General features: G+C 45.1%; 1 protein-coding gene and 1 pseudogene across 1 annotated transcript; both read right to left on the bottom strand.

Moving 5' to 3' along the window:
- Nucleotides 1–14276: 14276 nt before the first annotated feature.
- HSD17B2 (hydroxysteroid 17-beta dehydrogenase 2) lies at nucleotides 14277–52714 on the bottom strand. Its single transcript, XM_067471046.1, is given in 7 exon segments — nucleotides 14277–14916; nucleotides 18658–18819; nucleotides 41613–41663; nucleotides 41666–41746; nucleotides 41749–41799; nucleotides 41889–42101; nucleotides 51734–52714. Coding segments are annotated over 7 exon segments (1200 nt in total). The 5' UTR covers nucleotides 52020–52714; the 3' UTR covers nucleotides 14277–14560.
- LOC132783119 (epithelial splicing regulatory protein 1-like) lies at nucleotides 28201–35650 on the bottom strand (annotated as a pseudogene).
- Nucleotides 52715–72089: the final 19375 nt, after the last annotated feature.

Genomic DNA, 72089 nt, shown 5'->3' with positions numbered 1-72089 from the left:
AAACCCCACTTCAGGATTGGCAAGAGAGCGGCACAAATCTTGGTTTGTTTGTTTGTAACCCAATCAGACGGCACCTGAAAAGGTCCCACGCAGAAGGGGAGTAAAGAAAATGCCAGTCATTACCCTATAAGGCAATGTCATCCCCATTTATTGCACCATTTGGTGGCTTTTTGTTTTGTTTTGTTTTGTTTTATTGTCTCAAGAGAGAGGAGTGATTTGCGAGAGGTGACTGCTGCTCCCTTTGCAAAATTCCTTCCTTCCTTCCTTCCTTCCTTCCTTCCTTCCTTCCTTCCTTCATAGGGCGATGGAGGAAATGAAGGGAGGGAAAGGGAGCATCATCACTCAGCAAGCAGGTGGAATATTTTGAACCATTTCTCTGTTTTTTTGCAGAAAACTTCACATGTCATTTAATATAGGAAGTTTGCTGCCTTCATCTCTTTTATTTCTATTTATTCTTTGTGTGGATGGGACCCAACCCATATGCGAACTAAAAGAAGGAAAAGCGATTCCAACCAAGGATGAGAAAAACAATTTCTGGTAGTAATAATTGTTTGATAGTAAAGAATACTCCCTTAAAGGATGGCAAAGTCTCCTTGTTGGGAGGTTTTCCAGCAGAGGCTGAATGGCCATCTGTGTCTCCTGCACGACAGAATGGGTTTGATCCCTGTGTAATTCTACGGAAAATTACTACCGTTTTCAAAAACAACACACCATCCCTGTTATACAATACAGGTTAAGGATCCCTTATCCAGAATACCTGAAATACCTGAAATCGTCCACATGGAAGCTGAAATAGTGCATCTTTGCTTCCTGATGGTTTAATGAATACTGGTGGGATTTCATAGTATCACAGAATCCTAGAGTTGGAAGAGACCTTCTGGGCCATCCAGTCCAACCCCATTCTGCCAAGAAGCAGGAAAATTCAAAGCAATCCCGACAGATGGTCACCCAGTCTCTGTTTCAAAGCCTCCAAAGAAGGAGCCTCCACCACACTCTCTTCAGGGCAGGGAGAGAGTTCCACTGCTGAACAGCTCTCCTCACACCTGTTCAGGTGGAATCTCCTGTCACTTGAAGCCATTGTTCCATTGCTTCCTAGTCTCCAGGGCAGCGGAAAGCAAGCCTGCTCCCTCCTCCCTATGAGTTCCCCTTACATATTGATCCATTGCCTTCATCATTTCTCCTCTCAGCCTTCTTTTCTTCAGGCTAAACACACTCAGCTCTTAAAGCCACTCCTTATAGAGCTTGGTCTCCAGACCCTGGATCCTTTGATTTGCCCTCCTCTGGCCACATTCCAGCTTAGAGTCAAAGTCTTCAATTGTGGTGCCAGAATTGGACACACTATTCCAGGTGTGGTCTGACCAAGACAGAATAGAATAGAGGGGTAGCATGACTTCCCAGGATCTAGGCACTAGGCTCCTATTGATGCAGGCCAAAATATCTCTCTCTCTCTCTCTCTCTCTCTCTCTCTCTCTCTCTCTCTCTCCCTCTTTGCCACCTCATGATATTCTCTGCTCATGTTCACCTTCCTCCCCACAATGACTCCAAGATCATTTTCCCACATCCTGCTGTCCAGTCGGGCATCATCATCCCCCATTCCGTATCTCTGCATTTCATTTTTTCTGCGTAAGTGGAGTATCTTGCATGTGTCCCCATTTAACTTCATTTTGTTAGTTTTGACTCTCTCTAATCTGTTGAGATAGTTTTGAATTCTGCTCCTGTCTCCTGGGGTACTGGCTCTCCTTCCCAATTTGGTCCTTTCTGCAAATTTGATGATCCTATCTTCTAACCCTTCATCTAAGTCATTAATGAAGATCCTGAACAGGACGGGCCCCAAGACAGAACCCTGCTGATGGCACTCTGCTTATCGCTTCTTTCTGGGATGAAGAGAAAGCATTGGGGAGAATTCGCTTAACCAATTACAGATCCACCTCACCATAGTTTTGCCTAGCCCACTTTGGACTGGTTTCATTGCCAGAATGTCATGGGGGACTTTGTCAAAGGCCTTACTGAAATCCAGATACGCTCCATCCATGGTGTTCCCTACATCTACCCAGCTTGTAACTCTATCGAAAAAAGAGATCAGATGAGTCTGCCATGACTTGTTTTTGATAAATCTATATTGACTATTAGCGATGACTGCATTTGTTTCTAAGTGTTTGCAGACCACTTCCTTAACGATCATTTCCTAAATCTTGCCTGGTATTGATGTGAGGCTGACCAGATGGTAATTGTTTGGGTCATCCTTTTTTCCCTTCTTGAAGATAGAGAGGGACCACATTTGCCCTCCTCCAATCTGCTGGGACTTCTCCCATGCTCCAAGAACTCTCAAAGATGATTGCCAGGGGTTTCTAAATAACTTCCACTATTTCCTTCAATACTCTTGGGTGTAGTTGATCCGGCCCTGGGGACTTGAATTCGTTTAGAGTGGCCAGGTATTCCTAGACAACTTGTTTCCCTCTTTGGGGTTGGATTTCCCCTATACCTTCATCCATTCCATGTTTCTGAGGTTGAGGATGGCTTTCTTTTTGTGAAAAGACTGAGGCAAAGAAGGAATTAAGTAGTTCTGCCTTTTCTCTATCCCCTGTCTGTCAGCATTGCCCCATCTTCTCCTCGCAGAGGCCCTACCGCCTCCTTGTTCTTTCTTTTTCTACTGACATAAGCAAAGAAGCCCTTTTATTGTTTTTAAAGTCCCTGGCAAGCCTGGGCTCGTTTTGCACTTTAGCCTTGTGAACCTTTTCCTGAGAGGAGTTCATTATTTGTTTGAATTCTTCTTTGGTGATTTCTCCCCTTTTTCACCTTTTGTGCATGTCTCTTTTGAGTCTTAGCTCAGTTAGAAGTTCTTTGGACATCCATTCTGGATTCTTCGCACTTGTCTTATTATTTTTCTTTGTTGGCACTGTTTGCAATTGCGCCTTGAGTATTTCACTCTTGAAAAGCTCCCATTCATTCATAAATTCCTTGTCTTTTAGTATCAGTGTCCACAGAATGCCACTCAAAAAAGAATGTATAAAAAGTATAGACTTGCTACAAGACAAAACTTTCATTTCTGAGCATACTAAAGCTATCAAATATTAGAAGAATTGGGGAAGGCAAACTTCGGTTTGGTTCCAGGACCCTCATGGATGGAGATGAAAAACTCAAGTCTTGATATATGTAGTAAGATGGCGATCTAGATTAGATAGATAGATAGATAGATAGATAGATAGATAGATAGATAGATATAGATATGCATATAAAATGGGAGAAAGTAAATTTACTGTTCTGGATTTTTAAAAATATTTTGAAGCCATGTATGGTTGAGTCCATGCATGAAGAATCCATGGATTTGGAGGGCCAATGATATGCCGTATTGACTCGAGTTTAATGCACCATCAAATCTAATGTGTATCTCAGTTTTCAAAACCCTAGAACCAAAAAAGTATTTGCTGGCAAATTAAATGTGCAAAAAGAGGCAAAAGGGGTCCTCTTTGTCGTTTAGCAGTTGCTTCCAGCTCAGCATTCCTTCTTTAAAAACAAAAGTTTTAGAAGCACCAAAGCTTTCATCAGCACAAAGGAAATCCTTGGGATGCATCTCTGCTTCTGAATTAATCCAGTTTTATTGCATTGGTTCAATGCTGTTGAGTCATGGGGGGGGGGGGGGATTTCACAGCAGTGGCTGGGAGAGCTTTTGCACAACTAAAGCTTGTGCACCAGTTGCGCCCGTACCTTGGGAAGTCTGATCTGGCCACAGTGGTCCATGCTCTTGTTACATCCCGAATAGACTACTGCAACGCACTCTACGTGGGGTTGCCCTTGAAGACTGTTCGGAAGCTTCAACTGGTCCAGCGAGCAGCAACCAGGTTGCTCACCGGAGCGACATACAGGGAGCACACCACCCCCCCTGCTGTGTCAGGTCTACTGGCTGCTGGTTCAGTTCCGAGCACAATTCAAGGTGCTGGTTTTGACCTACAAAACCCTGTACGGTTCCGGTCTAGTGTATCTGTCCGAACGTATCTCCCTCTACGTCCCACCCCGGAATTTGAGATCATCTGGGGGGGCCCTGCTATCGACCCACCACTATCACTAGTGAGATTGGTGGGGACGAGGAGCAGGGCCTTCTCAGTGGTGGCTCCTCACCTGTGGAACACATTCCCGGGGGAAATTAGGGCATCAACATCCCTCCTCTCCTTCAGGAGGAAGGTAAAGACGTGGTTGTGGGACCAGGCCTTTGGGCAATCTGACAACTAGACAAGGACAACCGGACGAATAGGACTGACAGGACTGACAATTGTGGAATTGGAATTTGAACTATGAGATAGCGAACGCTGATCGTCAATGAGGAGAAATTGGTTTGTATTGGTTTTATTGGTTTTATGGTTGTAATGTAAGAATTGTTGTTAATTGTTAATTGATGTTATTTTGTTTTATTGCTGTTATGTGATGCGGGCATCGAATTGTGCCTTGTTTTTTGTAAGCCGCCCTGAGTCCTTTTCGGGGTGAGAAGGGCGGGGTAGAAGTAACCGAAATAAATAAATAACAAGGTCTTGATCCTTCTCTGCTAAAAAAAAAAAAAGCTGTATGGGTTATTTAAGTTTCTACCTTTGGTTATTTTTTGTCTGTTATTAAGTTTAAAGTTAGGTCGCTTAGGTATTGGTTGATCTGATCTGTTTTGATGTAATTTGTTTCTATGTTTTTCCTTGTTGGCATTGAATGTTTGCAATATATATGGTGGAAACCACCCAGAGGCCCTTCCAGGAGATAGGGTGGTCTGCAAATATGTTGTTGTTGTTGCTGCTGCTGCTGCTATTGCTATTATTATTATTATGCCTCAGCAAACTACAAATCTCATGTTTGCATAGCATTGAGCCAAGGCAAATAAATTAGAGATGATGCCTTTCAAATAGAAGCAGCTCCAGACGCAACTTCCCCTTTGGCTTCTTCTCAGCACTAAGATGACCACATTCTGTGAATCTAATGCGCACCCTAATGTTGTGACGGTAATTTAGCCCAAAAAGGTGAGTACTAGATTCGGGTAAATAAAGTCCTTCTTGGGCCGTGAACCCAGGAAGACATTTTCTGGATCTTGAAGGCTTTGCTGTCTTGTTCCAAGGCTCAGCACGGAATTGTTTGTCAGTTGTCACGGGAAGTGTTGACTGTCAGTCCACATGTCGCTCTGATGGGAAACTTGTAAAGAAACAAGATGTGATCGCAGCCCCGCCTAGCAAGGCAAAGACTATTTTCCCTGTTGACTGCCCGCAAAACCCACTCCTTTAAACCCACGCCCGTTGACTCTATATGCTTGAGATATGCTTCTTGGCACTGGTCCAGCCTGAGTGCTAATGACAAGCTTGCAGGCCTGTAAATGTTACTTTGCCTTAGTTGGAGCATTCCCTCTGGCAATGTTGGCAAGACTTTGACCTACGCCCCGTTCAGAGAATGTCACAGTGACCCAGGTTAAGCCGCACCGCTAAGTGGAGCATGCTTAAAATGCCATCGCACGTGATGTGGGAGCTTCTTGCCATGTCACTTTCCATGGCAGTGGGCTGATACAAATCTCCATCCTGCAAACGGCATAGAAGCCAAGGGAACCCAACCAAACTCTGCTTGAAGGAGGATGAAGGAGACACAAGATACAAGCATAACAAAGCCTTGGGCGGTTCCCATTGAAGAAGGCCTCTAGAAATGAAAGCCGTACATAATAGGATTATTATATTGATCAACCCAATGGCAAAATTAGTCTTCATCCGGTTTTCCCCAAGTTCATTAACTCCTGCAATAAATAATTAATCTCATTACATTGACAGTTGCTTTGATCCAATTTGGGAGTCAAAACAATATCAGCACCATCATGATTATAATCTTCATCACAATCTCCAAATTAATCTTCCCTTTGCATATAGTATTGTTACACCTAATTTCCATTCATAGTCCTGGGATGAATTAAGTAAACCTATTGACTCCATCGCTCAGGGCAGCCCTTTGTTGTTCATTCGTTCAGTCGTCTCCGACTCTTCGTGACCTCACGGACCAGCCCACGCCAGAGCTCCCTGTCGGCCGTCACCACCCCCAGCTCTTTCAAGGTCAGTCCAGTCACTTCAAGGATGCCATCCATCCATCTTGCCCTTGGTCGGCCCATCTTCCTTTTTCCTTCCACTTTCCCCAGCATCATTGTCTTCTCTAGGCTTTGCTGTCTCCTCATGATGTGGCCAAAGTACTTCAACTTTGTCTCTAGTATCCTTCCCTCCAGTGAGCAGTCAGGCTTTATTTCCTGGAGGATGGACTGGTTGGATCTTCTCGCAGTCCAAGGCATTCTCAGAACTTTCCTCCAACACCACAGTTCAAAAGCATCGATCTTCCTTCGCTCAGCCTTCCCTAAGGTCCAGCTCTCACATCCGTAGGTGACTACAGGGAATACCATGGCTTTGACTATGTGGATCTTTGTTGCCAGTGTGATGTCTCTACTCTTTACTATTTTATCGAGATTGGACATTGCTCTCCTCTCAAGAAGTAATCGCCTTCTGATTTCCTTACATATCTTCAATTCATTAAGTTGACACTCTCCAATAAAATTAACTGATTGTTATGATACTTCACTTTAATTTCATTTATTTTATTTAATCTGTTTAATGTTGGAAATAGCCACCTTCTACAAGCCTCCTACACTAGTCATTTGTTATGCATATGATTCAGATAGCTTACTATATTGTATATGTGTGTATTGGTATGCGGTTTTGCTTAACTCTTTGTTTCGGGAGGGGCTACAGACCACATGATCAGATCTGGGACTGTTCAGGACTCAGACTCCATTTTAGAAAGGTAGACGCCATTAGACTTTCAGTGCAGAAACAGGATGGTTTAGAAATCAGTAGAAACAGTATGTTTTTAGAAGACTGTAGAAACCGAATGTAGAGGCTCCCGGAGGTTCCACACATGCATACAATCCACTTCAGTACGGGTTTAAGAACCCATTCCAAAGGGGGTTAAAATCCTCACAGGCAGGGGGAAAATCTGGCTTCTGGGATGACAAAGGCCATCCAAGAAAACCCGCCAAAACATAAAGAATACCATGGAATACCATGGCTTTGACTAGGCGGATCTTTGTTGCCAGTGTGATGTCTCTACTCTTTACTATTTTATCGAGATTGGACATTGCTCTCCTCCCAAGAAGTAATTGCCTTCTGATTTCCTTACATATCTTCAATTCATTAAGTTGACACTGTCCAATAAAAGTAACTGATTGTTATGATACTTCACTTTAATTTCATTTATTTTCTTTAATCTGTTTAATGTTGGAAATAGCCACCTTCTACAAGCCTCCTACACTAGTCATTTGTTATGCATATGATTCAGATAGCTTACTATATTGTATATGTGTGTATTGGTATGTGGTTTTGCTTAACTCTTTGTTTTGGGAGGGGCTGCAGACCACATGACCAGATCTGGGACTGTTCAGGACTCAGACTCCATTTTAGAAAGGTAGAAGCCATTAGACTTTCAATGCAGAAACAGGATGGTTTAGAAGTCAGTAGAAACAGTATGTTTTTAGAAGACTGTAGAAACCGAATGTAGAGACTCCCGGCGGTTCCACACATGCATACAATCCACTTCAGTACGTGTTTAAGAAACCCATTCCAAAGGGGGTTAAAATCCTCACAGGCAGGGGGAAAATCTGGCTTTCCCCTTTGGCAATCTATATGCCATCCCAAAGACTTCCGGGATGACAAAGGCCATCCAAGAAAACCCCCCAAAACGTAAAGAACGAAAAGAAAACTCACCAGGAGCCATTTGGCTTATCTTCCTACCTGAGGGAACATACCAGTGATGCCCCAAAACATGGAGGGGGCCAGGAGAGATTTGGACACCCACTTCTGGTTTGTGGTGAATGAATTCGTTGTTTGTCTGAGACGTCACCTTTTAAATGTGGAAACCCCCGCATTAAAGGGGCTGCCTGGATGCGCCCTTCATTAGACTCTCAGACTAGAGAGATGCTTTAGACTATGGACTGTTGATTCTAAGAAAGATCTCCTTTGTTATCTACACAGAGAAACTACTTCATAACTTATCTGTAACTGGACTGATAAACAACGTACCTGTATACTGAATACATGAAGTTTGTGGGTAAACCAACTATGTTATTTTAACAAAGACTATTTTTGGTCTTTTGAGAGCATGATTTAAACCAAGATGTTTTAAGGGAGACAAGGTATTTTTTGGGCAACTGAACGAACACTTCTGAAACTGTGCTGTGTATGTGTGTGTTTGTGTATTGGCATATCTTTGTCCCTAACAGTTCAAAGAGATATCTAGGTATATCTTTATTTGGAGGGGGAATACATATTTATTTGTGTTTTCTGTGTGTTTTGGCATTTAGGGGGCACATGAAGAACAGTTGGTATTTTATGGACCAGGTCCTTTCCTGCACAATCTCTGGAGGGGGTGAGGGGGGAACTTATTTATTTATTTATTTATTTACTTTATTTGTATACCGCTCTTCTCAGCCCTTAGGCGACAACAATTTAGGTATACACAATACAAAATCATTAAACATCAATATCAATACATCACTACATCAATATAACAAATCCACCAGGTCTCATCAATGAAATCAGAATCCAAACTCTTTATCCGATATTCCATGTTCCGATAGTCAGTCAATCAATCACACTGCTTAGTTGAATGCCTGTTCAAACAGCCAGGTCTTTACTTTCCTCCGGAATGCCAGCAAGGAGGGGGTCGATCTAATATCTGCAGGAAGGGCGTTCCACAGCCGAGGGGCCACCACTGAGAAGGCCCTGTCTCTCGTCCCCACCAGGTGTGCTTGTGAAGCCGGCGGGATCGAGAGCAGGGCCTCCTCAGACGATCTTAATGTCCTAACATAGGAGGAGATGTGTTCGGACAGGTAGGTTGGGCCAGAACCGTTTAGGGCTTTAAAGGCTAAAGCCAGCACTTTGAATTGTGCCCGGTAGCAAATTGGCAGCCAATGAAGCTGGCGCAGCAGAGGAGTGGTATGCTCCCTGAGTGCCACTCCTGTTAGCATCCTGGCTGCCGATCGTTGGACCATTTGAAGCTTCCAAGCAGTCTTCAGAGGCAACTCCACGTAGAGAGCATTGCAGTAGTCTAAACGGGATGTAACCAGTGCGTGGACTACCGTGGCCAAGTCAGGCTTCCCAAGGTACGGGCGCAGCTGGCGCACTTGTTTTAACTGTGCGAATGCTCCCCTGGTCACCCCTGAAACCTGGGGTTCCAGGCTCAGCGATGAGTCCAAGATCACACCCAAACTGCGAACCTGCATCTTCAGGGGGAGTGTGACCCCGTCCAACACAGGCTGTAACCCTATACCCTGTTCGGCCTTGCGACTGACCAGGAGTACCTCTGTCTTGTCTGGATTCAATTTTAATTTGTTCGCCCTCATCCAGACCATCACAGCAGCCAAGCACCGGTTCAGGACCTGAACAGCCTCCTTAGTAGTAGGTGGAAAGGAGTGACAGGGTTGGACATCATCTGCGTACAGATGACATCGTACCCCAAAACTCCGGATGTCCTAGATGTAAAGCAGCACAATGCCAGATGTTCCCTTCCACCCCCACCCTTTTCCAATCTGTCCAGAAGTATTACATAGATACATCAGGAAGTGAGAGTGTGCATGGATGCTCCTGGGGTGACGGATGCCCTGAGAGACATTTTTTTCTTCTTGCTTGCTTAAACACAGAGATTCACATCAACACACACACACACTCATCCACCCCCACCATCAGTGTCCACAGGAGCATCTCTGGACATCTCTGCACTTCAGGGGACAGGACTAGAGGAGATACCAGATATCGCGCCACCGCTAGTGACGCCAGATGAACCCAAAGCCCCCATGCTGGATGAGTCTGTGATTACCCAACTAGTAGAGATGGCATTTCCAAAGGATGCTTGCCGCAAAGCCGTGTATTACACTGGGAACAGTGGAGCTGAGGCTGCAATGAAGTGGGTCATGTCACACATGGATGATCCAGATTTTGCAAATCCTCTGGTTCTTCCGGGGTCCAGCGGACCAGGTTCCACTATCTAGGTATATCAGTTTAACAGCTGAGAAACCTAATTGCCTTGCATAAATACGAGTGAATATTTACCACTATGGAGAAGGTTGACTTAAGCGAGTTTTGAACTCTTCTCCGGGAGATTACTGACTTTCCCAAATTTATTTATTTATTTATTTCAGTTACTTTTACCCCGCCCTTCTCACCCCCGAGGGGGGACTCAGGGCGGCTTACAAAGGAAGGCACAATTCGATGCCTATATCAAATATACATACATACATAACAGCGCTTAAACAGTTAACAAATTAAAATCATCAGTACATAACAATACACTAACACAATAGTAAACTAATCCTATGCTCAGCGCTCAGAGTTCCGTAAATCTATTCCGTTTCATCAATTCCTGCTCATCATCAATTTCATTCAATGTCCTTTTTACGTTCTCCAAAGTGAAGTGCCATTTTGTCATAAACACACATTTAAAACATCATTTCTAAAAAAAACGTGTCCTTGGTCAAGTGGATATTTTTAAAAAGGTCACAAATACAAAATGAAATAGTAGGAATATAAAACAGGGAACAAGGGACAGGAGAAGCAAGGTCTGTCCGCATGGTAATAGTAGTGAATGCCATTTCCCAAAAGATTATGGCATCATTTTCCCAAAATTTCAACCTATTCCTGCCTTGCTATTCCTTGGATTAATTACCAAATTAGAGTTCACTTAGGGATGCGGCAAGCATCCATTGGAAAACATGGTGTCTAGATCTAGGGAAGTAATGCTACCCCTCTATTCTGCTTTGGTTAGACCACAGCTGGGATATTGTGATAAAGGGTCTGGAGAACAAGCCCTATGAGGAGCGGCTTAAGGAGCTGGGCATGTTTAGCCTGAAGAAGAGAAGGCTGAGAGGAGACATGATAGCCATGTATAAATATGTGAGAGGAAGCCAGAGGGAGGAGGGAGCAAGCTTGTTTTCTGCTTCCTTGGAGACTAGGATGAGGAACAATGGCTTCAAACTACAAGAGAGGAGATTCCATCTGAACACGAGGAAGAACTTCCTGACTGTGAGAGCTGTTCAGCAGTGGAACTCTCTGCCCCGGAGTGTGGTGGAGGCTCCTTCTTTAGAAGCTTTTAAACAGAGGCTGGATGGCCATCTGTCAGGGGTGATTTGAATGCAATATTCCTGCTTCTTGGCAGGGGGTTGGACTGGATAGCCCATGAGGTCTCTTCCAACTCTTTGATTCTATGATTCTATGACTCTTCCAATGAAAATACTGAATAAAGAGCAAGAATGGACTGAACATAGGAGGCATGATGCACATTAACCGTGGCCTATTGCTTCAGCCATGGCTTGATTGGAGATTAACAAGCAAACTATGGTTTGCCTTTTTCCTTTCTGTTTTGTTTCTGATTTCTTTTGCCAAAAACCCGTTTCATCACGGAGAGTTTAGAAAACAACCCATGTTTCAATGTTCATGAGTGAAGATGGCCAGAAAGAATTGGATCCACAGTCCCAACACACGTTGTTGGGTTTCATCCTTGGACTACGCAAGTCTCTTGTGTCATCAAGTCTCCAAACCTCAATGAGTAGCTATTTATTTATTTCGGTTGCTTCTACCCCGCCCTTCTCACCCCGGGGGGGGGGGGGGGGCTCAGGCTTACAAAAGCGAGGCACAATTCGATGCCCGCATCACATAACAGCAAAAGACAATAACATCAGTTAACGAAGACAGCAATTCTAGTAATAACAACAATTAACAGAAACAATAATTATTATAGGCAAAAACAACCATAAAACCAATAAAAGCAATAAAACCAATACAAACCTCATTGACGGTCAGCGTTTCACAGTCTCATAGTTTAAATTCCAATTCCACAATTGTCAATCCTTTCAGTCCTATCCATCTGGTTTCCATATCTAATTGTCAGGTTGCCCAAAGGCCTGGTCCCACAACCACGTCTTTACCTTCCTCCTGAAGGTGAGGAGGGATGTTGATGCTCTGATTTCCCCCGGGAGTGAGTTCCACAGGTGAGGGGCCACCACTGAGAAGGCCCTGCTCCTCGTCCCCACCAGCCCCACTTGTGATAGCAGTGGGGTCGAGAGCAGGGCCTCCTCAGACGATCTCAATTTCCAGGGTGGGACGTAGAGGGAGATACGTTCGGATAGATACACTGGACCGGAACCGTAAAGGGTTTTGTAGGTCAAAACCAGCTAGAGTAAAGATAGGATTAGAGTGAGGGATCCCCCCCCCCCCTATTCCTACGCATGCTTTCTTCTTGCTGTCTCTTCCCCCTTTGAAGCTGTAACAAATGGAATGCCTGTAGGGAACTTCCATTTGAAATTTATGTTTTTTGCCCTGGGCTAGGCCATGTGGCCTTTTGCCATTTGCCACCTCTCTGCCTTTTTCCTCCATTCAGTGAAGATGCACATTTTGCCTCTCTCTCTCTCTAGGCAACATGTAGCTGCATGCACTTTTGATATGTTTACCCTTTTACCTTCTTAGAAGATGAGACTGAGTAAGCTCATTCGCTCCAAGACCTTTTCTATCAGTAATGCCTTTCTTTTACTTTAATGAAAACTTTTGAACCTAAAGTTCTGATTCGGCAATCCTGAGCCATCCTAAGAACAAAAGCTTATCCTAGTTTCACCACACTGCTGTTTATGAAGTTTACTTCTGGTACTCTGCTATATTTATGATGGAATCACCCCATCTGAGAGTTGTTTTTGAGCCTAACAGTGATGTCGAGCACCCCCCCCCCCCCAAATAAGGGATAGTGACTTATAGTTCTGCAAAGGGCAAGGGCACCAGACTACACAACAAGGGTTAAGTCTTGGTCACATTGCCAAGGCACTGACAACAACAAGGACCCCACGAGGCTTTTGGGAAATGGCTGGATCTTGGGACTTCTGCCCTTTGTGAGAGTTGTAGTTCCCCCAAGGACTGAGCGATGGATCATGTTATCTATCAACTCAGCGCCCATCCGCTGACTTCTACCAAGAGAAATAACTCTTTGCTGCCTGACTTGGACTGCAAGCCACCTCCGCTTCCACAAACCTTCCGCAGGGGCATGGGATTTCCAGTTCTTCTAATAAATCAATATTGTAATAAAATAATAAAGATGTGGGGTGGGAAAGGAAATTTTATATGAACTTTGTATAAGAAATTATTGTATGAAATGTAGTTTGTTCCCCCCTTTCCCCCTTAACTTTTGCCCTACTAAAAGTGACCAGGAAATGTGGAAATGCCCGAGGGAGACCCCCTGCCTCCCTCGGAACTCATTTTTGATTGACTCATAAGGCATGGACAATATAGCCATTTATGGTTTCCTCTGTCTCGCCCTCAGAGTTGGTCCAGTGAGATGAGGAAGTCTATTTGGAATACGGACATTATGATTGATTTACAAAGGGCAGCGTTGATCCCCCCCCCCCCCAGGTCCGCTTGGCCTGATCCTGTTTGTTTCCCTCACCAAAACCCCTCAAAGGACATTAAGCTGCATCGGCTGGAGACATTTTTCCTTTGTTTCGCTGAGCACATGGCCAGTTTCCATTGACCCGTTCATGAACTCTCTTTGTGTTCTGTCATCCCGCCTCCCCTCTTCTGATTCGCTGGCCGGCGGGCGATAGGAGCCCTCCCCCTTGGATCCAGCACGCCCCTGAAGCTCCCTGATTGGTCCAGGAGCCCAGGGGATGGGAGGCTCCTCCGAGCTGCCTGCCCTGTTGCCCAATCACAGCGGGGAACATCAGAGGAGCCGGGGCGGGAAGTTTGAACTCTGGGTTTTCAAAAATTGTATAAATATGCCTGCATCACTGTGCTCAAGCATGCTTGTGGTGGAATGATTCCTGCAATGCATCCGATATCAGCTAAATCGCTAATAAAACACCTCGGTCGCTTGAAAAACTTCTTCCACTTTGGTGAGGATTTATTATTTTAAATATTAATATTTTTATCGCTGAAATTGGCTTTCTCTGGCCTCACCAAGGTTTATTAAGGACTCTCTTTGGTGCAGTCCTCAGGGATCTCTCTCTCTCAGGGAGGCCCCACCAAAAAGTAGCTCGATATCAACAGCTCAGGTTCCCAACAAATCCCAACACATGAAAAGGAGCATGTAAACAGAATGTTCTCAAATAGTATGTAGCCAAAGGATTTGGAAGTATGTGTGTATCAATGAGGGCAACTGAAAGGAAGAAGAATATAATGAGAGCCATGAAGACATTGGAAAAAGAAGCCATTTATTGGCATTTCAGCAAGTGCTCATCAAGTGCTCAGGGGAAAAAATACTAAACCCAAAAAGATAGTAGAAGATATATAAAAAAATGAAAGAAAATTAAAATACACAAGGCACGAATATAAGCAAATACTTGTCGTAAAGCGAAACACTTCCTCTTTGTTCCACACCAACCAATGAGTTTTTGCAGCAGAGCATTAACAACCCCTCCTGAAACCCCACCAGCCACAACTTGACAGATTAACTTGGCAAACAAAGGTCACGGAGAAATGGCTTTCTAATAGATTATCCACTGAAGTTTAGAGAAAGGCTTCCGCTCCGGGTTTGGCTCCTAGTTCTTGGTGTCAGTCTTGGCGACTCTGAGAGCGCTGGGCATGCTGGGCAAGCTCATGCATTTGCCGATGAAAAAGTCATAAAACCACAGAGGCGCATAGCAAAAGATGAGGAGGTATTTGTAGGCGTTCTTCCCTGGCGTGTACAGACCGTAGGGACGCATGGCCAGCAATGCGTGCAAGATGTCATGCAGGATGGGTGAGAAATCAGAGGCGGAGAAAGAAGGCATGTACATGAGCAAGGTCTTCATCGAACAGATGTAGTCATCGCCGTAGTCCTTCCTCACCTCAGGAGTCAGGCTCTCAAAAAGGCTCTGCTCCTCCTTTTTCCAGATCTCCGGGTTGCCCTGGATACCTAGAATGATCAACAGGTATGAATGCATGAATGCCTTACCTGGGCCTCCTGAATTGGAAAGGTCACTTTGACAAGACTGGCACAAGAGAAAGTACTGGATGGAACTCTTGTACCTACAAGTGTTAACTATCCCTTAGTATCTGAAATGCTTCGGAGCAGAAGTATTTTGGACACATTTCACCTGGGATCCCAAAGAGCCCAAGCAGGTTTGGGACATCCTTGTGGTTTGAATCCCAGGAATGTGAGGCTATTTACAATGCCTACTTCAGACCATTTATCCCTATTTGTGGCTCTCAGGTCAATGAGAAAGTGATCCACTTTTGGTTTGAGCCTCAACGTTGAAGGAGCTTTCTTTCATGAAAGTCGGTGGTCAACTCTTTCTGTAATTTGGAGAAAGAGACCACAAGGACCGTCCAGCCCAACGCCTACCATACAAGAATCCACAAACCATGTGAGACTAAAACACAAAGGAGCTGTGATATCTGCTCAACTCAATCCCACAACCTCATCACACCAGAGCTTGGATCCATTTTAAATCTGGTTTCTGCCTCTGGCAAAATTCTGAGGTTTGTAGTTCAATGAGGTGCAGGAGCTGTTGCTGAGCTGAGCTGTTTAAAGGCCCCCTCCCTAAACTACAAGACCCAGAATTCTGCAGGAGGCAGGAACTGGATTGAAAATAGATCCATGCTCTGATGTGATGACATCCGGATTCTACTGAGAATGATAAAGAGAGAAGATATGGGTTGGAGCTCTTGTAGGTACAAGTTCAAGTATACCTTATCTGAAATGCTTGGGTCCAGAAGTGTTTCGGACTACGGGTTGATGAGGAGACCCAGAGCTAGGCACAAAATTCCTTTATGATCCTTATATTCATAGCCTGAAGGTAGTTTTATACACAATGTTCTTAATAATGTAATGCAAGAAACACAATGTGTGTACACCGAAGGCATCAAAAAGAAAAGTGTCCTTGTCTCAACTGCCATATAACCCAGAATACCAAGGCCGAAAATCCCACAATATCTGCTTTGAAATGAGTACACCCTGCCTTATATTCCAGTTCAAAGCAGATAATGTGGGATTTTATTCAGCTGTGTGGAAGGGGCTTTAGAAAGCTTGTTTTAGTCTCACTGTGGGATCGTGGGCAAGTCACACTCCTTTGTCCTTCAATTGTCCACCTCGGCAGTTGAGACAAGGACACTTTTGGGTTGTTTTCCCGGGCTATATGGCCATGTTCTGGAGGCAATTTTTCTCCTGACGTTTCGCCTGCATCTATGGCAAGCATCCTCAGAGGTAGTGAGGTCTGTTGGAAGTAGGAAAAATGAGTTTATATATCTGTGGAATGACCAGGGTAAGACAAAGGACTTTTGTCTGCTGGGGCTAGATGTGAATGTTTCAGCTGATGACCTTGATTAGCATTCAATGGCTTGGAAGTGCCTGGGGGGAATCCCTTGTTGAGAGTGATTTTATGTGCCTGTTTGTTTCCCCTCTGTTGTCATCGGTGTACACACATTGTGTTTCTTGCATTACATTATTAAGAAAACAAAAGAGCAATGATATGTGCTCAACTCAACCCCAAATTTCAGCAGAGACACTTTTCTTTTTGATGCCATTGGTGTACATACATTGTGTTTCTTGCATTACATTATTAAGAACACAAAAGAGCAATGATATGTGCTCAACTCAACCCCAAATTCGACTCAGAACAATAAAGTGAAAAAATATGGGTTGGCGCTCTTGTGGGCACAAGTTCAAGTACACCTTAACTGAAACGCTTGGGACTAGAAGTTCAAGCTAAGAGGTGGGATTCACCCTTTCCTCTAGCATGGAGGCTGCCGCTGGTACTTTAAGCACCAGGAGCCCACAATACAAACATACATACATACATACATACATACATACATACATATTAGGCTTGGGTAGGTTCATTCGTTAGTTTCTAAACTCGTTATGCATTCGTGTTTAAATTAGCTTACGATCCAATATCGAGCCATGCAGGAATAGTGTGAGGAGTAATTAAGAATCGAAACAATTTTTGTAATTATTTTCGTATGTCTGGTGCAAATTTTACAGTTTCTCTTCCCTCCCCGGTAGCAAGCAAGCTGCGCATTTACCCCACTGCGCATTTACCCTGGCCTCAGCTTAAGCCGATGAATTTCCTCTCTCTCTCCCCTCCTGCCGGCCACCTTTGCTCTGCTGCTTCCCTCCTCTTTCCTCATGCTTGTCTTAACCCAGCTAATCCTCTTCCTGGCCAGCAGCTTAAAACTATTATTACTATATCTTATATTATATATTATATTATATTATTATTATATTATTATTATAATATATTATTGTATATTATATTATATTACAGCATATTATAATATATAATATATTGGCTGCCGATTTGCTACCGGGCTCAATTCAAGGTGTTGGCATTGGCCTATAAAGCCCTAAACGGTTCCGGCCCAAGATACCTTTCCGACCACATCTCGGCCTATGAACCCACCAGGACTTTGAGATCTTCTGGGGAGGCCCTGCTCTTGATCCCGCTGGCTTCTCAAGCACGGTCGGCGGGGACGAGAGATAGGGCCTTCTCAGTGGTGGCTCCTCGGCTGTGGAACGCCCTTCCTACAGACATTAGGCTGGTGCCATCTCTCATGGCATTCCGAAGAAAGTTGAAGACCTGGATGTTTGTGCAGGCGTTTGAGTAATTTAGTGCAATCTGGTAATGGAACATAGGAATGGAACAATGGACAACGAACCTGGACTACGCTTGGATGATGAGAAGATTGGGTACGGTTGTTTTTTGTAATAATTGTGCATTGTAATTGCTTATTGATAATTTATGGATAATGTGTTGTTATATGTTGTATGGAACCACTGCTGTTTCTACTGTTTTTACTGTTTGTGAACCGCTGTGAGTCACCTTCGGGCTTGAGATACAGTGGTATAAGCAAAGTAAATAAATAAATAAATAAATAAATAAATAATATTATATGATATATAATATATAATATAATATATAGTAATAATAGTTTTAAGTTGCTGGCCAGGAAGAGCATTAGCTGGGTTAAGACAAGCCGTTTTAAAGACTGGATTCCTGTAAGTGCTGACCATTCTTATGTCGGATTGTTTTTGATGGATATAATATAATATAATATAATATAATATAATATAGTTGTTGTTACTTTTATAACACCAACACTCAACAACAGAGGGAGAGGGAAGCTTCAGAAGTTCCCCCTGTCCCGTTTGGAGGTTTTTTTCGCGCAATCGCGTCCGCCATTAACGAATCGATTCATATATTAACGAAATTTCGTAAATATCAAAATTTTGAAAATGGAAATTTCGGAAATCCAATCAGATTAGAAGCGCTGGCGCCCCCTAGAAACGAAAGAGTTGCGCATTGCGCAATCGCTTCCGCCATTAACTAATCGATTCGTATATTAACGAAATTTCGTAAATATCAAAATTTTGAAAATGGAAATTTTGGAAATCCAATCAGATTAGAAACGCTGGCGCCCCCTAGAAACTAAACGAGTTGCGCATTGCGCAATCGCTTCCGCCATTAACTAATCGATTCGTATATTAACGAAATTTCGTAAATATCAAAATTTTGAAAATGGAAATTTCAGAAATCTAATCAGATTAGAAGCGCTGGCGCCCCCTAGAAACGAAACGAAACCAATTTTTTTCTTGATCGCCCAAGCCTAATACATACATACGAGCTCAAGAAGGAAATAAACTGCCGCGACTTACATGTCCTGAAGCCTGACGGGTGAACGACAGACACTTTAATGCCCCAGCTTGACAGCTCTTGCCTCATGACCCCAGAAAACATGGACAGGGCGGCTTTGGAGGATCCGTAGGCGGCAAGTCGCGGCATCGGGATCCCTCCTGCAAGTGAAGACATCAAGCCGCCTGATTAGCCTCAGTGCTTTACCATGCCTGAAATGAAGGATCCTATGGTCTCAGTAAGTTTTATGCCCAGGTGCGGAAAGGGACCTGTTTGCAAACAGCTGTGAAACAAAACCAAGAAACAGTTTGGACGTTCTTGCCAACTGGAAGCATCTGTCTCTTGATGTGTTCGCCTTGGCTTCTTCCTTCCTTCTCCGCAATGAAGTTGGGCTTGGGCTTTTCCCGCAGAATCAGAAGCCTATGGGCTTGGAAGGAAGCCCACTCACTTGAATGGGACTTGCTCCCAGGTAATATGGAAACGGATGGTGTATTATGAGTTGCATAGCTACATGGACGAGAATCACCACAACCTCAGCACTTTGTTCTGCAGGGAACATACTGTAAATCACATTGGAAACATTACCAGGCAAATAACTGTGTTAGTATGTTTTGTTCCATTGTGGCAAACAGAAGAGCACAAACGCTTCGGAGATTCGTGCGTGGCTGGTACAAGGCACTGAGGATGAATGATCGCTCCATTCTGATTGTGTTGGATTTGCTTCCAAACGAATCGAGTGCCTTCACCGTCACTCACTCCCCCAAAACCTGGGAAGTTGCCCATTGAAATTCTTTCTTATTAAGAATTAAGAATTTTCCAAGATACAACCAATATTAAGGACAAGAAGGAAGAGGAGGAACAGAAAGGGAAAAGGTAGAAGGCAAAGGAGGATATGTCAAGGGTATGCCGTGTCTTCCAACTTTCTTTCTGACAGTTATTGTTGGAAATTACAACCTTCTTCAAGCCTCCTCCAGTCATTTGTTTATAATCCTGTTGCATACTTATTGTATGTATGTTCTGGTATGCAGCTTTCTTTCCTTGCTCTATGTTTTTTTTTCCTGAGAAGTTGTGGGAGAGGCTGGAGACCATGTAACCCACTTTGAGATGAGTATGGAGCACAGGCTGCTTTAGACTTTGGGACTGCTCAGATCACAGACTTGCAAATACTTTGCTGTTTATTGTGAGAGAGATGTTCTGACCAGATGGCACAAAAACTATCTCAAACATATCTGTAACTGACTGATAAGCTGTGTACCTGTGTATGCTGTGCACATAAAGGTCATGAGTAAACCAAATATGTTATTTTTACCAAAGTCTACCTTATTTTGCCTCATGAGTGCATAATACATATAAACAAGTTCTTTTTATGGGAGAGGACATTTATTTTTGGGTACTGAGAAACACTTCTGAAGAACTATTTTTATGCACTGGCATATTCTCTGTTTCCTCACAGATCAGAGACAACAGGTTATTCAGTCTAACAAGTGAAGCCAATTGCCTTGCATATTTATTAGGCTTGGGTAACCATGGAAAAAAATGGTTCTAAACTCGTTTTGTTTTTAGGAGGCCCTTGCGTTTCGTTATTTTTAATAATTCCGAAATTTTCCTTTTAAAAATTTCGAAATATACAAAATTTCGTATAATTACTAATCGATTCGTTAAGGGGGAACGCGATTGCGCAATATGCTAAAAAAACCTCCAAATGGGATAGGGGGAACTTCTGAAGCTTCCCTCTCCCTCTGTTGTTGACTGTTGGTGTGATAAAACAAACAACAACTATAAAACTTGCACCAGACATGCGATAATAATTACGGAATAATTACGAAATAATTACGAAATAATTACGAAATAAATTGAAAAAATTGTTTCGAATCTAATTTACTCCTCACACTATTCCTGCATGGCTCAATATTGGATCGTAAGCTAATTTAAATACGAATTAATAACGAATTACGAAATTAACAAACGAAACCGCCCAAGCCTAATATTTATATTTGGTTGTATACCATTTGAGAAGATTCTACTCAAACGGGTTTTTGGCTCTAAAAGGTCATGCTTTTCTAAAAGTTAGGCATATACGAGGGACTCCTGATAAGTCTTTGGCTTTAACCAGAAAAAAATAAGATAGGAAGAAGGAGCTGGGGGTGGTGACGGCCGACAGGGAGCTCTGGCGTGGGCTGGTGCATGAGGTCACGAAGAGGCGGAGATGACTCAACGAATGAACAATAAAGGAAGATGAAACTTTACATTTATTCCACATACTCTCCACTGATATCAACACACTTCTTACATCGGTATTCCAAGTTCTGTAAGCCTTGCAAAAAGAAGGATTTTGGTTGTGCCTCAAACCAGTCATCTGTAGCAGCCATGGCATCAGAAATGGTGTGAAATTTGGTACCCTTGAGGTGTTCTTTTTAGGTTTGGAAAAAGATGATAGTTGGAGGGAGCTAGATCCAGTGAATAAGGTGGGTGGTCAACCAGATGAAAGCCTAGCTTCACCAGTTTTGCAATGGTCACTTGAGCAGTGTGAGCGGAAGCGTTGTCTTGCAGAAACAAGTTCCTTTGGACAGCTTGCCGCACCTTTTGGCCTTCAGAGCTGCCTTAAATTGGTCCTTAGATTGGTCGAAGAAGAAGAAGAAGAAGAAGAAGAAATGATAATAATAATATTATAATAATTTAAATTGTATGCTAATGCTTTTATGTTAAGCAGGTTTGAGTCTTCTTCAGGAACATAAAGCAGGGTATGACACCACTCTGATGGCCAAAAGCGAGGAGGAGCTGAGGAGCCTTCTATTCAAGGTGAAAGAAGAAAGCGCAAAAACTGGGTTGCAGTTAAACATAAAAAAACCCAAGATTATGGCAACAAGAATGATTGACAACTGGAAAATAGAGGGAGACAACGTGGAGGCAGTGACAAACTTTGTATTTTGCAACAAAGATCCGCCTAGTCAAAGCCATGGTATTCCCTGTAGTAACCTACGGATGTGAGAGCTGGACCTTAGGGAAGGCTGAGCGAAGGAAGATAGATGCTTTTGAACTGTGGTGTTGGAGGAAAGTCCTGAGAGTGCCTTGGACTGCGAGAAGATCCAACCAGTTCATCCTCCAGGAAATAAAGCTCGACTGCTCATTGGAGGGAAGGATACTAGAGACAAAGTTGAAGTACTTTGGCCACATCATGAGGAGACAGCAAAGCCTAGAGAAGACAATTATGCTGGGGAAAGTGGAAGGTAAAAGGAAGAGGGGCCGACCAAGGGCAAGATGAATGGATGGCATCCTTGAAGTGACTGGACTGACCTTGAAGGAGCTGGGGGTGGTGACGGTCGACAGGGAGCTCTGGTGTGGCCTGGTCCATGAGGTCACGAAGAGTCAGAGACAACTGAACGAATGAACAACAACAATATAATATAATATAATATAAATTGTATGCTAATGTGAGGTATAATAATAATAATAATAATAATAATAATAATAATAATAAAAAATGGCTATTCAAACAAGCTTTTGAGGATGCCTAGTCCCTGGTTGATCTATGTTATTCGTTATGCAGCTTTGCACTTTATCTCATGCCCTTATCCCATGGTTACACCCCTGGACTTTACCCATTCCTTGGCCCTATTGTTTACAGCCTGGCCATGTTTACATTAGCTATCACTATTGATGGATGTGCACTGTTTTATTCTGAGTTTTATCTTGTTGTTACATGCGAATTACAACCTTCTTCAAGCCTCCTCCAGTCATTTGTTTATAATCCTGTTGCATACTTATTGTATGTATGTTCTGATATGCAGCTTTCTTTCCTTGCTCTATGTTTTTTTCCTGAGAAGTTGTAGGAGAGGCTGGAGACCATGTAACCCACTTTGAGATGAGTATGGAGCACAGGCTGCTTTAGACTTTGGGACTGCTCAGATCACAGACTTGCAAATACTTTGCTGTTTATTGTGAGAGAGATGTTCTGACCAGATGGCACAAAAACTATCTCAAACATATCTGTAACTGACTGATAAGCTGTGTACCTGTGTATGCTGTGCACATAAAGGTCATGAGTAAACCAAATATGTTATTTTTACCAAAGTCTACCTTATTTTGCCTCATGAGTGTATAATACATATAAACAAGTTCTTTTTATGGGAAAGGTCATTTATTTTTGGGTACTGAGAAACACTGGCATATTCTCTGTTTCCTCACAGATCAGAGACAACAGGTTATTCAGTCTAACAAGTGAAGCCAATTGCCTTGCATATTTATTAGGCTTGGCTAACCATGGGAAAAAAATGGTTCTAAACTCGTTTTGTTTTTAGGAGGCCCTTGCGTTTAGTTTTTTTTAATAATTCTGAAATTTTCCTTTTAAAAATTTCGAAATATACAATTGTTTTTTATAATTGTGTTTTATGTTATGGCTTGTTTCAGGCACCTTGTGCCTTGTGTGAGCCATCCCGAGTCCCTTTGGGGAGATGGTGGCGAGATACAAGAATAAAGTTATTATTGTTATTATTATTTGAAACACAGCAAGATTAGTTCGCAGCAAACAAGATCCCTATGCTGGCTGTTGTATTGGATCCCGCTTCAGACATTTCCCAAGTGTCTAGGACTGTGTGATGTATCGGCAAATACATCCAGATCCCAGTAGGGTGGCCTTTTGCAATGGACAGATGGTAATTTTGTCAGTGTTGATTGTGTTTAAGTGCAGACCAAGGTTGTGGGGCACTGCATCCAGTGTGCCAATCACCACTGGGACCCCCTTGACTGGCTTGTACCAAAATCTTTGCAGTTCGATCTTTAAATCCTCATATCGTATCAACTTTTCCAGTTGTTTCTCTTCAATCCTGCTGTTACCTGGGATTGCAACATCGATGATCCATTCTTGGTTTTTTAACTTACTTACTTAGGCTATGACACCACTTTGGTGGCCGAAAGCAAGGAGGAGCTGAGGAGCCTTCTAATCAAGGTGAAAGAAGAAAGTGCAAAAGCTGGGTTGCCGTTGAACATTAAAAAATCTAAGTTTATGGCAACAAGAATGACTGGCAACTGGGAAATGGAGAAAACATGGAGGCAGTGACAGACTTTGTATTTCTAGGTGTAAAGATGACTGCAGACGCAGACAGCAGCCAGGAAATCAGGAGGCGCTTACTTCTTGGGAGGAGAGCAATGTCCGATCTTGATAAAATAGTGAAGAGTAGAGACATCACACTGGCAACAAAGATCCGCATAGTCAAAGCCATGGTATTCCCCATAGTTACCTACGGATGTGAGAGCTGGACCATAGGGAAGGCTGAGCGAAGGAAGATAGATGGTTTTGAACTGTGGTGCTGGAGAAACGTTCTGAGAGTGCCTTGGACTGAGAGAAGATCCAACTAGTCCATACTTCAGGAAATAAAGCCTGACTGCTCATTGGAGGGAAGGATAGTAGAGGCAAAGATGAAGTACTTTGGCCACATCATGAGAAGAAAGGAAAGCTTAGAGAAGACAATTATGCTGGGGAAAATGGAAGGAAAAAGGAAGAGGGGCCGACTAAGGGCAAGATGGATGAATGGGATCCTTGAAGTGGATTGACCTTGAAGGAGCTGGGGGTGGTGACAGCCAACAGGGAGCTCTAGCATGGCTGGTCCATGAGGTCACGAAGAGTCAGAAATGACTGAACAAATGAACAACAACAAAACTTAGGCACTCCCTCATAGCTCGAGGATGATGGTTTTCCAGATGTGGTGTCTTGGCGGTGGGTCCATAGGTGGTTGTGAAGCCCTATTCTTGACCTGCATGTTCTCCTGCAGTGAGGACATCAGTTTCCAGACGCAAGGCAGTCCCGGTCAGGGTTGGCTTGACGCACTTTCCTCTTGGCAAGTTTCTCCCTTTCAACCTCCATTCGTGCCTCTTCAAATTCTGCACCACTGCTGGTCACAGCTGACCTCCAGTTAGAGCGCTCAAGAACCAGAGCTTCCCAGTTCTCTCTCGGTGTCTATGCCACAGTTTTTGAGGTTGGCTTTAAGCCCATCTTTAAATCTCATTTCCTGTCCACCAACATTCTGTTTCCCGTTCTTGAGTTCGAAGTAGAGTAAGTGCTTTGAGAGATGGTGATCGAGCATTTGGACAACGTGACCAGTCCAGCAGAGTTGATGGCAGAGGAGCATCGCTTCAATGCTAGTAGTCTTTGCTTCTTCCAGCACGCTGACATTTATCTACCTGTCTTCCCAAGAGATTTGCAGGATTTTTCGGAGGTCACACTGGTGGAATCGTGATGATCGTTGCATCCTTGAAGTCTGCTGAGATTTTCTCGGTCACCCACACTTTTTCTATGAGCTGGTGGAGTTGTGTCAGCTCAGGTCCTCCCTCTTTCAAGATTTCAGCAGGGATCCCATCAGGTCCACTGGTTTTATTATTTTTTTGTTGGCTGATGGCATTGCTGACTTCTTCCAAACTAGGCAGTGCTGCAAGCTCACCCCTGGTTTGTTGTGGAGAGAACCTTTGGCCACATTGGAGCTACGATTCAGCAAGCTTTGATAGTGCTCTTTCCAATGTAATGCAATTGATTTTTTGTCCTTCAGAAGTTTGGTTCCATCTGATGAGCATAGAAGGTGTATGCCATGGTTTCTTGGTCCACAGATGACCTTTGTGGCTTTGAAAAATTCCTGAGCATGGTATCTGCCAGGTGTTGGATTTCTTCAGCTTTTGTCCACCAGATGTTATTGAGTTCTCTTGTCTTTCTTTGAACCTCAGCTTTTGCATGATGCCTTGAGCTTGTTTTTCTGGCAGAAGAGCATGTTGGTGATGACAAGGTTGTGTTCCGCACATTTGGTGAGAAGCAGGATGCCATTCGAGTTGCTGTTTCCAACCCCATCTTTTCCTATAATTCCTGGCTACAGCTCATAGTCTCGTCCAACTCTTGCATTAAAATCCCCCAGGAGAATGCTTTTGTCCTCCTTAGGTATCTCAGATAGGACGGTGTCCAGCTGACAATAAAAATGTCCTTGATGTTTTCATCAGCATCTAGTGTTGTTGCATGGGTGCTTATGATGGTTGCCTGTTGGTTTTTGACAAAATTATTTCAGAAGGTCAAGAGCCAATTAATGCCAATGGGTGCTTTGGTCAGGTGCCTTACCAGATCATTTCTGATAGCAAAGACAACTCTGTGCATCCTTCATTCTTCTTCAAGCAGTCCCTTCCAGAAGAAGGTGTAGCCTCCTTTTTCTTCCTTCAGCTGACCTTCCTTCCTGTTCTCCGGGTCTCCTGAAGTGCTGCTATGTCGATGTTAAAGCATCCCAGCTCCCTTGCAATGATAGCAGTCCTGCGTTTTTTAATACAATTGTTACGTCAAGAGTATTGTGCTCCAAAACTCTTGTCAGTCAGAATTCGGAAATCCCAGAGTTGTTTGATGTATTCATTTTCTGTAACTTTTTCAGGCTTGTGATCCCACTAGTTCTTTGTCACAGGTAGATGGTGTTTGTGGCACAAGTTCCAATGGATTACCTGAGCAACGGTATTCTGCCTCTGCTTGTAGTCGGTCTGTGCGATAGCGGAAAGGGTGGCATGTTGATGATGGAGGAAGTTTGTTTTCCACGAGGATATGTAGCAATGGATTTGCACTACACTGGCAGTGGTTCTCAACCTGTGGGTCCCCAGATGTTTTGGCCTTAAACTCCCAGAAATCCTAACAACTGGTAAACTGGCTGGGATTTCTGAGAGTTGTAGGCCAAAACACCTGAGGACCCACAGGTTGAGAACCACTGGACTACAGGAAAAGAGATCCCACCGAAATATCAGAAATAATTTCCTGATTGCAAGAACAATGGGATGGTGGGATATTCATCCCGAGACTGCCTTGGAACCTCTTTCTCCAAGATGAAGGTGTTTACACAGAGGCCGGGTGGCCATATCTCAGGAGAGCCCGGATTGTGTATGAATTTGTGGTAAAATGAGTGGTTGAATTAGAAAGCTAATCTGTGGCGTATTCCTGCATGGCAGAAGAGGGTGGGCTGGATGCCCTTGGGCCTCCCAACTCTATGCATCACTGCAGCTTGCCTGTTTGTTGCTTCACCGTTTGCCAATTGTGTCAAGCAGTCTACTCCAGTTGGGACTGTTCTGGAACAGCTGTTCCAGGAGCTCCAGATTTATTTGCTGTGTTTAAATGTTTGTGTGCAATCCCATGCTTGGGATTTTGCAGCAGGGGGTTTCCTGTTATAATTTGCACTTATAGGGCAAGCCACCTGCCAATTATAGTTAGGATTCCTGGTCCCGCCCCTTTTTTGCTTTTTGGAGGGAAGGGAGCCTTTTCCAGTCAGTCACAGCAAGGTCAACCAATGCTGTGTTTACTTCCCCTGTACAAAGGCTTCAACCTTTAAGAGCTCCAGGGAAAGAACGCCAGGGAAGCATTCCCACAGCTTTAACGGTCTCCTAAGAACTCCAGGGATTCCTTCCTACAGCCTTGGGAGTTTCCAGGAAGACAGCCAACTCTAAAGAACATCCATTGCCTGTCTGGTAGGTCCTCTCAGTGTTTCGAGAAGCAGTTCGGCCTGGCAGAGGAGCCCACACCAGTGGGGGTTGGATTTTAGTTAGCCTTGGGAGAAGTTAAAAAGGGGAATTTTCCTTTGAAGAAAGTTATTGAAGATAGTGCCTGTTCCCTGCGGACAAGTTTGAGAGAACTGATACTTTACCAAGAAAGCCTTACAATTTCTGTTTGATTCATTAATAAAAGACTTTGTTGTACCTTTTAAGCCATTTAAAGATTCCTTTTGTAAAGGAAGCCTCTGAGAACTTTTCCTAGGGCCCCTGGCTTCCCGCTGGGTAAAGGTTACACATCCTATATCTAAAGTCAACTAACTATAGGCCCAGCGGCCACAGAACAGGGACAAACGGTTTGGGAGTCAACTTTCCCACATCTCTCCCTCTTTGGCTTCCAATGCAAAAGTGCTCAGAGACAAATCAGATGAGAGATAAGAACTTTAACAATGTGCCGCTGCTGTAACTGCATGTGAAACACATACTAAATGTTCCCCTTTAACTTTATTGCCTATAATGAGCGCAAGTTGATTATAGGCACATCCATGTATCAGGATCCAGCTTCCAGGCCTTGGGTTTTGGCGCTGGAACCCGGGATCCTGACGTAGGAATCATAGAATCATAGAATCATAGAATCATAGAATCAAAGAGTTGGAAGAGACCTCACGGACCATCCAGTCCAACCCCCTGCCAAGAAGCAGGAATATTGCATTCAAATCACCCCTGACAGATGGCCATCCAGCCTCTGTTTAAAATGTTCCAAAGAAGGAGCCTCCATCACACTCCGGGCAGAGAGTTCCACTGCTGAACGGCTCTCACAGTCAGGAAGTTCTTCCTCTTTGATAAGATTGACATTGATAAGACTTTTGCAGCTGCCGACCTTGAAAGACAACAACTTGTAGCTTGGCGGGAATGTTGCGCGGGGTTTTGACTTGGCGGGAAATGTACTTTCAAATGAGGGGGGGGGGGGTGTATATAAGGAGGGACCAGCTGGTGCCGAGCAATCTCGGCTTTTCACATGTCCATGCAACCAGTAGTAAAGTTTCTCATTGATACCAGAGCGCATTCCTGTCTCTTCATTGGGAGCAGCTGCTATGAGCTGACATCCGTGTGCGCTCAGGCAAGTACAGGCGGAACAGAATGGGTCTGTTTCCCTGAAGATCACAGGTGACAGTAAGGAACATATGCTAAGTTGTTTGCCTGATGGCAATTGTTTTGGCTGTTCCCATTACACAGGTGGAGCCAACGCGGCAAGCTGGCCGGGGTCCAGGCTACTGCTGGTGTGGAAATGCGTGAGACACGAGACCATTGTGTGTCCATGTTCTCTCTATAGGCAGACAGATTATTTGCTGTGTTCTTTCCTTGTGTGATCCTGTTGCTTACTCTGCTATCTCTCCTCTGCTTCCACATTGTGCTTTCGCCAGGAAGAAACACCAAACCCTTAAGTCCAGGCAGCAAGTCCTGCTTTCAACTGTCCCCTTTTTCCTGTTACTGCAGCACCATGTAAGTTAGAATTGGCAAAAAGCAAAAGTCTTAACAAACTCCCTCAAAATTATTGCATTTTTGCATGGTGCTTCATTCCTGTACAAACCTACTTACTTAGGCGATCCCTCATAGCTCAGGGATGATGGTCCTCCAAGTGCAGTCCTTGGTGGGTACATAGGTGGCTGTGGAGCCCTATTATTGACCCACATGTTCTCCTGTAGTGAAGACATTGGTTTCCAAGTGGAAGGTGTTCCCGGTCAGGGTTGGCTTGATGCACCTTCTTCCTCTTGGCACATTTCTCCCTTTCACCCTCCATTCGTACCTCTTCGAATTCTGCAGCACTGTTGGTCACAGCTGCCCTCCAGTTAGAGCACCCAAGGGCCAGGGCTTCCCAGTTCTCTCTCAGTTTCTATGCCACAGTTTTTAAGATTGGCTTTAAGCCATTCTTGAGTTTGGAGTAGAGTAACTGCTTTGGGAGACAGTGATCAGGTATTTGGACAACATGGCCAGAAACATATATAGGTAAACAGGACAGGGATATAAATGAGTGGGTTAAAATAAATACTAAATAAGATGATAGATGGTGAGAGAGACTAGATAAGACAGATACGTAGATAGAGGCAAGGTAATGGTAAAGGTAGTCTCCTGACATTAAGTCCAGTCATGTCTGACTCTGGGGTGTGGTGCTCATCTCCATTTCTAAGCCGAAGAGCCAGCGTTGTCCGTAGACACCTCCAAGGTCATGTGGCCGGCATGACTGCATGGAGAGCCTTTACCTTCCCGCCAGAGTGGTACCTATTGATCTACTCACATTTGCATGTTTTCGAACTGCTAGGTTGGCAGAAGCTAGGGCTGACAGCGGAAGCTCACGCCGCTCCCTGGAATCGAACCTGCGACCTTTCGATCAACAAGCTCAGCAGCTCAGTGCTTTAACCCACTGCGCCACCGGGGGCTCCACATAGAGGCTATAATACATAAATTAAAATAAATAATAAAATGATAATAATAATAATAATAATAATATACCCTTAATATCCTAGGCCCTTGGGAAGAGCCCGATATTTAGAGACAAAGCCCAGACATTTCCACCTCTTGTGCATGTGTGCTGTGATGTTATGTACATGTAAATATATAATAATACATTTATTACTTGCCTCTCCTATCTGTATGCTAGACAGACATACAGACAGACAGACAGATAGATGATAGACAGATAACAGACAGGAGATAGATAGATAGATAGATAGATAGATAGATAGATAGATAGATAGATAGATAGATAGATAGATAGATAGATAGATAGAGATAGATAGATAGATAGATAGTTAGTTGCTGGTGATGACCTATATAGCTTGAACCTGGCTTATTTGCCATGTCTCCCTTTATGAAGCGCTTACAGCTCTGAGATACTCTGTCCATTTCACTACCACCTTTGGCTCATTTAGATGGAAGCTCCAAGGCTTGGGAACTCCCTCTTTTGTTGGGTAAAGATGACTCCCTCCTTGTTGTCCCTCAACCTGCATCTGAAGACATTCCTGTCCTGGCAGGCTTTGGGGAATTAACTGTGATGGACTGCTTTGCGTCCTGTCTGTGATGGACCTTCTAATTATTTATTATTTTATTTAAAGCATTTCTATTCCGCCCTTCTCCCCACAAAGTGGATTCAGGACGGAGCACAACATATATATGGCAAGCATTCAATGCTGGAACCTCTGTTTGGGTATCAGCCAGCACATCAATGACTTAAATCTAGAAATAGTTTTCTAAGATCTACAGAGACGCTCGCTGGAACACCTCAGCAAGCGAGAGTCCAAAAGTGGCAGGCTCAAACCCAGAACCTGCCAAAAGATGCCCGTGGACATAGGCCCATTTCTGCATTTATGACTATCAAGAAAAAACACTGTAGCCTTACTGATAGAAAAAAGGCAAGGGGAGCTATGTCTCATCACAAGTGATAATGCCTCAGACTCTGAGAGATACAAGGTTCAGACTCTAAGAGAGATACAAGATTACTATACATTTTAAGCTAAAGTATATTGTGCTGGTACAGCTGTACCAGGAGCTCAAATTCTGTTTGCTTTGCATTAAATGTTTGTTTGCAATCCCAGGCTTGGGAATTCGCAGTAGGGTGGCTTCCTGTTATAGTTTGCAATCATAGGGCAAGCCACCTGTCAATTATCGTTAGGTTCCCTGGTCCCGCCCCTTTTTGAGTTTTAGTGGGAATAGGAGCCATTTTGAGTTCAGTCCACACAGAGAAGCCTTTCGCACAGGACATAAAACGAAGAGCTCTTTAGAAAGCTTCGTCTTCTATGGCTTGGCCGGGAGACATAAGCTTTACAGCTTGGCCAGGGTTATACAGCCCTACAGCTTGGCCGGGGAGATATACAGCCCATAGCTTGGCCAGGGTTATATAGCCCACAACTTGGCCGAGGATCATACAACCTTACAGCTCCTTTGCTGAGGGACTTCAGCCAGCCATCACCGAAACCTGAACTCCTTTTCCTCTGGAAGTCTACAAAGCTCTGCTTGGTAAGGGTCTCTCACGGAAGCCAGAAGCAGTTGGTACCGGGTGCAGGGGCTCCACGCCAACAGAGGCAAGTACAGACTCCCCAGATTAGAAGTTAAGGATTTCCCCATTAGTTAGTATACAGTTATGAAGATAGTGCCTGTTCCCAGTGAACAAGATTGCAAGAGCCAATAGACTGTTAAGAAAGCTTGAAAGTACCTGTTTGTTTTCCTTAATAAAGAACATTGTTGAACCTTGAAGCAATCTAAAGACTCTGTTTGGGGGAATCCGAGGGCCTTTAATCTGAGGCAGCCCCAGCGTCCTGTTGGGCACACAGAATGTATGTCCTGTCTACAGTCTGATGCACAGGCCCAGCGTGCGACAGCACATAGATGTTGGGCAATGTGTATTCTCTTTACTTAAGGCAAAAGTCTCAGTAGATGCCAGATGATACCAGCCTTAATGTGAACTGCCTGAATAGCAGTGTAAAGACCAGCATTTTACTCAGAACCTTTGATCAGAAGTTTCAGCGTACCAAAACAACATGCTGAAGTATATTCTTGAAGTCGAACATGACCCCCCCACCCCCCAATATAAGATAGTAACTTATAGTTTTGCTAAGGACAAGGACACCGGACTGGATAATAAGGGTTAAGCCTTGGCCATGTTTGATAGTGTGTACATTTAATCAAGGTTCTATGCCCTAGGTTTCATATATAGCAGAAGGCAGCACATTTATTACTGAGAAACCACCTCCCTTTACCCTTATGTGCTCTCTTGAACTTCTGTGGGACTCAGGGGGGGAGGGATAAGTGGGTATATTCTCTGTATCATGATTTCTATATTTTCATATTTTCTCCCTGTGTATCTGACTTTTCCTGACCCTTTTGGCCCCATTCCCCTTTTGAAAAAATGTATAAAAATATATGAGGAAGCTACCCTGGAATGGAAGGAATTACCAGCTGAAAGAACCCTTATCTAAAAACACTAATTGCATGGACGATAACAAAGGGCTGTGCCCTCTAGCCTCGGAGGTTTTGACTACCAGGGGAAATGGCCACTTAGCAAACTTTGATCATATCTCAATAGGACAGAGGAGCACCTCGTCCTGATCTGTCACCCATTCAATCTCTCTCACAAAAGCACCCACCTAAGTTTCCCCCCATTGTGCCTCTGTCTTGGCATAGAAGAAAATCCAGATCAGAATAATAGAATCATAGAATCAAAGAGTTGGAAGAGACCTCATGGGCCATCCAGTCCAACCCCCTGCCAAGAAGCAGGAATATTGCATTCAAATCACCCCTGACAGATGGCCATCCAGCCTCTGTTTAAAAGCTTCCAAAGAAGGATCCTCCACCACACTCCGGGGCAGAGAGTTCCACTGCTGAACGGCTCTCACAGTCAAGAAGTTCTTCCTCATGTTCAGATGGAATCTCCTCTCTTGTAGTTTGAAGCCACTGTTCCGCGTCCTAGTCTCCAAGGAAGCAGAAAACAAGCTTGCTCCCTCCTCCCTGTGACTTCCCCTCACATATTTATACATGGCTATCATATCTCCTCTCAGCCTTCTCTTCTTCAGGCTAAACATGCCCAGCTTCTTAAGCCACTCCTCATAGGGTTTGTTCTCCAGACCCTTGATCATTTGAGTCGCTCTCCTCTGGACACATTCCAGCTTGTCAATATCTCTCTTGAATTGTGGTGCCCAGAATTGGACACAATATTCCAGGTGTGGTCTAACCAAAGCAGAATAGAGGGGTAGCAATACTTCCCTGGACCTAGACACTAGGCTCCTATTGATGCAGGCCAAAATCCCATTGGCTTTTTTTGCCACCACATCACATTCCTGGCTCATGTTTAACTTGTTGTCCACGAGGACTCCAAGATCTTTTTCACACGTACTGCTCTCGAGCCAGGCATCCCCCATTCTGTATCTTTGCATTTTGTTTTTCCTGCCAAAGTGAAGTATCTTGCATTTGTCACTGTTGAACTTCATTTTGTTAGTTTTGGCCCATCTCTCTAATCTGTCAAGATCGTTTTGAATTCTGCTCCTGTCCTCTGGAGTGTTGGCTATCCCTCCCAATTTGGTGTCGTCTGCAAACTTGATGATCATGCCTTCTAACCCTTCATCTAAGTCATTAATAAAGATGTTGAACAGGACTGGGCCCAGGACAGAACCCTGCGGCACTCCACTCGTCACTTTATTATGGTGGTATTGCCAACACCAATGTTTATTGGAAACACTCAAAGAACAAGGCTAAGCTTGTAGGCCTTTTAGGACTCGCCAGCCCCTTGCTTTCAATCTCTCCCCCTTGATTTCAATCTCTCCCCCTTGCTTACCTGGTGATTTAACATCATGTGAACCCCATGAGTTCTGATATCACCAGAAAACTCCCCCAGGAATCCCAAAATGTCCTCTATAGTGGCAGCATAAGGAAGACCATGCAGTCATATGCAGTCCCTGACATTGGTCGAGGCACAAACTGCTGAGGTAGTACAGGAAGGATTGGGGGAGTTGGGAGAGGAATGAGAGGAGTAGAGGAGTGTGCAGAAGTCACTGATACTATGTATGTGTTTAACTGTTAGAGTATATATTTGTGTCTGTAACAGTAGCTAAAACTAGAGTTATCTGGTTTGAATCCAGGGTGAGCGTTGCCAAGGAGACCAGGCAGGCTAGCTCAGGAGAGTGAGAAGTGGGCGGAGCAAGCAGGAAAAGTTATAGGCGTCTTTGGAAAAAGGCAGTGAGTGTGTGAGAGTGTGGAGAAAAGCCTGGGAGAGAGGTGTGTGTGAGCAGCTGGAGGTTTTTCAGTCTAGAAGGACTGAAGAGAGAAACCTGGCCAGTTTCTTTAATCAAGGAAGACTAAAGGAAGCCTGTTAGGATCCCTAGTCAAGGAAGGACTAGAGATCACAGATTTGATCAAGGAAAGATCAAATTGGAAGGCTAGTTATAGTGGGAAACATTGTTCACTAAAGAGCTTCACCTCAGTAAAAGTTGGCCACGAGCTGTGTTATTTGAAAGAATGGACTATATTAAAACCAAGTGACATTCAAAGTTCTATAAGTTATTTAACAGCCTGCAACCATACGCTTTGTACACAATAAACTTGTTATCTTTTGTTAAAAACTGTCTCATCTCATCTAACCTGCCTCTGTAGAGCCAGATCTCATCGGTGATACCTCAAATACCTCAAGTTGGTGGCAGTTACCTGAATTTACAACTAATAATTGGCCTCCTCTATAATATATTCTTATACACAATTGAGGCCTGAGATTAATTCCCTCCATAATCATCCACATCTGCACAATTGGGTTGCGCACCTTCTCAAGGAGTATTTGTTTAGTACCTGCTGAACCTCAGCTGCTGTACACCTGAAGAGCTCTATGTACCTTTTGCCCAACAAGTCTTTGTGTTTCTTTAATGCATCCTGTGCATATTCCTAACACACTAACAGCACAAATGCATCTCCAGTTGGCCTATTTTGTGGATAGGTCATAAAAAGGATTCCTTCTTTTCCACCTGTCACTGGGCAGTGTTGACCAAAGAATGTTAACAGTTCCTCCGTTGTTACATTGAATGGCAGACCCCGCAAGCAAACAATCACTTGGTTCTCTTTAGACAAGAACTGAGCAACTTCATTGGATGTCCCTCCAGCAATTTTCAAGAAGTCTTCTCCTGTTGCTTTGTACACCTCAATGTACCGGTTCCCCATATGATGATTGTGTCTCTGCAAACCTGATGAGCGCCTCTTCATTTCTCCTGACTTGGGCATTGAGACAAAGTGCAGCCCCTCCCTTGGCAATATTCACTTCTTTGAAGAACCGCTCAATGTCTTGGTGCCATGACTGCCATGGCAAGCCTCTTGCCCGGATAATGGTGTTATCATCTGTGAGTTCCATCTTGCTGCACATTCCACTTTCAAATTCATCCTTTCTGGATCTGAAAAACTGTGATTGTATGGTTCTGAAATTAACGTTAAAATGATGTTTCCCATATCTTCTACTTGTGATACTCCATGACGCTGTATTGAATTGTTCTTCTCAAGATCCAGATATTCTGCTATCATGTTAGCATCAAGTTTGTCAATTCCAGGTGAACCAGGACAACACTTCTTGAATTCTTTCCACAGATCAAAAAATGAGTAGAAGCATTCAGGTAATAAGATATTCTTTTTTGAGGCTTCAGGATGGAGAACTTGCCTGATATGAAGTTGCCCATCAGTTCAGAGACAGAAGGAAGTACCTACACCAATATTTAGTTCATTGCTCACAGACTGATTAAACTGTCTCAGTGCCTGCTTCGGCTGCACAGACAGGGCCAAGCTGTCTTTGGCAATATTGGTGACTTCTTGACATTCCTGGGTCAACTCCAACTGATCAGGCCCAATCAGCACTTCATGAAGATTTCCCACCTTTTTGTTGGCCATGTCCACCACTCTCCATGGGAGTTGGATGAGCTCCCTCTCATTGGAGCCCAGCAAAGGGCCCTGAGCCCTGGCGGTGGCTCTGAAGAGGACGGCCAGGTAGTCAGGAGACGTGGTCATGCTGGAGGGGAGTAGGAGCCCAAGCCCACGCGTGGAAGGGGAAGCAACCTTTACCCAGGAGTCAGGAAGGGAGAGAGAGAGAGAGAGAGAGAGAGACCCACTCAACAGCCCCCCGGAGCCACCCCTTCCAGCCACCTCAAGAAGCCTTCTCCGCCCTTGGAGAAAAGAGGCGCAATGACCCTGTGTCATCCCGCCATCCATCCAGGTTGAGTGTTGGGCTGCAGTTGGAGGCTCTGGTCAGATGCTCCAGTTGGCCATGGAAATCCACCAACTGACTCTGGGCAAGTCATGGCCCCAGAAAGCCCCATGGTAAGTTCACCTTATAGTCAAAAATGACTTGAAGATATGTCATAAGGCAGTAAGATGATTCCAGGCAGAGCACAGTGGAAGGTTCTAGAACAGTGTTTCTCAACCTGGGGGTCGGGACCCCTGGGGGGGTCGCGAAGGTGTGTCAGAGGGGTCGCCAAAGACCATCAGAAAACACAGTTACTGTTGGTCATGGGGGTTCTGTGTGGGAACTTTGGCCCAATTCTATCATGGGTGGGGTTAAGAACGCTCCTTGATTGTAGGTCAGCTATAAATCCCAGCAAGTACAACTCCCAAATGTCAAAGTCTATTTTCCCCAAACCCCATCAGTTTTCACATTTGGACATATGGAGTATCCATGCCAAGTTTGGTCCAGATCCATCATTGTTTGAGCCCACAGTGCTCTCTGCATGTAGGTGAACTACAACTCCCAAACTCAAGGTCAATGCCACCAAACCCTTCCAGTATTTTCTGTTTGTCATGGGAGTTCTGTGTGCCAACTTTGGTTCAATTCCATTGTTGGTGGGGTTCAGAATGCTCTTGTTTGCAGGTTAACTGTAAACCCCAGCAACTACAACTCCCAAATGACAAAATCATCCCCCCGCCAACCCCACCAGTATTCAAATTGGGCATACCAGGTATTTGTGCCAAATTTGCTCCAGTGAATGAAAGTACATGTTTGGGTTCTGGTTGGGGGGTCACCACAACATGAGGAACTGTATTAAGGGGTCGCGGCATTAGGAAGGTTGAGAACCACTGTTCTAGAATGAAAATACTCGCCTTGGGCATAGCTAGCTAGCCTGCGTTGGCAGTGACCACAGGACAAAGCATATTTATCAGCTTGCCATTCCCAAGGGGGTTTGGTCAGCAACTTCCTCCGCTGCTTTCTGCTGAGCCTTAAGCGATGCCGACACTTTTGACAAACCCCTTATTTTCTTTTTCCACTTGCTGAAACTGATAAATGCATTCTGCCATTGGGTGCCTGCCATGCTGACAACGAGCCCAAAACAGGAGTGAGGAGATGAGGTGATGTTTTAACAAGCTGGCTACTGCCTCATTTTGCCCTGTCTTCATCAATCCCCGGTGTCATGAAGGAAAACTCACAGCCTGGGTGACATTCCAGGAGAAAGAAAGAAAGAAAGAAAGAAAGAACTCCTTGGCTGCCAAATAAAAGTGCTGAAAGCGAACTCGTGTTTCCATTATAACAAATGTGGAAATGGAAACACGACAGATGAGACTCTTACAGATGCATAATGTGCTGATGTCGACTCTGAATCTCAGGCTGTAGGCTTGTCATAATGATGACAGCGGGTTGGATGTTGAATGATAGATAGGTTTGTGGATTTTTGTTTTTGGGAGGTTTTTTTTCTGTGTCAGGAGCAACTTGAGAAACTGCAAGTCGCTTCTGGTGTGCAAGGACATTGCCTCGGGGACGTTGCCCGGATGTTTTTTGATTTTTTACCATCCTTGTGGGAGGCTTTGCTCATGTCCCCACATGGGGAGCTAGAGCTGACAGAGGGAGTTCATCCGCATTCTCCGAGATTCAAACCGCTGACCTGTTGAGCAGCAGTCCTGCCGGCATAAGGGTTTAACCCACTGCACCACCAGGATATGTTTGGTGAAATTACTGCATAGTGCAGTGGTTCTCAACCTGGGGGTGGGACCCCTGGAGGGGTCACGAGGGAATGTCAGAGGGGTCACTAAAGACCACCAGAAAACACAGTATTTTCTGTTGGTCATGGGGGTTCTATGTGGGAAGTTTGGCCCAGTTCTATCGTTGGTGTGGTTCAGAATGCTCTTTGATTGTAGGTGAACTACAAATCCCAGCAACTTCAACTCCCAAAATGTCAAGGACTATTTTCCCCAAACTCCACCAGTGTTCACATTTGGGCATGTTGAATATTCATGCCAAGTTTGGTCCAGATCCATCATTGTTTGAGTCCACAGTGCTCTCTGGATGTAGGCGAACTACAACTCCAAAATTCAGGGTCAATGCCCACCAAACCCTTCCAATATTTTCTGTTTGCCATGGGAGTTCTGTGTGCCAAGTTTGGTTCAATTCCATTGTTGGTAGAGTTCAGAATGCTCTTTCATTGTAGGTGAACTACAAATCCCAGCAACCACAACTCCCAAATGACAAAATCAACACACACACGCCCCAACCCCACCAGTATTCAAATTTGGGCATATCAGGTATTTGTGCCAAATTTGGTCTAGTGAATGAAAACACATCCTGTGTATCAGATATTTACATTACGATTGATAACAATAGCAAAATGACAGTTATGAAGTGGCAATGAAAATAACGTTATGATTGGGGGTCACCACAACATGAGGAATTGTATTAAGGGGTCACAGCATTGAGGAGGTTGAGAACCCCTGGCATAGTGGGTTGTTTTAAGTGCACTGTTTCTATAACAGTTCCCATAGGCCTCTAGCCAATAAACCAGTCCCACTTGGAGCAGTCCCATGGGTTCAATTGCCGAATGGTAGGTCAACACCTATGATTTAGCAAGTCTTATTAGTGTTAGGAATTGGACTTAGGCCATGTGCTACAAGCTACCTTTCCTACAACAACCTACGCAATGGGTGGAGAACTTTGTGAGTTTATGATACTCATAAAGTTCTTGAAACTCAAGAATAGATGCATCTACACAGTATGGGCTCTTTTCCCAGGCCCTCCTCTCTCTTACACCATCCTATCCTTCCTTCTCTCTTTCCTTCCCCTCCTTCCCTCTCTCCCTTCCTTCCTTCTACCCTTCTACCCTTCCTTCCTTCCTCCCTTCTCTCTTTCCTTCCTCCTTCCTCCTGGAGGATGTTTAGCTGGGAAAAGAGAAGGGAGGAGAGGGAGTTCCACAGGGTTCAATATTGTCTCCCATGTTGTTTAACATCTACATGAAGCCGCTGGAAGAGATCATCCAGAGTTTCGGGTAGGATGTCATCTGTACGCAGATGATGTCCAACCCTGTCACTCCTTTCCACCTACTACTAAGGAGGCTGTTCAGGTCCTGAACCCGTGCTTGGCCGCTGTGACGGTCTGGATGAGGGCGAACAAATTGAAATTGAATCCAGACAAGACAGAGGTATTCCTGGTCAGTTGCAAGGCCGAACAGGGTATAGAGTTACAGCCTGTGTTGGACGGGGTCACACTCCCCTGAAGACGCAGGTTCACAGCTTGGGTGTGATCTTGGACTCATTGCTGAGCCTGAACCTCAGGTTTCAGCGGTGACCAGGGGAGCATTCGCACAGTTTAAACTAGTGCGCCAGCTGCGCCTGTACCTTGGGAAGCCTGACTTGGCCATGGTAGTCCATGCTCTAGTCACATCCCGTTTAGACTACTGCAAACGCTCTCTACATGGGGTTGCCTCTGAAGACTGCTTAGAAACTTCAAATGGTCCAACGATCGGCAGCCAGGATGCTAACAGGAGCGGCACTCAGGGAGCACACCACTCCTCTGCTGCGCCAGCTCCACTCGCTGCCAATTTGCTACCGGGCACAATTCAAAGTGCTGGCTTTAGCCTTTAAGCCCTAAATGGTTCTGGCCCAACCTACCTGTCCGAACACGTCTCCTCCTATGAACCAGTTAGGACATTAAGATTGTCTGGGAAGGCCCTGCTCTCGATCCCGCCGGCTTCACAAGCACACCTGGTGGGGACGAGAGACAGGGCCTTCTCAGTGGTGGCCCCTCGCTGTGTGAACGCCCTTCCTGCAGATATTAGATCGGCCCCCTCCTTGCTGGCATTCCAGAGGAAAGTAAAGACCTGGCTGTTTGAACAGTGTGATTGATTGATTGACTGACTATCGGAACATGGAATATCGGATAACGAGTTTAGATTCTGATTTCATTGATAAGACCTGGTGGATTTGTTTTATTGATGTAGTGATGTATTGATATTGATGTTTAATGATTTGTGATGCGATTGCTTTTAAATGCTTAATGATTTTGTATTTTGTCTCTGTTGTTTAGCTGTTATAATTTTAGAGTTTTTAATACTGGTAGCCAGATTTTGTTCATTTTCATGGTCTCTTCCTTTCTGTTGGACAAAATGAACAAAATCTGGCTACCAGTATTAAAAAAACTCTAAAATTATAAACAGCTAAACAACAGAGAGGAAGAAACCAGGCACAGATTAACAGCTCCCAGCAACAGATTTTCCCAGGCTCAGGCAGGCCTTCAAATGCTAATGAAGGTGATCAGCTAAACATTCACACCTAACTGCAGCAGGGAAGAGCTCCTTGCCCCCACCCCAGCCATTCCACAGATATATAAACCCATTTTTCCTACTTCCAACAGACCTCACACCTCTGAGGATGCTTGCCATAGATGCAGGCGAAACGTCAGGAGAAATGCCTCTAGAACATGGCTCTATAGCCCGAAAAAACCCACAAGAACCTAGTGATTCCAGCCATGAAAGCCTTTGACAATTATTATTATTATTATTATTTATTTATTTATTATTTGATCAGTCATATGACCATTTCAAAATAGAACAGGTCTTCTCTGCCAAAGAGTGCTGATGCCCCACCAAACTCAAATGATTCCATATTGACCCATAAAAGTCAAGGTGGTGTCCAACTGCATGATACAGTGTAGTTGCAGCTTCTATCACAGTGTTTCTCAACCTGGGGGTCGGGGACCCCTGAGTAGGTGTCAGAGGGGTCACCAAAGACCATAAGAAAGCACAGTATTTTCTGATGGTCATGGGGATTCCATGTGGGAAGTTTGAGCCAATTCTATCGTTGGTGGAGTTCAGAATGTTCTCTGATTGTAATGAACTATAAATCCCAGCAACTACAACTCCCAAATGTCAAGATTTATTTTCCCCAGACTCCACCAGTCTTCACATTTGGGCATATTGAGTATCCATGCAAGTTTGGTCCAGATCCACCATTGCATGAGTCCACAGTGCTCTCTGGATATAGGTGAACTACAACTGCCAAACTCAAGGTCAATGGCCATCAAACCCTTCCAGTGTTTTCCATTGGTCATGGGAGCCAAGTTTGGTTCAAATCCATCGCTGGTAGAGTTCAGAATGCTCTTTGATTATAAATGAATTATAAAACCCAGCAACTACAACTCCCAAATTACAAAATCAATCTTCCCCCAACCCCACTAGTATTCACATTTGGGTGCATTGAGTATTTGTGCCCAGTTTGGTCCAGTAAATGAAATGCATCCCGCATATCATATATTTACATTATGATGTATATAACAGTAGTAAAATGACTGTTATGAAGTAGCAACGAAAACAATATTATGGTTGGGGGTCACCACAACATGAGGGACTGTATTAAGGGGTCACAGCATTAGGAAGGTTGAGAACCCCTGTTCTATCAGCTTCATATAGAATCTCCACTAGAGACAATTGGGTCAAACTGGGGTACTTGCTGCACTCTTCAAATTGGAATTTTGCTACTCACCCATGTATCACTAAGCCAGAACATAAATCCCATTCATGAGGAAATCGCAAGTTGTGATCAATATTAGAAGAGAATTAAAAATGATAATATTTCAGCACCCAATAATGTTCAGTGATACGACAACTCCAAAATCTCCCACTGGGTTTGTTGGCTGGAAAAACATGCCGTTTCCAAACTTTGTCCCATGCAATTCACGTCTGTACATAGGTGAATCCCATAAAGAAGCTGGCGCGACTGACCTGCCATGCTCGAATGTTAATAAGCCTTCCTTTGGATTTCCGGAGCAAGGCAAGAACGTCTTTGATAACTCAACAGGACCGAAGAAGTTGACGTCCATGCACTGTTTGTACGAACGCATGGGGAGCAATTCCCATCCGCGGTGTAGCCCATGATCCCTGCGTTGTTGATGAGGCCCCAGAGATCTAAGAAGGAGAAAGAAAGAAAGTTCAACCAATGTGTCTTTGGAGTATTGGAAAACCCCACAAATATCTATGCGGAGCCAAAGAAATACCTCTATTCTGCAGCTTTCTTCGAACCATGTGATACACCTCTTGAATTTGTGCAGAGTTGGTGATGTCCATTTGCAGGATGGACAGCCTTTCGGAGCAGGTCTTCTTCAGGGCTTCAGCCCCGGGCCCTTTCTCATCCAGGACAGTGGCAAACACAGAGAACCCCAAGCGATCCAGGAACTTGGCCAGCTCATGCCCTATGCCACTGTCGCTTCCTAAAGGGAATGCAAAATCAGGAAAAGAGCTGCATCAGAAGGAGGCTCTGCATGGAATTCTGTCCAAGAGCATGCTTCATTTGGACCTTTGAGTCCCATTTTGGGTGGGGTGCAGGTAGGTATTCCATTTTCTCTCCGCACTGTCCAACAATTTTGGATGTGGTTGCTTCCTGGTGGAATGGGAAAAAATGGGTGAAATAGCACTCACCATGAAGATATCGGCCCTCTCAGCTTGCAGGAGAAGGACAAGATACAATCCTCTCCCTTTGCGGGTACGACCCTTGTTCTTTCTCCCTCCCCCTTCCTCCCTCTGTGACCAACCAAGCAAAAAGACTCCATGCTCCTCTGAATGGCCTCACCTTCCTTCCTTCCTTCCTTCCTTCCTTCCTTCCTTCCTTCCTTGGAATCATAGAATCAAAGAGTTTGAAGAGACCTCATGGGTCATCCAGTCCAACCCCTGTCAAGAAGCAGGAATATTGCATTCAAATCACCCCTGACAGATGGCCGTCGAGCTCTGTTTAAAAGCTTCCAAAGAAGGAACCTCCACCACACTCTGGGGCAGAGAGTTCCACTGCTGAACAGCTCTCACAGTCAGGAAGTTCTTCCTCATGTTCAGATGGAATCTCCTCTCTTGTAGTTTGGAGCCATTGTTCCGTGTCTAGTCTCCAACGAAGCAGAAAACAAGCTTGCTCCCTCCTCCCTGTGGTTTCCTCTCACATATTATATACATGGCTATCATCTCTCCTAAATAGCTTAGAAAGAAGAAGATGGTGGATGGGTGGATGGATACATCGATAGATAGATAGATAGATAGATAGATAGATAGATAGATAGAAGATAGGTAGGCCTGTTTGTCAAGAAAAAATTTGTTTCTAAAATCGATTTGTAATTGGGGTGTTTTTTTGTTTCGATATTTAAAATATTTACAAAACTTTCCAAAAAAATGTTTTGTTATTTACGAAATTTCGTAATATTTACAAAACATTTTAGAAACAAATTTTTTCTTGATCAAAACAGGCCTAGGCTCACATGGTAATCATAATGAATATTGAAGGCAGCCAGCGCCGCGAAGCCTGCCTGCGAGGCAAAGGGGGCAAAGGGGGGCCGGGGCGGCGAGGGAAGGAAGGCCCCCCAAAGGCAGGCGGGCAGGCGGGCAGGTGGGGCCCCCACCCAAACACCCGCAGCGCCCTTCCTCACCTCCACCTCCACCTTCTCTTCCTTCTCCTTCTCCTTCTTCCTGAAACGTGGGGTCTGCTGCGGGGTCTCCGAGCCTCGGCAGCAAGGGCGCGCTGACGTCACTGCGCTGCCTGGCCCGCGGAAGAGGAGGGGGAGGGGGAGGAGGGGGAGGGGGAGAGCGCAGGAGCGCTGCGCGCCATCCGATCGGCTCCAGCTGCTGCGCCCTCCTCCTCCTCCTCCTCCTCCTCCTGACACTTCCTGCAACACAGCTGGGAGGAGGAGGAGGAGGGCGCAGCAGCCGGAGCGATCGGATGGCGCGCGCGCTCCTGCGCTCTCCTCCTCCTCCTCCTCCTCCCAGCTGTGTTGCAGGAAGTGTCAGGAGGAGGAGGAGGAGGAGGGCGCAGCAGCCGGAGCCGATCGGATGGCGTCGCGCGCTCCTGCGCTCTCCTCCTCCTCCTCCTCCTCCTCCTGGCACTTCTGCAACACAGCTGGGAGGAGGAGGAGGAGGAGGAGAGCGCAGGAGCGCGCGGCGCCATCCGATCGGCTCCGGCTGCTGCGCCCTCCTCCTCCTCCTCCCAGCTGTGTTGCAGGAAGTGTCAGGAGGAGGAGGAGGAGGAGGAGGGCGCAGCAGCCGGAGCCGATCGGATGGCGCGCGCGCTCCTGCGCTCCTCCTCCTCCTCCTCCTCCTCCCAGCTGTGTTGCTCGCGCCGCCCCTTCGCGCCGCCCGCCCCATTTACTGCTGGGGTGCTTGGGAGCGCCGGATTGGCTCCCAGGCACCAGCAGCACAGCAGCCTCCATCCCATTAACGAGACGAGCTGAAGCTCGTAAAAAAAATGGGGCTGCTGTTTCGATATTTTTAAACCCTTCCGGGTTTGAAAATATGTTTTGAAATCGCGTCGGATATGCTAAAAATAACGAATAAATTACGAAATAACGAATTAACGAACTAAAACCGACAGGCCTAATAGATAGATAGATAGATGATAGATAGATAGACAGACGGACAGATAGATACTACAGCACTGCATTTGGATATTGCAGAACAGGGACCATGTGGACAAAGGCCAAAGAAAAGATGGATGGACACCATCAACAAAGACATGCATGTTGCCAGGGCCGTAGCCAGAAAAAAAATTCGGGAGAAGTTGAAATTTTCGGGGGGGGGGGTTGAAAATTTGGGGGGGGGGTTGAAAATTGGGGGGGGGGTGTTGAAACCTGCCTCCTAGCTCACGCTGAAGCAAAGAGCACATCTGCAGGGCGCAGAGCATCCTTCAGTAGCCTGCAGCATCGCCCCTGTCAACCACCTCCACCAAGGTCTGGTCTCCTTAATGAGAGCATTCAACACACACACACCCAACTTGGTTGCTTCACTACATCGGCTATTGCTGCAAGTAATGACAGCGTGAATAAATTGTCAATATTTGCCTGAGATAGTGCTTGCAGTTTTGGAGGGACTCTCAATTTTTTTGCGTCTCATAGACTTAGCATGGGGATTTGGTTAACCAGTTAAAATTCATGAGTTAACCAGGTTTTTAAAAAAATCTGAAACATTTCAGGGGGGGGGGTTGAACCCCTAAACCTCCCTTCCCCTCCTCGCTACAGGCCTGCATGCTGCCATCCTGAGACCTGAGGAGGCCCAAAACAAAACCCCGTGGAAACGACACTCACAACGCTCACCCTTCCATGAGAAAGTAGCTTAGAAAGAAGGATGGTTTAAGATGCAAGTCCCCACCATTATGGCCAGGAGGGAAACATCTGGAAAAGCAATTTTTCTAAAAGCTCCCTCTGCCCATTAATATTTCCTTGGTTTATTGCTTCTAATGTTGTTTCCAGGTGGGTGGAAGAGGGTTATTGATGATGGTCTCTCAGTGCTTGTCCTGGAGGTACGAACGGGCAGCAATGTGCAGGTAGTTCTGTGCTCTGAGCACCTAGGTGGCTGCAGAAAGTGACAAAGGCACTAATTTACCCAATTAGCCCTTTGGAGAAATGATTGGGCCAGATCTGCCAAGCGGAGAAGTTGTTGGAGATGGCTCAGAACTCTCCAGGCAAAGGCAGCCTGCCGTCACCTCTCTGCATACCTTGAGCCAGAACAGTGTGCGCCTGAGATCATCAGATAGAAGGGGAGAGAAAAGCCTGAGGATTTATTAAATGTGTTTTTACAAGACTGCGATGGTGTCAGCACATACCTCTTAGAAAGAAGAATGGAAGACAAAGCTCCCAAGTGAGACTGAAAACATTTTTGCTCGGATTTGGAGAAGGAGATAAACTGAGAGAGGGAGGTTCATCTCCTGTCTTACCCAGAGATCTTGTTTTAAGGAGCAAACATACCAGTAGCTTGGAGAAAGAAAGAAAGAAAGAAAGAAAGAAAGAAAGAAAGAAAGAAAGAAACTCAGCTTTATTGCAGGAACTACACTACAAAGTAAGACCGTATCTATTCAACGGTCACTCGATGGCGTGATGTTACAAGCAGGGTAGTTGCGTGTGCAAGTGCGGTACACCTCCCACCGCCAACCCAAGAAGGCATCAATAGGAGCATAGTGTCTAGATCTAAGGAAGTAATGCTACCCCTCTATTCTGCTTTGGTTAGACCACATCTGGAATATTGTGTCCAATTCTGGGCACCACAATTCAAGAGAGATATTGACAAGCTGGAATGTGTCCAGAGGAGGGCGACTAAAATGATCAAGGGTCTGGAGAACAAGCCCTATGAGGAGCGGCTTAGGGAACTGGGCATGTTTAGCCTGAAGAAGAGAAGGCTGAGAGGAGATATGATAGCCATGTATAAATATGTGAGAGGAAGCCACAGGGAGGAGGGAGCAAGCTTGTTTTCTGCTTCCTTGGAGACTAGGATGCGGAACAATGGCTTCAAACTACAAGAGAGGAGATTCCATCTGAACATTAGGAAGAACTTCCTGACTATGAGAGCCGTTCAGCAGTGGAACTCTCTGCCCCGGAGTGTGGTGGAGGCTCCTTCTTTGGAAGCTTTTAAGCAGAGGCTGGATGGCCATTTGTCAGGGGTGATTTGAATGCAATATTCCTGCTTCTTGGCAGGGGGTTGGACTGGATGGCCCATGAGGTCTCTTCCAACTCTTTGATTCTATGATTCTATGATTCTAAGTACGATCACACATGATGTGGGATGAACAATGGCCACAACTCATTTATTGATAACAGGAACAAGGGTTGGCAGTCAAGCATGGGTCCTGGATCATGATCGGGCACCCCAATACTGCCCGATCCCACACACACCAGGGTGCCGCCGGCACAATACCGGGCAAACGCAACTCGGCACCCCTGGAATCACCGAGCATCCTGCCTAACCGCTAGGGGGGATACCATACCAGATCCAGGGCCCATGCCCCATGCCAACAAGGAGTTGTGACAAGGAGCATAAAACAAACAAGTAACTGTTAACAGGTAACCATGACAAGGTAAACACCAACAAAAATTAACTGCTAATAAAAACATAAACCGCATGCAGGGTGGGTGGGATGGATCAGCTGTTGCAGGCCGAGTGCCTGCTGGGGAGCCTTGGGCAGCCTTATAAAGGCTGCCCACAAGGAGGGAGAGGCCAGCTCCGGCCTCACCTGCGGTGGGCGTGGTCAGTTGGCCATTGGCCCATTGACCCGCCGGTGGGAATCCTTCCCGCCATCAGAGGGGGCTTCTGGGAGGAAGAAGCCCCCCCCCCCCCCAAGGCAAGAATGGTGGTGGGGGACGCCCTGCACTGCAACTTCTTTGCCCCGGTAAGTCGGGCCATGCCTTATGGCGGGGAATGCCATGGATGTAGCGTACCTGGATTTCAGTAAGGCCTTCCTTCAACAAGGTCCCCCATGAGCTTCTGGCAAACAAACTAGTTAAATGTGGGCTAGGCAAAACTACGGTTAGATGGATCTGTAATTGGTTAAGCGAACAAACCCAGAGGGTGATTCTCCCCGATGCTTCCTCTTCATCCTGGAAAAAAAATGAGGAGTGCCATCAGCAGGGTTCCATCCTGGGCCCGGTCCTGTTCAGATTCTTTATTAATGACTTAGATGAAGGGTCAGAAGGCATGATCAACAAGTTCGACACCTTGGGAGGGAGAGCCAATACTCCAGAAGACAGGAGCAGAATTCAAAACAATCTTAACAGATTAGAGAGATGAATCAAAATGAAGATCAAAATGAAGTTCAACAGTGACAAATGTAAGATACTCCACTTAGGCAGAAAAAAATGAAATGCAAAGATACAGAATGGGGGACAATGCCTGGCTCGAGAGCAGAACGTGTGAAAAAGATCTTGGAGTCCTCATGGACAAGAAGTTAAACACGAGCCAATAATGCAATGCATTGGCAAAAAAGCCAACAGGACTTTGGCTGACATCAATAAGAGTCTAGTGTCTAGATCTAGGGAAGTCATGTTACCGCTCTATTCTGCCTTGGTCAGACCACAGCTGGGATACTCTGTCCCATTTTGGGCACCACAGTTGAAGGGAAATGTTGACAAGCTGGAATGTGTCCAGAGGAGGGTGACTCAAATGATCAAGGGTCTGGAAAACAAGCCCTATGAGAAGCGGCTTAAAGAGCTGGGCATGTTTAGCCAGAAGAAGAGAAGGCTGAGAGGAGACATAATAGCCATGTATAAATATATGTGAGGAAGTCATAGGGAGGAGGGAGCAAGCTTGTTTTCTCCTGCCCTGGAGACTAGGACGGGGAGCAATGGCTTCAAACTACAAGAAAGGGGATTCAACCTGAACATTAGGAAGAACTTCCTGACTGTGAGAGCTGTTCAGCAGTGGCACTCTCTGCCCCAGAGTGTGGTGGAGGTTCCTTCTATGGAGGCTTTTAAGCAGAGGCTGGATGGCCATTTGTCGGGGGTGCTTTGAATGTGATTTTCCTGTATCTTGGCAGAAGGGGTTTGGACTGGATGACCCGCCAGGTCTCTTCCAACTCTATGATTCTATGATTCTATATTTGCCCAACAGCATCCAAACAATTGCCTCGTTTTGCAATCAGACAGCAGTAAAGGTAATTCCTTGCACCCAGTTATTATCTTCTTCAGTATTGGTATTGGATGTGCAATTTCCCAAAGTGTCTCGATTGAGTTTATTTATCCCGAACTTTTCCAATTACAGTAATATGCAACTTGAGCTGTTTGAAAGCTCGGTTTGGGGTGCAGCCAATTTAAACCTCCTGTCCTCATTCATCTGGTTGATCTGGTTGCATTTTGAAGTTTCATGGAAATAAGGAATCTGGAATAAGGAGCCAACTTTGACCTTGTTGTGATTAGTTATTCTTGGAATGAGAGTAATTTTACACTACACACATGCTGTTTGCATTACTTTTGCCATCTGCCGGTGCCTATTTTAATTGTTGTAAGATGGATGCAGGCTATTTTTTATAGAATCAGATGCTTCCATTGGTTTGTTGAATTGTATGAACTTATGTCTTGGGAAGGAGGAGGACTCCAGGTGCAGTTCGTCTCCAAACCTAATGGCCTCACCCCACTCAAAACGTCACAAGTGGATTTATAATGGACAATGCTGCAAGACATCAAGAGAAAGAGCAAAAAGACAGAAACAGACAGACAGACATTCTACACTGAGGAATGAATGCAGCATGACACACACACATTTTTAACTGCCATGGTTCAATGCTATGGAATAATGGGAGTTGTAGTTTGATGAAAATTCAACACCGCCTGAGCTCTGCGAGTGCAGCATTTTTCCAAATGAAGCAGAGAGTGTTTGAGGGCCGGGACATCCATAGGGATACCAAGGTGCTTGTTTATAAAACTATTGTCCTCCCAACCCTGCTATACGCCTGCGAGACGTGGACTGTCTACAGATATCACATGCAGCTCCTAGAACAATTCCATCAGCGCTGCCTCCGGAAAATCCTGCAAATCTCCTGGGAAGACATGAGGACAAATGTCAGTGTGCTGGAAGAAGCAAAGACCACCAGCATTGAAGCGATGGTCCTCCGCCATCAACTCTGCTGGACTGGCCATGTTGTTCGGATGCCCAACCACCATCTCCCAAAGCAGTTGCTCTACTCCGAACTCAAGAACGGAAAATGGAATGTTGGAGGACAGGAAAAGAGATTTAAAGATGGGCTCAAAGCCAACCTTAAAAACTCTGTCATAGACACTGAGAACTGGGAAGCACTCCTTGAGCACTCCAGTTGGCGGTCAGCTGTGACCAGCAGTGCTGCAGAATTTGAAGAGGCATGAATGGAGGGCGAAAGAGAGAAAAGTGCCAAGAGGAAGGCGTGTCAAGCCAACCTCGACCGGGAGCACCTCCCACCTGGAAATTGATGGGAGAAGATGCAGATCAAGAATCGGGCTCCACAGCCACCAATGGATCCACCCCCAGGTTACCACTCTCGGAGGACCATCATTTTCAGACTATGAGGGATCACTAAGTAAGTCCAATAGTGAAAGGACCAAGGCAGAGACATCTCCAGCTCATCCCCTGTTTGGGTATCAACCAGCACGTCAACAACTTAAATCAAGACATCGTTTTCTTAGATCTACAGAGACACTCGCTGGAACACCCCAGCAAGCGAGAGTCCAAAAGTGGCAGGCCCAAACCCAGCACCTCAATCCATGGGTGATACCAGATGAGAGACTCCCCCCTGGGCACACAGAAGACTGGGCGACTTGGAAGGCGCTGAACAGACTGCGCTCTGGCACCACGAGATGCAGAGCCAATCTTAAGAAATGGGGCTACAGGGTGGAATCCTCGGCATGCGAGTGCGGAGAAGAACAAACCACTGACCACCTGCTGCAATGCACCCTGAGCCCTGCCACATGCACGATGGAGGACCTTCTTGCGGCAACACCAGAGGCACTCCAAGTGGCCAGATACTGGTCAAAGGACATTTAACCAATTACCAAATTTGCAAAATCTGTGTGATTTTTTTTCTTTTTCTTTTTAATCTGTGTCTTTGTTTTGCTCTGTTAGAATTGTAATATAATGGTATGGTTGCTGATGACACGATAAATAAATAAACCTAAGTAAGTAAGTTTGATGAGACACCAGCGCTTTTTAGAAGAGAAAGACTTTGTAAAACTACAACTCCTATGATTCCACGGCATTGGATCCTGGCAGCTTAAGTGGAGTCAAACAGCATTCATTCTACAGTGTAGATGTACCAGAGGGACACAGAAACCATGCACCTCGCTCCCAAAGAACAACAAGGCCAGCTGGAAACAACACGTTTCAATGATAGAATAATCATAATAATAAACCAGAAAGTAGAATGTATTTAGCAGAATCTGCCAGCAAGCTCAGACAAGCCTGCTATGTCATTATTTTGTGAATGGGCTTTATTTCCAGGAGACACGGGTGAATTTCCTTCCTTGCCTTGCCACTAGCCATCCACAGGACAGCACTAGACGTTCTTTGGCAAGGCACCACATAGTCAAATAAGCAATTTGTAAATAGGCGCTATACACACCCAGGAAAGGGTTTGCTTTTTTCGTGACTCGGTTTGCAGCAATCTATCAAACCATCAGGCTCTTCGGCGCAGCAAGTGAAAATAGTGTCTCCCTGGCTTTGCTGGAGTGAATATTTGCATAAACAAGCAGGGAGTTCTCTCTCGGAGGCAGAGAACTTTTTGATCAGTGATTCCCAGGACTGAATAGTCATAATAGTAATCAAAGGAGCCTAGTTAAGGATTTCAGGTAGTTGCTTTTTGCGGCTTCCTGTTACTTTATGCTTTGTGATGTCGGAGTCCAAACCTGTGAATTCAATGGGCCTCATTGCTGAGCGCATAATAGGCAAGACAAACTGCACTGGAAGTTAGGGAAGCAGAAATCTCATGTGGTTTTGCATAAAGAACACAGGCTTCCTGCTGCCGTGCCAAAAGTATTGTTTTGAAAGCCGGTGAAGAATGGAAATGGATATTAATAAATGAATGAAGGAATGTGCGCCCCGGGAAGGCAAAGTAAGTAGAATAGTTCTATTCTCAGAATCAAGTAGGTAAAGCTTCACCACCTTTCCCAAGAGATAGCATTTATAATCTTGTTTCAGTGCTTTTAACAAAGTATTATGTGTGTGTGTGTGTGTGTGTATGTATGTGTGTGTGTGTATAAAAGGTAAAGGTAGTCCCCTGACATTAAGTCCAGTCATGTCTGACTCTGGGGTGTGGTGCTCATCTCCATTTCTAAGCCGAAGAGCCAGCGTTGTCCGTAGACACCTCCAAGGTCATGTGGCCGGCATGACTGCATGGAGCGCTGTTACCTTCCCGCCGGAGCGGTACCTATTGATCTACTCACATTTGCATGTTTTCGAACTGCTAGGTTGGCAGAAGCTAGGGCTGACAGCGGAAGCTCACGCGGCTCCCCGGAATCGAACCTGCGACCTTTCGATCAACAAGCTTAGCAGCTCAGTGCTTTAACCCACTGCGCCACCGGGTGTGCGTGTGTGTGTGTGTGTATATATATATATATATATATATATATATATATCTTCTTACCTGTGATGAGGACAGCTCTGTGGTCCACAGGTAGCATGGCTTGTGTCGGTGTGTACACACAGAAGGCGAGGCACACGAGGGAGAATAAGCTCAAGCCCAGGTAATTCCTCAGGGTGGCAAAGCACAGGATTTCCAGTGCCAGGAGCAGGAGGATGCCGCAGAAAAAAGGAATGGCTTTCTGCACCCGGGTTTTCTTGACACGGTAAAGGATCGTCCCTCCGGAGAGCAGCGTCGCACCGGCGTAGATCAGCAGTGAATTGTCAGCTTCGGAGTGGCAGAGGACCATGGTGACAGATCTAGATGGCAGGTGGCAAAGGCGTGAAAGGAGGGAACAATAATCCCAATAATGAAGGGAATGGGAAACCAATCCTTATCAGGGCCCCCAAATGCACACCTTGCTGAAGGCACCAGTCTTAGATGTGAACAGTTGGAGGAGGAGGAGAGGACTGAGGAGGGGTCTCTGTGAAGATGCTGGGAGTGCTGCTTCCAGGGCTGCAAACAATGAAGTTGCGTAAAGAGAGATGTTTGCCCAGAGTTAGTGCCTTGTCTCAGCCGTCGCTTGTCAAACAGGATTTTAGAAGAAGAAGAAGAGAAGCCCGTGGACACTTTCTCTCACCTTTTTATATTTGATTGCCAGAGGGCTCCACCCTCCAAGGGACACCCGGTGCCGGCTAATGATTGACAGGACTAGCAGTGAGTTGGTCGTGTCCATTGGGAGCTTGGAGCGGTTGCATAATTTGCACGTTTGCAGATGTTGAAGAGAGGAAGAGAGAAGCTGCTTCCATCAAAGTGGACAGTTTTCCTTTACCCTTTGATGCCTACCGGGCTTATATAATGAACACAGCATTCGCTCTTTCAACAGATCCTTCCAAGTTGCTGGGAAAAGGTGATGGATTCTCCAAATTGTGCCAATCATCTCTCTTTGATATCATGGGAACAGAGTGTTCTTCTGCATGAGAGACTCTGCACACTGTTTTTGGAAATCTGACTGAGTTCCCTGAAACCCCAACCAAGGGATTCTCCGAAGTCCAGAGAGTCTAATAAGAACTTGGAATCGTAGAATCGCAAGGTTGGAAGAGAGCACAGGGGAAACCAGCCCAGCTCCCTGCCATGCAAGGACACACAATTAAAGCACTCTTGAGAGACGGGCATCCAACTCTTCCTAAAATCCCCCAGAGAAGAGGATAGTGTCAGGAAGTTCTTCCTCATGTTCAGGTGGAATCTCCTTTCCTGTAGTTTGAAGCCATAGCTCCATTGTGTCCTAGTCTCCAGGGCAGCAGAAAACAAGCTTGCTCCCTCCTTCTAGGACTTCTCCTCACATATTTATTTATTTACTTTGCTTATATACCGCTGTTCTCAGCCCGAGGGCGACTCACAGCGGTGTACAACATAGAAGGACAAGCTTCAAAATTCAACACAATCTAAAATATCAATCTAGCAATAATCAGAAACATCATCAACAAAACACAACAATATCAAAATACAAAAAGCCATTCGCATCATCTCATCGTTTAAACCACAATCCAGTATCATTTTCCGTTGTTCCATTCCTGTCGTCATTACCAATTATTGCACTTCTTGTTCGAACGCCTACTTGAACAGCCAAGTTTTTAATTTCCTGCGGAATATCATCAGGGAAGGAGCCAGTCTGATGTCCACAGGAAGGGTGTTCCACAGCCGAGGAGCCACCACCGAGAAGGCCCTGTCTCTCATCCCCGCCAGGCGTGCCTGTGAGGCAGGCGGGATCGAGAGCAGGGCCTCCCCGGACGATCTCAAAGTTCTGGTGGGCTCGTAGGCCGAGATGCGGTCAGCTAGGTATCTTGGGCTGGAACCGTTTAGGGCTTTATAGGCCAACGCCAGCACCTTGAATTCAGCCCGGTAGCAAATCAGCAGCCAGTGGAGCTGGTACAACAAGGGCGTTGTATGCTCCCTGCGCCCCATTCCTGTTAGTAACATGGCTGCCGCACATTGGACCAATTGAAGCTTCCGGGCCGTCTTCAAGGGCAACCCCACGTAGAGAGCATTGCAGTAGTCTAAACAGGATGTAACCAGAGCGTGGACTACCGTGGCCAAGTCAGACTTCCCGAGGTATGGGCGCAGCTGGCGCACGAGCCTAAGATGTGCAAATGCTCCCCTGGTCACCGCCGAGACCTGGGGCTCCAAGCTCAGCGATGAATCCAGGATCACACCCAAGCTGCGAACCAGCCTTCTCTTCTGCAGGCAAAACATGCCCAGCTCTTTCAGCCACTCCTCACAGGGCTTGTTTTCCAGACCCTTGATCCTTTGAGTCACCCTTCTCTGGACACATTCCAGCTTAGGGTCAACATCTCCCTTCTATTGTGGTGCCCAGAATGGGACACAGTGTGATTCCAGGTAAAGTGGTCTGACCAAGGCAGAATAGAGCATGGGTAGCATGGCTTCCCTGGATCTAGGCACTAGACTCCTATTTTTTGTTATTGTTTATTTGTTCAATTGCTTCTGACTCTTCATGACCTCATGAACCAACCCAGGCCAGAGCTCCCTGATGGCCATGGCCTCCCCCAGGGGCTCCTCCAAGATCAAGCCAGTCACTTCAAGGATACCATCCATCCACCTTGCACGTGGTCGGCCCCTTTTCCTTTTTCCCTCCTTTTTCCCCAGTACCTTCTCCAAGCTTTCCTTTCTTCTCATTATGTGGCCAAAGTACTTCATCTTTGCCTCTCATCTCCTTCACTCCAATGAGCAGTCGGGCTTTATTTCCTGAAGTATGGACTGGTTTAATCTTCTCGTGATCCAAGGCACCCTCAAAATATTCCTCCAAGCACCACAGATTTCTTCAGGCTAAACATGCCCAGCTCCTTAAGCCACTCCTCATAGGGCTTGTTCTCCAGACCCTTGATCATTTTAGTCGCCCTCCTCCGAACACATTCCAGCTTGCCAATATCTCTCTTCTATGCTGATGATCGTGCCATTACTGCTCAAGCAGGGAGCTTTGAGATGGTAGAACAGAAGCTCTCCGAAGCTCTAGGTGCTCTTACTGCCTATTACAGGGAAAACCAGCTGATCCCTAATCCATCTAAAACACAGACATGCGCCTTTCACCTTAAGAACAGACAAGCATCTCGAGCTCTGAGGATTACCTGGGAAGGAATCCCACTGGAGCATTGCAGCGCACCCAAATACCTGGGAGTCACTTTGGACCGTGCTCTGACCTACAAGAAGCACTGCCTGAACATCAAACAAAAAGTGGGCGCTAGAAACAACATCATACGAAAGCTGACTGGCACAACCTGGGGATCACAACCAGACACAGTGAAGACATCTGCCCTTGCGCTATGCTACTCTGCTGCTGAGTATGCATGCCCAGTGTGGAACACATCTCACCACATTAAAACAGTGGATGTGGCTCTTAATGAGACATGCCGCATTATCACGGGGTGTCTGCGCCCCACACCACTGGAGAAATTACACTGCTTAGCCGGTATTGCACCACCTGACATTCGCCGGGAAGTAGCAGCCAATAGTGAAAGGACCAAGGCAGAGACATCTCCAGCTCATCCCGTTTGGGTATCAGCCAGCACGTCAACGACTTAAATCAAGACATAGTTTTCTTAGATCTACAGAGACACTCGCTGGAACACCCCAGCAAGCGAGAGTCCAAAAGTGGCAGGCCCAAACCCAGCACCTCAATTCATGGGTGATACCAAATGAGAGACTCCCCCCTGGGCACTCAGAAGACTGGGCGACTTGGAAGGCGCTGAACAGATTGCGCTCTGGCACCACGAGATGCAGAGCCAATCTTAAGAAATGGGGCTACAGGGTGGAATCCTCGGCATGCGAGTGCGGAGAAGAACAAACCACTGACCACCTGCTGCAATGCACCCTGAGCCCTGCCACATGCACAATGGAGGACCTTCTTGCGGCAACCCCAGAGGCACTCCAAGTGGCCAGATACTGGTCAAAGGACATTTAACCAAATACCAAATTTACAAAATCTGTGTGGGTTTTTTTTCTTTCTTTTTTTTTCTTTTTCTTTTTAATCTCTGTGTTTGTTTTGCTCTGTTAGAATTGTAATACAATGGTTGCTGATGACACGGTAAATAAATATCTCTCTTGAATTGTGGTGCCCAGAATTGGACACAATATTCCGGGTGTGGTCTAACCAAGGTGGAAAAGAGGGGTAGCATTACTTCCCTAGATCTAGACACTATGCTCCTATTGATGCAGGCCAAAATCCCATTGGCTTTTTTTGCCACCACATGACATTCCTGGCTCATATTCCCCTTCCGCCCCACGAGGACTCCGAGATCTTTTTCCCACGCACTGCTGTCGAGCCAGGCCTAGTCCCTCATTCTGTCTCTTTGCATTTTATTTTTTCTGCCCAAGTGGAGTCTCTTGCATTTGTCCCTGTTGAACTTCATTTTGTGAAGATCATTTTGAATTTTGCTCCTGTCTTCTGGGGTATTGGTAGTTTTGCCTAGCCCACAATGGACTAGTTTGCTTGCCGTGGTCATGGGGGATCTTGTCAAAGGAAGGAAGGCCTTCCTGAAATCCAGATACGCTCCATCCATGGTGTCCCCAGCATCTACCCAGTCTGCAACTTTATTGAAAAAAGAGATCAAATGAGTCTGGGATGGCAAGCTTTTGATAAATCTGTGTTGACTATTTCTCAGGACACCTTCCAGCTCCTCAATGTCCTTCTTGAATTCTGTGGCCCAGAACTGGGTGTAGTATTCCAGCTGAGATCTGGCCAAAGCAGAAGAGAGTGGGACTAGGACTTCCCATAATCTAGACACTCTACTTCTATTGATGCAGCCTAGAATCACATGGGCCCTTTTAGCTGCCACATCATGTACTCTTGTTTGGCTTGTGGTCTACTAAGACTTGTAGATCCCTTTCACATGCACTAGTGTCACCCATCCTATATTGGGCCATTGAATGTTTTCTGCCTAAGCATAGTATCTTACATTTGTCCTTGTTGAAATTCATTTTGTTAATTTTGGCCAATCAGCACTATAATCTGTGAAGGTCATTTTGGATCCAGATCCTATTCTCTGAGGTATCAGCAATCCCTCCCAATGTGGTGTCACCTGCAAATGCGATAAGGACACCTTCTATTCCATTGTACAAGCAATTGATAAAGATGTTGACTAGCACTTGGCCCAGAACAGACTCCGTGGCACCACACTGGCCACGTCTCTCCAGAATGAGGGCAGCCATTAGTCAGAGCCATTTGGGCTTGGCCAGTCACCCAATTGATTGATTCAACCAAATCAACGTCTGCTCGCTTACACAGACGCAAACGGCAGAGAACCCTTTAACCACAGTCCACTTCCTTTTATTCCTTCTGTTCCCATTGCCCCGTCTATCTAATCACCTTCTTATGCACTTACTCTTTCCTCTGTGTGATCGGACTTCTTGAATCATAAAACGCCTTGGGTTTGTTTGAACAGTATCAACATGTGTCAATACTTGAGGTTTTCCTACTAACACAACAACTGTGCCCACTATAATAAAAAATGATAATAGCAATCCTGGAGGTGACCTGCACCCAATAATAATAATAATCATAATCATAGAATCATAGAATCAAAGAGTTGGAAGAGACCTCATGGGCCATCCAGTCCAACCCCCTGCCAAGAAGCAGGAATATTGCATTCAAATCACCCCTGACAGATGGCCATCCAGCCTCTGCTTAAAAGCTTCTAAAGAAGGAGCCTCCACCACACTCCAGGGCAGAGAGTTCCACTGCTGAACGGCTCTCACAGTCAGGAAGTTCTTCCTCATGTTCAGATGGAATCTCCTCTCTTGTAGTTTGAAGCCATTGTTCCGCGTCCTAGTCTCCAAGGAAGCAGAAAACAAGCTTGCTCCCTCCTCCCTGTGGCTTCCTCTCACATATTTATACATGGCTATCATATCTCCTCTCAGCCTTCTCTTCTAAACATGCCCAGCTCCTTAAGCCGCTCCTCGTAGGGCTTGTTCTCCAGACCCTTGATCATTTTAGTCGCTCTCCTCTGGACACATTCCAGCTTGTCTATATCTCTCTTGAATTGTGGTGCCCAGAATTGGACACAATATTCCAGGTGTGGTCTAACCAAAGCAGAATAGAGGGGTAGCATTACTTCCCTGGATCTAGACACTATGCTCCTATTGATGCAGGCCAAAATCCCATTGGCTTTTTTTGCGGCCACATCACATTGTTGGCTCATGTTTAACTTGTTGTCCACGAGGACTCCAAGATATTTTTCACACGTACTGCTCTCAAGCCAGGCATCCCCCATTCTGTATCTTTGCATTTCGTTTTTCCTGCCAAAGTGGAGTATCTTGCATTTGTCACTGTTGAACTTCATTTTGTTAGTGTTGGCCCATCTCTCTAATCTGTCAAGATCGTTTTGAATCCTGCTCCTGTCCTCTGGAATATTGGCTATCCCTCCCAATTAATAATACATTTTATTTATTAGTTGCCTCTCTTGATGCCTCAAGGTGGAGTACAACACATTCAAAAATAAATGAATATAAAAATACAATAAATCACATAGATAAATACACAGACATACACACACACACACACACACACACACAAAGACAAATACAGAATTGACGTATAGTAGCAACAGAATGTAAATCTAAAGTCATGATTGAAAGTTGACTGGAGAAGGCCTGCCCAAAGAGATTGGTCTTCGACTGTATTTCGCATTGCGACACCCCGTTTAGCTACTGGATCTCTTACAGGAGATCATTCTACGGTCTCCTTCTTAGTAGAGTAGTCACTCCAGAGGACCTTGGGGCCCTAAAGGGCCATGGATCGTGCAGCAGAAGGTGATCCTGGAGGTGACCTGCACCTAAACCATGGAGGACTTTGAAGATCAAAACGAAGACTTTGTACTTTATCCGAAATGAATTGGCAGCCAGTGGAGAGGCTTTAAAATAGGTGTAATGTGATCACTCCTGGGTGCTCCTGTAACCAATCTGGCGGCTGCATTTTTAACTAATTGGAGCTTCAGAACTTGATACAGAGGCAACCCAATGTACAGCACATTGCAAGAGTCCAGGCTTGAGGTTACCAGCGCATGCACTGCCATCTTCAGAGCCTCCAAATCTAGGAAGGGGCACAGCTGGCACATCAGCCAAAGCTGGTACTAAGCCCTCCTGTCCTGATAGTAAGCTAATAATAAGCACTCCTGACCTGACAGTAAGGTGCTAGTAAACATCGCTGACCTAGTAGTAATATGGTAGTTAGTAATTCTGACCTGATAGTAAGCACTCCTGACCTGGTTGTAAATGTGTAGTAAGAACCTCTGACCAAGTTGTAAAATAATAGTAAGCACTCCTGACCTGATATTAAGATGATAGTAAGCACCCCTGACCTGACAGTGTGTAAGTACTCCTGACCTGGTAATAAGCTGGTAGTAAGCACTCTCAACCTGATAGCAAGTACTCTGAAACTGATAGTAAGAGTTGTAAATAGTCCTGACCTGATAGTAAGCATTCCTGACTTGATAGTAAGATGGTAGTAAACCCTCCTGACCATTGTCACATCTCCCTACACTGACATTGGGAGGTACAGATCCAGAAGAATTCCAAGCTGTGAACACAGTCTTTCAGGGGGGATGTCATCCAGGACTGGTAGACACACCTCCACCCCCAGGTTAGGACCCTCCCTTGATGGCAAGCACCTCTGTCTTGTCTGGATTCATTCTCAATGTGTTTCTCCTCGCCCAGCCCATGATCTCCTCCAGGCATTCATTCAGAGAAGACACGCTATTCTTATCACTGTCTATGTGCCTTGCTCACACTGAGGAAATTGCAGGGTGTTTACATATGCTAGCTAGGTCTTCATGATGTCAAGCACAAATTTAGGAGGCCCTGACAGAGCAGAGACCAACCAGACCCAAAAAAGAGGATCCGGAACCCTGGCGAGACAGCAAGCACCCAAAAGAATTTTTCCCTAATTTTTCTCAAAGTCTCACCAAGTTTAAAGAAAGCCACCAAGATGTCTATTTCATTCCAGCAGGAATGGATGACAACCGCAATCATTTGCCCAGGAGCTGACATGACTCATGGGGAAAAATAATACAATATTTATAGAAAATACAGAGCTGTCAAATTCAAATTTCCACTCCCGCCCCACTAGCTGGCTTCGCGCTGATTGGTTGGAGTCATCAGCTAGCCGAGAGGCGCAGTCAGCTAGGCTGCGCTTTGTCCAATCAGAGCGCTAGGCCCACTTCAGCTCCTCAGCCAATGGGAAGGGAGGAGGTGGGCCAGGCGGGAAACAATGAAGGGAATTGAAAGATGATAGGATTAAAGTGACTAATGTTTGCCCAACGATCCAGTGATAGCTTAGGCCCTCAAACCAGACCAAAGTTATTGTTTTAATCTTTTGAAGCCACATCTTTGTATAGCCCCGGGGGGGGGGGGGTAGGTCCTTTGTTTTTACTGTTCTGGATATGGATTTCATTGATGAAGTTAATGTTTAGTTTTGGCCGGGCAGGATATGGCACAATGGATGAGGCTGTGGCGAAATCCCTGGTCCTCACAGATAGAGAATAGCCCTTTGTGTTGGGTGATTCAAAGTCGTCTCATTCCAGATGGCCTGGCTAAGCCCTTCGAGGTCCAGTCTGATAAGAGCCATTTATTTATTGTTCATGCAAACGAGCTTTGGTTGATTTAGTGGCCCAGGAAATTGGGAAACTTCCAGGAGCCATGAGGTGCTGGTTTCATGAAAGGGTGGCTTTTTCCTTCATTTTTTAAAAATATTGACATACACACACATAGGGAGTGGAAAATAGGGTATTCATAAGGGGAAATCATGCAGGGTCTAAGGGGAAATCACCCCTCCTCACAAAGTCCATTAAAGTTCATAAAAGCTTGGAAAAATTGATAAAATTCCACAAGAGAGCCCATGGAAGGTCCAAAAGGTTCTAAAAGTCCTCAAAAGTTGATTAAACTTATCAAAAAGTTCATGAAAGTTGTAGAAAGTTTATAAAAGTTCCTGAGAAGTTCATAAAAGTCCATGGAGAGCATATGGAAGCCAATGGGTGCACTGAGGGGTTGGAGTCCATTCATAAAAGAAAAAGAAAACTACAGATCCAATTCATAGAGGCCAAACAACCTGTCAGGGGTCCGGGGGCCCCAAGAGATGCTCACAAGGGGCTCCCCTGGGGTCGATAGGCTTCCAAGAGCACATGAAATTGAGGCATGAACATCTTTGCAGGGTGGAGCCATGGAAAGAAACTTGCTGGTCCCCACATGAGGTTTTCAAGACAACAATTGTTTTCTCAGAGCGCAGGGGTCCGTTCTGCAAAAAAGTAAGATAGCAGTTAGTCTTAAAATTAGTTTAGTAAAAAAATGGCACCGGTTTGAAGTTGATCAGTTGACCTGCAGATACGGGGGCCCAGTGGGTCCTCGAATCTGTGGTTCAAAGGAACACAGTTTTGGCCTCCCCAGAATGCTGTAAGAGCGTTCCGGGCAAGTCAGTGGTGAACTGTAACTTGGAAAGGGGAAAATTCATGAGTTAGAGCAGGGGTCCACAAACTTTTTAAACATAGGGTCAGGTCATAGTCCCTCAAATTGTTGGAGGGCCGGATTATAATTTGAAAAAAAAATGAACGAATTCCTATGCACAATAGAACAATACAATTATTAAAATGAAGAACAATTTTAACAAATATAAACTTATTAGTATTTCATTGGGAACTGTGGGCCTGCTTTTGGCTGATGAGATAGGATTGTTGTTGTTGTTGTTGTGTGCTTTCGAGTCATTTCAGACTTGGGTTGACCCTGAGCGAGGGCCAGGTAAATGACCTTGGAGGGCCGTATTCGGGCCCCGGGCCGTAGTTTGAGGACCCCTGAGTTAGAGACCGTAAATGACATAAAGTATCATTCTGGAGAGAGAAAAGTTGCCAGTAAATGATATTTTTTAATGGGGGATTGTTATAAGAAAATAGGGTGAGCTCAGTGAAAAGAAAAGGAGGAAAATGTCTCTTGGTTGAAGCTGCTGCTGGAGCCACAGTCCCTTTGTGTCCATAAAGTCCATGTATTCAGGAACTGCAGAACCCCCTGCTGCAGTTTAGATCAGTTTGAAGGCAGTGGCCTGCGAGCTCATCCTCATTCAGACCTCAACACCATGGCAAAAGTGGATAGAGAGAAGGTTTGATGATTGTGTCGCCATTGCATCACTTTGGTACCACTTGAACCACTGTGCCTCCATCCTATGGAATCCTTAGGTTTTTAGTTGGGGAGCTACCTAGTCATTTCTGTTAGACAGCTCTAGTTTGCAACCTTGATCTTCAGTGTTGTTCCCATGATCCTCTATTCCAGTGGTTCTCAACCTTCCTAATGCCACGACCCCTTACTATGCTTCCTCATATTGTGGTGACCCCCAACCATAAAATCAGTTTCATTGCTACTTCATGACTGTCATTTTGCTGCTGTTATGAATAGTAATGTAAATCTCTGATATGCAGAATGTATTTTCATACATTGGACAAAAATTGGCACAAATACCCAATACGCTCAAATTTGAATACTGGTGGGATTGGGGAGGGTATTGATTTTGTCCTGTGGGAGTTGTAGTTGCTGGGGTTTATAGTTCACCTACAATCAAAGAGCATTCTGAACTCCACCAACGATGGAATTGAATCAAACTTGGCACACAGAACTCCCATGACCAACAGAAAATACTGGAAGGGTTTGGTGGGCACTGACCTTGAGTTTTAGGAGTTGTAGTCCACCTACATCCAGAGAGCACAGTGGACACAAACAATGATGGATCTGGACCAAACTTGGTATGAATTCTCCATATGCCCAAATGTAAACACTGGTGGAGTTTGGGGAAAATAGACCTTGACATTTGGGAGTTGTAGTTGCTGGGATTTATAGTTCACCGACAGTCAAAGAGCATTCTGAACCCTACCAACGATTGAATTGGGCCAAACTTCCCACATAGAACCTCCATAGCCAATAGAAAATACTGTTTTTTCTGGTGGTCTTTGGTGACCCCTCTGACACCCCCTTGCGACCCCTCCAGGGGTCCCGACCCCCAGGTTGAGAAACACTGCTCTATTCTATCCATTATGAGTGACAATCTTCTCCAAATTCATAAAGTTGAAAGCTACAGTAACTATTGAAAAAGGCCAGTATAGGATAATCCAGCCATCCATCTTTAGCACAACTGAGCAACATACAGCCTGCAGCAGGATTGTATGGGGTTTTTTTTTGCTGTCCTTGCATTTCAGTTCCCAGCAGCCCATGGAAACATTGCCACGGCTGAGAGAGTTGGCTGAGCAACATCTGGGGAGTCATGCAATTATCACCATTCGCCTATTGGTCAACTCACCTTTGTGTGGGCCAAATGCTCTATTTTTGCCCAATTATTTCTGTATCTGTCCACTGTCCAGCAGACCGAGGCTCAAAACACCTGAGCAGAAGCACTGGCTCCTCTGTTAGAGATAGTAAAGCAAAGACCTTAGTAGGCAAATGCTGTCGGAAGCAGTGCTTCAAGATGCCAATTCAGAATTATCCCAGGTCCTGGGTTTTCTGGATTGACACCAAGCGTTACCCTTTCCCATGTCATTAAGTGCAACACATCAAGTACCATCTTCTTATTTGGAAACTAAGATGGAAATCTTAGCTCAAGGGCTTGTTCCCATATCAAGGTGAAACAAGGAAGTTATTTCTTTTGACTTCACAGACAGACAGAGTAACCTAATCCACTCACTTCTAGACATAATCTGAATGGAGAACAAGGTGTGCCATGACAATGAATGGGGAGGGGATGGAGAACGTTCACAAGGAAATAAAAGATCAAGCTGGCTCTTTGGAGATCCTTTGTGAGATGCAGGAACAAATCAACCAAGGCTTGCAAACTGTGACTCTACCTCCAGAGTTGGAGATCTGCAAGTAGTGATTTTCTCTTTCCTGGAGCTGAACCCTCCAAGATTGGAGAATTTGCATCCTTGTCTCCTTTTGGGAGGCGATCCTATGGAACTGGAGACTTGGGCCCAGTGTTGAGGTCCTGCAAGCTTAGTAATGGCAGCTCCACCCTAACCTTGGATGCCTTCTTGTCACCAGTGTTTTAGTAGCTACTGGTCCCCTTGGTTTTTGTAGATGATTTGGTGGAGGCTCTCCATGAGGCTGTATTGCTGCAGAATGTGCTTTGTGGACACCTCAACATTTCCTCATTGCCTGTTGCCAATGACTGGGCTTACAGGAGGAAAGTTATGTGATTGTTTGCTTCATTGCCAAAGTTGGGGTCTTTCCTTAAGTCCTGCGATTTCACTTTTCCACCCGATGGAATCCACTCAACATTGCAGTGGAACCAGGGGAGAGGAGGTCTGATTGTTTAGTGTGAAAAGGCCCCACCTTTCAACCCAAGATCCAAATTAATTTTCAATGAAATTTTCAAAGAAAATGAAAGTGGGAATACTCCCCAAATGCCTTAAACATATTATCATTTTAATAATAATAATAATAATAATAAACAACAACAAAAACAGTTCTATTTTTTTTTTATCCTGCCACCATCTCCCCGAAGGGACTCAAGCAGGCCGGTCCAGCGGAGTTGATGTCGGAGGACCATTGCTTCAATGCTGGTGGTCTTTGTTTCTTCCAGCACGTCGATATTTGCCCGCTTGTCTTCCCAAGAAATTTGCAGGCTTCTCCAGATGCAGCGCTGATGGAATCGTTCCAGGAGTTGCATGTGACGTCTGTAGACAGTCCACGTTTCGCAGGCGTATAGCAGGGTTGGGAGGACAATAGCTTTATAAACAAGCACCTTGGTATCCCTACAGATGTCCCGGCCCTCAAACACTCTCTGCTTCATTCGGAAAAAAGCTGCACTCTCAGAGCTCAGGTGGTGTTGTATTTCAGTGTCAATGTTGACTTTTGTGGAGAGATGGCTGCCAAGGTAGTGGAAATGGTCAACATTTTCTAATGTTACACCATTAAGCTGTATTTCTGGAATTGGAGAGGGATTGGGTGGTGACTGCTGGAAGAGCACTTTGGTTTTCTCAATGTTCAGTGGCAGGCCGAGTTTCTCCTATGCTTCTGCGAAGGTGTTTAGAGTGGCTTGTAGGTCTTCTTCTGAATTTGCACAGACAATGTTGAATCAGCATACCGGATAACAGATGTTGTTGTAACCTTGGTCTTGGCTTTCAGTCTGCTGAGGTTAAACAGCTTGCCATCTGTCCGATAGATGATTTTCACTCCGGTGGGAAGCTTCCCATCAACAAGATGAGGATAAAATAGTGCCTTGCGGGACCCCAGAGGTCAAAGGCCAGGGGTCTGAGCAGGAGACCCCCAGCTTCACCGACTGGGTGCCAATAAGTAAACCTTAGGAGAACACTTGAAAATCAGCAAATTATAGTGACAGAAAGAAAAGAGTGCTATTGGTCAAGGTGTTGCTCTCCTACCATAAAAGTAACTACAACACTTTCAGTTATATTGCGACAGTATAGTAGTTCTTGCTGTGTTACAACTGCAGTTTGATCTAATTACACCCTAGTAATCAGGAAAAGGGAGTTCATTGCCTGCAGCTAATTATTTACAAGCTCTGAAATGGAAAAAAAAAAGTAAGGTCATGTCTTTAAGATGACATCAACAGGGCAAGCGAAGGACACCTTTGTCTTGACTTTCCCCACTTTGTTGGGGAATTGTGTACCAGTCATCAACTTACCTGCTCTGAAACAACATGAGTGAGTTTGCAAGAAAACATCAGTCCTTTCCAAACACAATTCAGATGGCCAAATCCCCTTGACGTCGCAGACTCTCAACCACTTTCCACAATCTGAAAAGAATTTCTTTCCAGAAGGAGTCACAATGAGACCTTGTTTATCCAAGGCCTGTTTTTCTGAATGCATAGATCAGCATCAATGAAGTCAGATTATAAGAATACAATGGCCCTTATATGCGTGATGGAAACTCCCTTATCGGCTCAGCTAACAGCCTTAGGGGTCGCATGGAGGACATCCAAGGAGCTGATCACAAAGCCCTGGCATTTCCAACTCTAATCGGATTAAGCACCAAAGGGAGGTAACCTATATTTAGACAACGTATATTTTGGCACAAGGGAAGAGCTGTTATGGGCTTCGAAGTCATTCACTCCAAATGCTTGGCACCGGATCTCTCTGCATGTTTTGAATAGAGCTAGGCCTGGATTTTGCTTTTAATTACTTTAGCTCTCAAGGAACATCTACACTGTAGAAGTGATGCAATTTGATAACACTTGAACTGCCATTGCTTGGTGCAATGGGTTCATCGAAGTTGTAGGTTTACAAGGTCTTCAGTGGTGGTGTCTCACCAAACTGCAACATAGCATTGAACCATGGCAGCTAAAGCAACACATTAATTCTGCAATGTGGTGCACCTTCTGAATCCTCCAGTCAGCACAAATGGGAGATTCTGGAAATTACAGTCCAAGACAATGCCTTTCCAAGCTCTGGTTGTACCTTGCCTGGGACAGACCGGCGGTGAACAAATAATGATGTCAGGATCTCAGTTCTCCATGTTGATGGAGCTCCCTCTCATAATTCCTCCCAGGTCTATTGAAATTCACCTGCCAACTCTATGAGATAGGTATGTTCCTTTAGTGGGCCAAAGGAGGCGACAGAAGTAACTGGAGGCCTACGTATGACATGGATTTGCCCACAGAATGGCCTCGACTGCATCCCATTGCCTGCCTTCGTCTCTTTTGCTCTGGTTGGGCTCAGGTCAGATGTCTCTCAAGAAAATCCAGGCTCCATTCCAATCAATTAATAGAAAACCACATGGAAAGATCTCGCAATCTGGAAATATAGCTTGTTATGATCCTCTTTCTCTTACTCTGTCGCAGGGCCGTTCCTTCTAACCCACTCCTGGGAGCCATGGTTGCTTGGTCAGGGGGCACCCATGGTGGCCAATGCATCGAAAAGCCACCTTGGATGGTCAAGGTGACCACTGTGATCTCCCATGCAGTTTGTGCCACACAATCAGCAAGTTTTCAGTCTCCGCCATGCTTGGTTCCAAGCGCCTTCAATGGATACCCAAACCCATGGATGCTCGAGTCCTATGATTGGACTACTGCAATGCGCTCTACTTGGGGCTACCCTTGAAAATGGCTCAGAAGTCCAACGGGCAGCGGCCAGGATGTTAACTGGGGCCCCTTACAGAGAGAGGTCAACCCTCCTGTTCAAGGAGCTCCACTGGCTGCCGTTTATTTTCCGAGCACAATTTAAGGTGCAGGTGCTTACCTACAAAGCCCTGAACGGTTTGGGATCATCCTACCTGCGTGACCGCATCTCCGTCTACGAACCCACACATTCACTTCGGTCATCTGGAGAGGCCCTGCTCGTGATCCCGCCTGCGTCGCAAGCGCGTTTGGTGGGGACACGAGACAGGGCCTTTTCTGTGGTGGCCCCCCGACTCTGGAACACCCTCCCCAAAGATCTTAGACAGTCACCTACACTGGCAGTCTTTAGAAAGAACTTGAAGACCCGGCTATTCTGATGTGCCTTCCCAGAATAGGAAATCTCCAATACCAACTCCCATAAGCACTTTATTAGAACTCAGATTGCTGCACACCGCACACTGCACCTGCCCTATAAGCCTTATATACCACCTGTCACATCAGCACTTTTAATCCTGTACCCATTACTCTGGCCAGGCCCAGTTTTATTGTGTCTTAGTGTATTGTTTATTGCTTGTTGTTTATATTGCTTTAATTGTTTTTAATTTGCCTTAGGTTTTGTATTGTTATATTGTGTGTTGAGACCTTGGCCTTTGTAAGCCACATCGAGTCCTTCGGGAGATGCTAGCAGGGTACAAATAAAGTTTAATAATAATAATCATAATCATAATCATAATCATAATATACCATGCCATAGTAAAGCTGATAGGAATCAGGAGCTGTTAGGCTCAAAAATAACCCTAACTTGGGGTCATTCGACAAAAATATAGCAGAGTGTCAGAAGCACAATTCATAATCATCAGAAACTTATGTGTAGAGAACAAGGATTGGTTTCCATTCAACAAAATGGAAAAGGATTGCAGATCCACAACTTCATAGGTTCTAAAAGTAATATGTTTATTAAAGTCAAAAGAAATTCATTCTTGATAGGAAAGGTTCTTGGAGCGAACTAGCATCACTAAGCTATCTTCTAAGGAAAACGGAAAGGGAAAATAACAAAATAGCATCCATGAAGCTACATCTTGCCTGGAGCAAGGGGAGATGCCTCCTCACTCTAGGAGAACAAAAAGAAGAGAGACCCAGAAAAATGGAGACAGGCCCCATGGCCTCCCCAGAACAATAAAAATACCTTTAAAAGAGGAAACGAGAACATCCCCAAGTTACTAGACCTTGTGGCGGACTGGGTCCTGAAGTTCCCAAGTCTCATCGTATTGGGAGACTTCAATGTACATGCAGACAGGTTGTTGTCTTCTCCGATAGCAAGGGACCTAGTACAATTTATGGAAACAATAGGTTTCTCATTAATGGTGACCGGTCCTCCTCATCGAGCTGGGCACACCTTGGACTTGATTTTTAGTATCGGAATACAAGTGACTCTATCCTCAGTCTTAGAGATTCCTTGGCCTGACCACTACATCCTGAACACCCAAATAGAGATTCCATCACCACAGCGTCCAGAGACTGAACAAATGTTTGTGCGGCCAAGGAAGCTGATGGATCCTACTAGACTTTCGAGTGTCCTTAAAGAACTGGATTACACCGCTGATTCTCTATGTGAACAAGTGAAAAACTGGAACAAAAATCTATCAACTGCCTTAGATATAGTTGCCCCTAAATGGGCTTTTCACCCTCGCCGGAATAGATCTCCGTGGTTCATGGATGCATTATGTCAGATGAAACTTGAGCGGAAGAGACTAGAATGTAAATGGCGCATGAAACCTGATGAAACATTGAAGTTGGCTTTCGAAATATATCGAAAAATCTACAAAGCAGCCAGCAGAGAGGCCAAAAAGTAATATAATTCCTCATTGATAGCTTTTGCCAGATCTCGACCTGCTCAAATATTTAAAATTGTTCGTAACATCACAAATCCAACCCATCTGACCAAAGATGTGGCTAGTCAAGATATTACAGCAGAGACGTTCCAGAGCCACTTCATAAATAAGATCAATCTGCTCCCCGAAGGGCTACCTCCCACAGAGGACACATCGAAGGAACTAGAGGCCAACTTCTAGAACATTTTGTGTCATTAGAAATGGAAGACCTGGAAAAGACTCTAGCTGCAGCAAGACCAACCACCTGCTCCCTCAATCCTTGCCCCTCCCGGTTGGTTAAGAAGTGCTGGGAAGGACTGCGAGATCCCCTAAGGAGCATCATCAACAGCTCCTTGGAGCAAGGAATTTTTCCAGATTGCCTTAAAGAAGCAGTGGTCCACCCTCTCCTGAAAAAACCAAACCTAGAAGCTGCCATACCTAGTAACTATCGCCCAGTTTCAAACCTTCCGTTTTTGAGCAAGGTGATTGAACAGACAGTGGCAGGGCAGCTACAGTAATTCTTAGGTGAGACTGCGGGTTTGGACCCCTTTCAATCAGGCTTTCATTCAGGTCATAGGACAGAGACTGTCTTGGTAGCTATTACTGATGAAATTCGTCGTCAATTAGACTGAGGCGGATCAGCGCTATTGGTACTCTTGGACCTCACAGCTGCATTCAACACCGTGGACCATGACTTGCTGATTCATTGATTGGCTATGTCTGGTGTACGAGGTTTAGCCCTTAAATGGTTCAGTTCATTTCTCCAGGACTGGAAACAGAAAGTGGAGTGGTTAGGCCAAAGCTCTGAGAGCTCCTGCCTTTGTTGAGGAGTTCCCCAGTCCGGCCACTTGCTGGACTGGTACGGAGCTTTGGCATAGAGTGCTACCAGTATGCAGATGATACCCAGCTACTCTTGCGTCTCGAACCTGGGACAACCGCAATTCCTGAGAACTTTAGGCTGTGTTTGGAAGCAGTGATGAGTTGGCTGCGAGCAAGCAAACTAAAAGTGAATCCTGCAAAAACTGAAATACTCTGGCCCGGCCAGCCGCCAGAATTAATCCAGTCTCTGCCTGATTTCGATGGGGAAGTTCTGGTTCCGTCTGCCACTGTTAAAAGCCTTGCATTGTGTTGGACTCATCGCTGATGATGGAGGCCCAGATCACTGCCATAAGTAAGCAGGCCTTTTTTCATCTTTGCCAGGCAAGGAAATTGATATCTTACCTTTCGGCAGAAGCATTGGCAACGGTAATCCACGCAACAGTCACCACGAGGTTAGACTATTGCAATGCCTGATATGCCGGCCTTCCGAAGTCAACTACCCAGAAGATCTGGATGGTCCAAAATGCTAGCGGCCCTTGAATGGTGGGCAATTCAAACTAGTGATCCTGGGCATCTATGAAATGGTGGGAACCTAGAACTGGGTGTGGCAAAAGTATAGCTTGTTATTCGTAATATTATGCCCAATATCTTCCACCTGTGGTTAGGTGAATCCATGGATGAAGGACCCGTGGATATAGAGGGCTGGCTGTATTCACTTCTATATGACCCAGTGGTGCCTAGAGAACCAAAGGTTCTTCTGTTTGGACTTTGGTTTCCATAATTCCTAAGTACTGGACAAGCTGACCAAGGCTTCTGGGAGGTGGAATAATAATAATAGTAATAATAATGTATTGTCGAAGGCTTTCATGGCCGGAATCACTCAGTTCTTGTGGGTTTTTTCGGGCTATATGGCCATGTTCTAGAGGCATTTCTCCTGACGTTTCACCTGCATCAATGGCAAGCTTCCTCAGAGGGTGAAACGTCAGGAGAAATGCCTCTAGAACATGGCCATATAGCCCGAAAAAACCCACAAGAACTGAGTAATAATAATAATAATTATTATTATTATTATATCCCACTATTTCTCTCCATACGGAGACTCAAAACAGCTCACAACGATAAGCTTTTCAATACAACAATATACCAATATTAAAACAGTATGAAACAACATTGTTTAATGTTTTTAAATGTTTAATGTGTATTAATATCAATTCTAATGCTTATTTCAATTGTATGATGTTTTAAAGACATTGATTACCACAATTCAAAATACCACAATTCAAGAGAGATATTGATAAGCTGGAATGTGTCCAAAGGAGAGCGACTAAAATGATAAAGGGTCTGGAGAACAAGCCCTATGAGGAGCGGCTTAAGGAGCTGGGCATTTTTAGCCTGAAGAAGAGAAGGCTGAGAGGGGATACAATAGCCATGTATAAATATGTGAGAGGAAGCCACAGGGAGGAGGGAGTAAGCTTGTTTTCTGCTTCCCTGGAGACTAGGACGCGAAACAATGGCTTCAAACTACAAGAGAGGAGATTCCATCTGAACATGAGGAAGAACTTCCTGACTGTGAGAGCCGTTCAGCAGTGGAACTCTCTGCCCCGGAGTGTGGTGGAGGTTCCTTCTTTGGAAGCTTTTAAACAGAGGCTGGGTGGCCATCTGTCAGGGGTGATTTGAATGTAATATTCCTGCTTCTTGGCAGGGGGTTGGACTGGATGGCCCATGAGGTCTCTTCCAACTCTTTGATTCTATGATTCTATGACTCTATGAATAGTTGCCTATTAGGCTTGGGCAATCCATGGTTCTAAATGGTTCTAAAGTACTTACAAAACTAAAGTTCTGGTGGTGAAAATTTCAGAACTCTAACAAAACTCTCAGAATTTCATAATAAATGGCAGTTCCTAATTGGTTCTGTCATTAAAATCACCAGTAATGAAATAATAATTAAATTTTGAACGTTTTGTTAGAGTTCTGAAATTTTCACCACCAGAACTTTAGTTTTGTAAGTACTTTAGAACCATTTAGAACCATGGATTGCCCAAGCCTATTGCCTATGTGTAAAGTTGCCTTGAGTCCCCTTCAGGGTTGAGAAGGGCGGGGTATAAATGTGGTAAATCAATAAATAAATACATACACATTACTATTAAACCAATCCAGGTTTAATATTACATAAAATCACATAAAATCACATAAAATCCCAAAAACCTGGAGGACCAAAGGTTGGACACCACTAATGTAGCCCAAAGGTCGAGACAACACAATCCATGTATGTATGTAAACACACACTCAATACACACATACGCATATAATTGGGCAACATCTCCCAGCATTCCTCACCAAATTGGTTAAGGTGGCTGGGAGTTGTAGTCTAATAACATCTGGAGCCCTGCTCCATCCCTCCCCTTGGTTTATGCTTCATATATGTAAGTTTTAATGGCAATATCTCACACGCTATTGTGAAATCTCAGGGCGGAGTATAATATAAGCAGTCTAAAGCCAAATTAAAGCCATAAATAACTCAAGATAATATATATTAACCGTGACAATATTTGGAACAGCTTGAAAAGCTACTGCAATTTAA

Source organism: Anolis sagrei, chromosome 8, assembly GCF_037176765.1.
Source record: "Anolis sagrei isolate rAnoSag1 chromosome 8, rAnoSag1.mat, whole genome shotgun sequence".
Lineage (NCBI taxonomy): Eukaryota > Metazoa > Chordata > Lepidosauria > Squamata > Dactyloidae > Anolis > Anolis sagrei.
The sequence above is the reverse complement of the archived record's forward strand: the minus strand, read 5'-3'. Positions and strand labels throughout refer to the sequence as shown.